Genomic DNA, 52,207 nt, shown 5'->3' with positions numbered 1-52,207 from the left:
CTATCAGGAGTGACAGGAGATTGCAGTGGACATCCCATATACTCACCGGCAGTAAAATACTGCAATAAGAGATTAATATGCTTGCTAACTCATACTCGGCATTTATCAAGGCGCGGGCTTCAGTTCATAGGCAACTGCGACTGCTATGGAAGCCACTCTGCTGTTGTGAATACAAGACCTAAATGTTGAGAGAAAGACAAACTACAACAAGTCCGAAATTTATTGCTGTACATCAGCAGCACAAATGGACCTCACAACTGAGAAATTCCTTCCCTCGGGCTTCTTACAATCTATCAATGTCGAAAACCCGTGATTGGCAGCAACTAACCAGGACTTCTTGTTCTGCCGAAGGGTCACCGGCCTGAAACGTTGACTCTGTTTCTCTCTCCACAGATGCTGCCTGACCTGCTGAGTGTTTCCAGCATTTTATGTTTTTATTAAAGATTGCAGCATCCGCAGTATTTTGCTTTTGTATTCATGTCAGTAACGTGATAGTTTGACGTATTCCGCTTCCTGTATCGATTCATTTATCAACTTGCACCTTATTATTCCCCATGTTATTTCAAAGTGCAAAGTGAAAATCTTCCTGAATATCCCCCGATCTGACACTTCCTCTCTTCCATCGCTGCCTCAGGTTTTCTCCGTGTTTGACTCATCAGGTACCGTTGCTATTTAAGTGTTATAAGTCAGCCGTGGCTCAGCGGGTAGCACTCTCGCCACTGAGACAGAAGGCTGTGGGTCAAAGCCCACTCAGTGAAACTTGAGCACAAAATCCAGGGTCACACTCCAGTGCAGTACTGAGGGAGCGCCGCACTGTCGGAGGGGCAGTACTGAGGGAGCGCTGCACTGTCGGAGGGGCAGTACTGAGGGAGCGCTGCACTGTCGTAGGGGCAGTACTGAGGGAGCGCCGCATTGTCGGAGGGGCAGTACTGAGGGAGCACTGCACTGTCGGAGGGGCAGTACTGAGGGAGCGCTGCACTGTCGTAGGGGCAGTACTGAGGGAGCGCCGCACTGTCGGAGGGGCAGTACTGAGGGAGCGCCGCACTGTTGGAGGGGCAGAACTGAGGGAGCACTGCGCTGTTGGCGGGGCAGTACTGAGGGAGCGCTGCACTGTCGGATGGTGGCCTCTTTCGGATAAGATGTTAAACCGAGGCCCCGTCTGCTTTCTCAGGTGGATGTAGAAGATTCCACTGACACTATTCGAAGAAGAGCAGGGGAGTTCTCCCCGGTGTCCTGGCCGATATTTATCCCTCAACCAACATCACTAAAATAAGATTATCTGGTCATTATCACATCGCTGCTTGTGGGATTTTGCTGTGCGCAAATTATCTGCCACATTTCCTACATTACAACAGTAACTACACCTCAAAACTTCGATTGGCTGTAAAGCACTTTGGGACAACGTCCTGTGGTTGTGAAAGGCGCTATAGAAATGCAAGTCTCTTTGCTTTTTACCTATCTGAGGGCTGGAAGAGCTTTCTATCAGCTTCACTCCAGTATTCGGGTTATACTCGGTTCTGTGGGACCAGATCTGCTGGAAATATGCAGTTCTCTGCCTCTCCAAGCATCAGGGGGAGAGAGACAACAGCAGGAATTGGCAACCTATATGACTGCTTAATGTCAACTAAAAAATCCTAACCAGGTCAAGTGTGGTCTGGAGCTGGTGATCTACTGGAACAGACCTGCGCCTGTTATCACGTTACTGAGGGATATGTGCACCCTGGTAGGTGACAGACAGGTGGACCTCAGGGGAAGGTCTTTGATAGGATATCGCACATGTACATATTGGATGTGTTCTCCAAATTGGGGCTCGGAAGAGAATCCACAATTTGATCAAATTGCTCCACTCCTGGGGATCGGGTTTGGAGGGGCTGGGGTGTACACCAGGAACTGGGAGGTCAAATCAACATTGTAAAGAAACAGCTGTCTATGCGGGTGCAGCACATTCTCTGGAAAAGCCTGATGGTCAGTTGTGGTGTGTTCTTGGTGCCTGTGTACGTGGCACAGGTCAGTGGGACACCTTTCCCACTTTTATCTCCCAGTAAGCTTCCAGTCAGAGTTTGGGATGAAGGAGGTTGTAGGGCAGGAGGAGGTTACAGGGAAGGAGGAGGTTACAGATAGGGTAGGCTGCGACCGTGGAGTGATTTAAATAAGGGGATGAGAATTTTAAATTTAAGGCTTTTGTAGATTATGAGCCAACATAGATCAGTGAGGTCAGAGAGGTGCGTGAGTGGAACTTTCTACAGGATAGGATATGGGTAAAGAAAGAGATAGAACGTGCCTTTGTATGGAGAATAGCAGAGGATTGGATAAACTGAAGTTTATGGAGGATGAGAGGCTGGCCTGGAGAGCATTGGAATAGTCAAATCTGGAATTGGTCTCGGCATGGCTGAGGTAGAGGCAGCGGCAATGTTACAGAAGTGGAAGTAGGAGGTCGTTGTGATGGTGAGGATGTGGGAACTGAATTCGGGGATTAACTGGACGTTAAGGTTGCAAATAGTCTGGTTCAGTTTGAGAAGTGGCCGGAAAGGGGTTTCAGATAATTAAGGAACTTGTACGAATATTGAACTTGTAGAAAATCATAGAATGATTAGGCAGAGTCAACATGGTTTTATGAAAGGGAAATCGTGTTTATCAAATTTATTAGAGTATTTTGAGGATGTAATTAGCAGGGTAGCTAAAGGGGAATAGGCAAGGCCCAGCGTGCTGGACACGGGTACGGTAGCGCAGTGGTTATGATACTGGACTTGTAGTCCAGAGACCGAGATCTCATGATCTGGCAGATGGGAGTTCAAATCACCACCACAGGCAGCTGGGGAATTTAAATTCAGTTAATTAAATAAATCTGGAATTAAAAACTAGTGTCAGTAATGGTGTATTATTTTAAACAGAATTAGGACACAAGTTCAAACTATTAAACGGTAATTTTAGGACTGATATCGAGACATTCTCCTTGACACATACAGTGATCAGCACTTGGAATGGACTCTGAACAGAGTGATGGAGGTGATATTACTGGATTCATTTAAGAGACGTGAGTTCAAATCCCACCACGGCAGCTGGGGAATTTTAATTCAGTTAATTAAATAAATCTGGAATAAAAAGCTAGTGTCAGTAATGGTGACCATGTAACTACTAGAATGTCGTAAAAACCCATCTGGTTCACTAATGTCCTTTAGGGAAGGAAATCTGTCGTCCTTACCCGGTCTGGCCTATATGTGAGTCCAGACCCACAGCAACGTGGTTGACTCTTAACTGCCCTCTGTGGTTCAAGGCGGCTCACCACCACCTTCTCAAGGGCAATTAGGGATGGGCAATAAATACCAACCTTGCCAGCAACGCCCACATCCCAGGAACGAAGAAAAACCCAACCAACCTTAAAAAAGTGACATGAGGAAATACTTTTTTACATAATGAGTGATTAGGCTTTGGAATGCACTGCCTGATAGGGCGGTGGATACAGATTCAATTGCAGCCTTCAAAAAGGAATTGGATAAATACTTGAAGGAGAAAAAATTGCAGGGATATGGGGAAAGAGCGGGGGGAGTGGGACTGACTGCATTGCTCTTTGAAAGAGCCGGCATAGACTCGATGGGCCGAATGGCCTCCTTCTGTGCTGCACTATTCTATGATTCTATGATTCTGGTTGGTGATGAGGGAATGAAGTTCGTGGTCAGGGCCGAAGATGTCAGATTCAATCTTCCCAAGTTCATCTGGAGGAAGTTAAAGCACCCCCGTCAGATAGAAAAATACTACAGATGCTGGGAATCCGAAATTACAACAGAAAATGCTGGAAAAACTCAGCAGGCCAGGCAACATCCGTGGAGAGAGAAATAGAGTCAACGTTTCAGATCGAAACCCTTCGTCAGGACTGAAAAAACACAGGAAATGAAACAGATTAAAAGGCCAGTTTGGGGGCCGGGAAATGGTGATGAGAGAACAAAAGAGAAGTGAAGAGACATTAAGAGGTGTTCAAAACCAGACGAGATGGTGATAGGACTGGTGGAGAGTGGCTGTGAAACTGAGTCTGATCAAACATGAGAAGGGAAACTGAAAGCAATGAAGATGAACAAGGTTGAAGAGCCAAACGGAGATCCCGTCGAAGAGAAGAGCAGAACTTCTTCAAGGTAGGCATTCCTAGAGGGGGTGTGGCAGTGAGCCTTTTAATCTGTTTCATTTCCTGCTTTTTTCTCAGTCCTGACAAAGGGTTTCGACCTGAAACGTTGACTCTGTTTCTCTCTCCACGGATGTTGCCTGGCCTGCTGAGTTTTTCCAGCATTTTCTGTTGTTATCCGCGTAAGATGTTGCTCTGCTCCTCCGGCTCTATAATTCTTCATTTGCAGTTTCCAAAGCTGATTTTAAATCTTTTTCCCTCTTTATCTAACCCGCTGAACCCATCCGTGCGGTGGAGGGCGAGTTGCTGTTTAAATCTCTCAGAGCGGGGCTTCCACCCACTGAGTGAATCAATGAGCAGGACAGTCGCTGGAGACAGGCTGCTAATATATGCAAATCACCTGCCTGCTGGGTAATGGCAGAATGACAGCAACTATATTTCTTTCTCACACAATTATAATTATATTTAGAAAGGGTGATTTGTATATTGTATATATAGTGGATTCCGCACTGACCGCTGTGAATGGGCGCGAAGCGGGTGGGAGCTCAGCCTCTGTTAAAGGGGGTGTGCTGAGTGTGGAGAGCGGTGTGGCGGCCAATGTTAGGTAAGACTATACTTTTAGGGATCATTTCTATAGTTTTTAACTTGAGAAATGTGTTCTGAAGTGTCTGGTCTCACTAACCACGAGGAGGAGTTAAAGCGTTTCCTCCTGAGCGTGAAGCGGGCTGCGAGTGTTGCTTTGTGCAAGAGCTTGTGGCCATTGATGACCGTTCCCTTCTTTCTGTGTGAGAGTTGTGGAAGGAGGAAACGCATTCTGAGTGGTTAGTTTTTTTCATACTGAAAAATAAGATCAAGATTTCTTTTGTGAAAACCAACTCTTGGTTTGCTGTGGCTGTAATTCGAGCTCTATTCCAACAGAGGGCCCTCGTGTAAAGACAGTGTCCGGCTGCATCAAGCTGTGCAAAGGCCTCGGTTCGCAAACACCGGATCTTTAAAACCTAAAAATAAGACAATTTTTTCTTATTGTCTTACTTTCGTTTTTGATTTTTGCCCACCTGACATTGTCATCTGCCGACCTGAAACGTTAACTCTGATTCTCTCTCCACAGATGCTGCCTGACCTTCTCAGTCTTTCCAGCATTTTCAGTATTTATTGCATAAGATTCCTGTTCTAAAAAGGGTACGCTAAGCTGGACGCACTGCACCTATTTGCCTCAATTTTAAATACTGCTACCTTAGCATCTTCAGTGTAGGCATCGGTCTTATGGGTTTGTCATATTCTGCCTATCAGGAGTGACAGGAGATTGCAGTGGACATCCCATATACTCACCGGCAGTAAAATACTGCAATAAGAGATTAATATGCTTGCTAACTCATACTCGGCATTTATCAAGGCGCGGGCTTCAGTTCATAGGCAACTGCGACTGCTATGGAAGCCACTCTGCTGTTGTGAATACAAGACCTAAATGTTGAGAGAAAGACAAACTACAACAAGTCCGAAATTTATTGCTGTACATCAGCAGCACAAATGGACCTCACAACTGAGAAATTCCTTCCCTCGGGCTTCTTACAATCTATCAATGTCGAAAACCCGTGATTGGCAGCAACTAACCAGGACTTCTTGTTCTGCCGAAGGGTCACCGGCCTGAAACGTTAACTCTGTTTCTCTCTCCACAGATGCTGCCTGACCTGCTGAGTGTTTCCAGCATTTTATGTTTTTATTAAAGATTGCAGCATCCGCAGTATTTTGCTTTTGTATTCATGTCAGTAACGTGATAGTTTGACGTATTCCGCTTCCTGTATCGATTCATTTATCAACTTGCACCTTATTATTCCCCATGTTATTTCAAAGTGCAAAGTGAAAATCTTCCTGAATATCCCCCGATCTGACACTTCCTCTCTTCCATCGCTGCCTCAGGTTTTCTCCGTGTTTGACTCATCAGGTACCGTTGCTATTTAAGTGTTATAAGTCAGCCGTGGCTCAGCGGGTAGCACTCTCGCCACTGAGACAGAAGGCTGTGGGTCAAAGCCCACTCAGTGAAACTTGAGCACAAAATCCAGGGTCACACTCCAGTGCAGTACTGAGGGAGCGCCGCACTGTCGGAGGGGCAGTACTGAGGGAGCGCCGCACTTTCGCAAGGGCAGTACTGAGGGAGCGCCGCACTGTCGGAGGGGCAGTACTGAGGGAGCACTGCACTGTCGGAGGGGCAGTACTGAGGGAGCGCTGCACTGTCGTAGGGGCAGTACTGAGGGAGCGCCGCACTGTCGGAGGGGCAGTACTGAGGGAGCGCCGCACTGTTGGAGGGGCAGAACTGAGGGAGCACTGTGCTGTTGGCGGGGCAGTACTGAGGGAGCGCTGCACTGTCGGATGGTGGCCTCTTTCGGATAAGATGTTAAACCGAGGCCCCGTCTGCTTTCTCAGGTGGATGTAGAAGATTCCACTGACACTATTCGAAGAAGAGCAGGGGAGTTCTCCCCGGTGTCCTGGCCGATATTTATCCCTCAACCAACATCACTAAAATAAGATTATCTGGTCATTATCACATCGCTGCTTGTGGGATTTTGCTGTGCGCAAATTATCTGCCACATTTCCTACATTACAACAGTAACTACACCTCAAAACTTCGATTGGCTGTAAAGCACTTTGGGACAACGTCCTGTGGTTGTGAAAGGCGCTATAGAAATGCAAGTCTCTTTGCTTTTTACCTATCTGAGGGCTGGAAGAGCTTTCTATCAGCTTCACTCCAGTATTCGGGTTATACTCGGTTCTGTGGGACCAGATCTGCTGGAAATATGCAGTTCTCTGCCTCTCCAAGCATCAGGGGGAGAGAGACAACAGCAGGAATTGGCAACCTATATGACTGCTTAATGTCAACTAAAAAATCCTAACCAGGTCAAGTGTGGTCTGGAGCTGGTGATCTACTGGAACAGACCTGCGCCTGTTATCACGTTACTGAGGGATATGTGCACCCTGGTAGGTGACAGACAGGTGGACCTCAGGGGAAGGTCTTTGATAGGATATCGCACATGTACATATTGGATGTGTTCTCCAAATTGGGGCTCGGAAGAGAATCCACAATTTGATCAAATTGCTCCACTCCTGGGGATCGGGTTTGGAGGGGCTTGGGTGTACACCAGGAACTGGGAGGTCAAATCAACATTGTAAAGAAACAGCTGTCTATGCGGGTGCAGCACATTCTCTGGAAAAGCCTGATGGTCAGTTGTGGTGTGTTCTTGGTGCCTGTGTACGTGGCACAGGTCAGTGGGACACCTTTCCCACTTTTATCTCCCAGTAAGCTTCCAGTCAGAGTTTGGGATGAAGGAGGTTGTAGGGCAGGAGGAGGTTACAGGGAAGGAGGAGGTTACAGATAGGGTAGGCTGCGACCGTGGAGTGATTTAAATAAGGGGATGAGAATTTTAAATTTAAGGCTTTTGTAGATTATGAGCCAACATAGATCAGTGAGGTCAGAGAGGTGCGTGAGTGGAACTTTCTACAGGATAGGATATGGGTAAAGAAAGAGATAGAACGTGCCTTTGTATGGAGAATAGCAGAGGATTGGATAAACTGAAGTTTATGGAGGATGAGAGGCTGGCCTGGAGAGCATTGGAATAGTCAAATCTGGAATTGGTCTCGGCATGGCTGAGGTAGAGGCAGGGGCAATGTTACAGAAGTGGAAGTAGGAGGTCGTTGTGATGGTGAGGATGTGGGAACTGAATTCGGGGATTAACTGGACGTTAAGGTTGCAAATAGTCTGGTTCAGTTTGAGAAGTGGCCGGAAAGGGGTTTCAGATAATTAAGGAACTTGTACGAATATTGAACTTGTAGAAAATCATAGAATGATTAGGCAGAGTCAACATGGTTTTATGAAAGGGAAATCGTGTTTATCAAATTTATTAGAGTATTTTGAGGATGTAATTAGCAGGGTAGCTAAAGGGGAATAGGCAAGGCCCAGCGTGCTGGACACGGGTACGGTAGCGCAGTGGTTATGATACTGGACTTGTAGTCCAGAGACCGGGATCTCATGATCTGGCAGATGGGAGTTCAAATCACCACCACAGGCAGCTGGGGAATTTAAATTCAGTTAATTAAATAAATCTGGAATTAAAAACTAGTGTCAGTAATGGTGTATTATTTTAAACAGAATTAGGACACAAGTTCAAACTATTAAACGGTAATTTTAGGACTGATATCGAGACATTCTCCTTGACACATACAGTGATCAGCACTTGGAATGGACTCTGAACAGAGTGATGGAGGTGATATTACTGGATTCATTTAAGAGACGTGAGTTCAAATCCCACCACGGCAGCTGGGGAATTTTAATTCAGTTAATTAAATAAATCTGGAATAAAAAGCTAGTGTCAGTAATGGTGACCATGTAACTACTAGAATGTCGTAAAAACCCATCTGGTTCACTAATGTCCTTTAGGGAAGGAAATCTGTCGTCCTTACCCGGTCTGGCCTATATGTGACTCCAGACCCACAGCAACGTGGTTGACTCTTAACTGCCCTCTGTGGTTCAAGGCGGCTCACCACCACCTTCTCAAGGGCAATTAGGGATGGGCAATAAATACCAACCTTGCCAGCAACGCCCACATCCCAGGAACGAAGAAAAACCCAACCAACCTTAAAAAAGTGACATGAGGAAATACTTTTTTACATAATGAGTGATTAGGCTTTGGAATGCACTGCCTGATAGGGCGGTGGATACAGATTCAATTGCAGCCTTCAAAAAGGAATTGGATAAATACTTGAAGGAGAAAAAATTGCAGGGATATGGGGAAAGAGCGGGGGGAGTGGGACTGACTGCATTGCTCTTTGAAAGAGCCGGCATAGACTCGATGGGCCGAATGGCCTCCTTCTGTGCTGCACTATTCTATGATTCTATGATTCTGGTTGGTGATGAGGGAATGAAGTTCGTGGTCAGGGCCGAAGATGTCAGATTCAATCTTCCCAAGTTCATCTGGAGGAAGTTAAAGCACCCCCGTCAGATAGAAAAATACTACAGATGCTGGGAATCCGAAATTACAACAGAAAATGCTGGAAAAACTCAGCAGGCCAGGCAACATCCGTGGAGAGAGAAATAGAGTCAACGTTTCAGATCGAAACCCTTCGTCAGGACTGAAAAAACACAGGAAATGAAACAGATTAAAAGGCCAGTTTGGGGGCCGGGAAATGGTGATGAGAGAACAAAAGAGAAGTGAAGAGACATTAAGAGGTGTTCAAAACCAGACGAGATGGTGATAGGACTGGTGGAGAGTGGCTGTGAAACTGAGTCTGATCAAACATGAGAAGGGAAACTGAAAGCAATGAAGATGAACAAGGTTGAAGAGCCAAACGGAGATCCCGTCGAAGAGAAGAGCAGAACTTCTTCAAGGTAGGCATTCCTAGAGGGGGTGTGGCAGTGAGCCTTTTAATCTGTTTCATTTCCTGCTTTTTTCTCAGTCCTGACAAAGGGTTTCGACCTGAAACGTTGACTCTGTTTCTCTCTCCACGGATGTTGCCTGGCCTGCTGAGTTTTTCCAGCATTTTCTGTTGTTATCCGCGTAAGATGTTGCTCTGCTCCTCCGGCTCTATAATTCTTCATTTGCAGTTTCCAAAGCTGATTTTAAATCTTTTTCCCTCTTTATCTAACCCGCTGAACCCATCCGTGCGGTGGAGGGCGAGTTGCTGTTTAAATCTCTCAGAGCGGGGCTTCCACCCACTGAGTGAATCAATGAGCAGGACAGTCGCTGGAGACAGGCTGCTAATATATGCAAATCACCTGCCTGCTGGGTAATGGCAGAATGACAGCAACTATATTTCTTTCTCACACAATTATAATTATATTTAGAAAGGGTGATTTGTATATTGTATATATAGTGGATTCCGCACTGACCGCTGTGAATGGGCGCGAAGCGGGTGGGAGCTCAGCCTCTGTTAAAGGGGGTGTGCTGAGTGTGGAGAGCGGTGTGGCGGCCAATGTTAGGTAAGACTATACTTTTAGGGATCATTTCTATAGTTTTTAACTTGAGAAATGTGTTCTGAAGTGTCTGGTCTCACTAACCACGAGGAGGAGTTAAAGCGTTTCCTCCTGAGCGTGAAGCGGGCTGCGAGTGTTGCTTTGTGCAAGAGCTTGTGGCCATTGATGACCGTTCCCTTCTTTCTGTGTGAGAGTTGTGGAAGGAGGAAACGCATTCTGAGTGGTTAGTTTTTTTCATACTGAAAAATAAGATCAAGATTTCTTTTGTGAAAACCAACTCTTGGTTTGCTGTGGCTGTAATTCGAGCTCTATTCCAACAGAGGGCCCTCGTGTAAAGACAGTGTCCGGCTGCATCAAGCTGTGCAAAGGCCTCGGTTCGCAAACACCGGATCTTTAAAACCTAAAAATAAGACAATTTTTTCTTATTGTCTTACTTTCGTTTTTGATTTTTGCCCACCTGACATTGTCATCTGCCGACCTGAAACGTTAACTCTGATTCTCTCTCCACAGATGCTGCCTGACCTTCTCAGTCTTTCCAGCATTTTCAGTATTTATTGCATAAGATTCCTGTTCTAAAAAGGGTACGCTAAGCTGGACGCACTGCACCTATTTGCCTCAATTTTAAATACTGCTACCTTAGCATCTTCAGTGTAGGCATCGGTCTTATGGGTTTGTCATATTCTGCCTATCAGGAGTGACAGGAGATTGCAGTGGACATCCCATATACTCACCGGCAGTAAAATACTGCAATAAGAGATTAATGTGCTTGCTAACTCATACTCGGCATTTATCAAGGCGCTGGCTTCAGTTCATAGGCAACTGCGACTGCTATGGAAGCCACTCTGCTGTTGTGAATACAAGACCTAAATGTTGAGAGAAAGACAAACTACAACAAGTCCGAAATTTATTGCTGTACATCAGCAGCACAAATGGACCTCACAACTGAGAAATTCCTTCCCTCGGGCTTCTTACAATCTATCAATGTCGAAAACCCGTGATTGGCAGCAACTAACCAGGACTTCTTGTTCTGCCGAAGGGTCACCGGCCTGAAACGTTAACTCTGTTTCTCTCTCCACAGATGCTGCCTGACCTGCTGAGTGTTTCCAGCATTTTATGTTTTTATTAAAGATTGCAGCATCCGCAGTATTTTGCTTTTGTATTCATGTCAGTAACGTGATAGTTTGACGTATTCCGCTTCCTGTATCGATTCATTTATCAACTTGCACCTTATTATTCCCCATGTTATTTCAAAGTGCAAAGTGAAAATCTTCCTGAATATCCCCCGATCTGACACTTCCTCTCTTCCATCGCTGCCTCAGGTTTTCTCCGTGTTTGACTCATCAGGTACCGTTGCTATTTAAGTGTTATAAGTCAGCCGTGGCTCAGCGGGTAGCACTCTCGCCACTGAGACAGAAGGCTGTGGGTCAAAGCCCACTCAGTGAAACTTGAGCACAAAATCCAGGGTCACACTCCAGTGCAGTACTGAGGGAGCGCCGCACTGTCGGAGGGGCAGTACTGAGGGAGCGCCGCACTTTCGCAAGGGCAGTACTGAGGGAGCGCCGCACTGTCGGAGGGGCAGTACTGAGGGAGCACTGCACTGTCGGAGGGGCAGTACTGAGGGAGCGCTGCACTGTCGTAGGGGCAGTACTGAGGGAGCGCCGCACTGTCGGAGGGGCAGTACTGAGGGAGCGCCGCACTGTTGGAGGGGCAGAACTGAGGGAGCACTGCGCTGTTGGCGGGGCAGTACTGAGGGAGCGCTGCACTGTCGGATGGTGGCCTCTTTCGGATAAGATGTTAAACCGAGGCCCCGTCTGCTTTCTCAGGTGGATGTAGAAGATTCCACTGACACTATTCGAAGAAGAGCAGGGGAGTTCTCCCCGGTGTCCTGGCCGATATTTTTCCCTCAACCAACATCACTAAAATAAGATTATCTGGTCATTATCACATCGCTGCTTGTGGGATTTTGCTGTGCGCAAATTATCTGCCACATTTCCTACATTACAACAGTAACTACACCTCAAAACTTCGATTGGTTGTAAAGCACTTTGGGACAATGTCCTGTGGTTGTGAAAGGCGCTATAGAAATGCAAGTCTCTTTGCTTTTTACCTATCTGAGGGCTGGAAGAGCTTTCTATCAGCTTCACTCCAGTATTCGGGTTATACTCGGTTCTGTGGGACCAGATCTGCTGGAAATATGCAGTTCTCTGCCTCTCCAAGCATCAGGGGGAGAGAGACAACAGCAGGAATTGGCAACCTATATGACTGCTTAATGTCAACTAAAAAATCCTAACCAGGTCAAGTGTGGTCTGGAGCTGGTGATCTACTGGAACAGACCTGCGCCTGTTATCATGTTACTGAGGGATATGTGCACCCTGGTAGGTGACAGACAGGTGGACCTCAGGGGAAGGTCTTTGATAGGATATCGCACATGTACATATTGGATGTGTTCTCCAAATTGGGGCTCGGAAGAGAATCCACAATTTGATCAAATTGCTCCACTCCTGGGGATCGGGTTTGGAGGGGCTGGGGTGTACACCAGGAACTGGGAGGTCAAATCAACATTGTAAAGAAACAGCTGTCTATGCGGGTGCAGCACATTCTCTGGAAAAGCCTGATGGTCAGTTGTGGTGTGTTCTTGGTGCCTGTGTACGTGGCACAGGTCAGTGGGACACCTTTCCCACTTTTATCTCCCAGTAAGCTTCCAGTCAGAGTTTGGGATGAAGGAGGTTGTAGGGCAGGAGGAGGTTACAGGGAAGGAGGAGGTTACAGATAGGGTAGGCTGCGACCGTGGAGTGATTTAAATAAGGGGATGAGAATTTTAAATTTAAGGCTTTTGTAGATTATGAGCCAACATAGATCAGTGAGGTCAGAGAGGTGCGTGAGTGGAACTTTTTACAGGATAGGGTATGAGTAAAGAAAGAGATAGAACGTGCCTTTGTATGGAGAATAGCAGAGGATTGGATTAACTGAAGTTTATGGAGGATGGGAGGCTGGCCTGGAGAGCATTGGAATAGTCAAATCTGGAATTGGTCTCGGCATGGCTGAGGTAGAGGCAGGGGCAATGTTACAGAAGTGGAAGTAGGAGGTCGTTGTGATGGTGAGGATGTGGGAACTGAATTCGGGGATTAACTGGACGTTAAGGTTGCAAATAGTCTGGTTCAGTTTGAGAAGTGGCCGGAAAGGGGTTTCAGATAATTAAGGAACTTGTACGAATATTGAACTTGTAGAAAATCATAGAATGATTAGACAGAGTCAACATGGTTTTATGAAAGGGAAATCGTGTTTATCAAATTTATTAGAGTATTTTGAGGATGTAATTAGCAGGGTAGCTAAAGGGGAATAGGCAAGGCCCAGCGTGCTGGACACGGGTATGGTAGCGCAGTGGTTATGATACTGGACTTGTATTCCAGAGACCGGGATCTCATGATCTGGCAGATGGGAGTTCAAATCACCACCACAGGCAGCTGGGGAATTTAAATTCAGTTAATTAAATAAATCTGGAATTAAAAACTAGTGTCAGTAATGGTGTATTATTTTAAACTGAATTAGGACACAAGTTCAAACTATTAAACGGTAATTTTAGGACTGATATCGAGACATTCTCCTTGACACATACAGTGATCAGCACTTGGAATGGACTCTGAACAGAGTGATGGAGGTGATATTACTGGATTCATTTAAGAGACGTGAGTTCAAATCCCACCACGGCAGCTGGGGAATTTTAATTCAGTTAATTAAATAAATCTGGAATAAAAAGCTAGTGTCAGTAATGGTGACCATGTAACTACTGGAATGTCGTAAAAACCCATCTGGTTCACTAATGTCCTTTAGGGAAGGAAATCTGTCGTCCTTACCCGGTCTGGCCTATATGTGACTCCAGACCCACAGCAACGTGGTTGACTCTTAACTGCCCTCTGTGGTTCAAGGCGGCTCACCACCACCTTCTCAAGGGCAATTAGGGATGGGCAATAAATACCAACCTTGCCAGCAACGCCCACATCCCAGGAACGAAGAAAAACCCAACCAACCTTAAAAAAGTGACATGAGGAAATACTTTTTTACATAATGAGTGATTAGGCTTTGGAATGCACTGCCTGATAGGGCGGTGGATACAGATTCAATTGCAGCCTTCAAAAAGGAATTGGATAAATACTTGAAGGAGAAAAAATTGCAGGGATATGGGGAAAGAGCGGGGGGAGTGGGACTGACTGCATTGCTCTTTGAAAGAGCCGGCATAGACTCGATGGGCCGAATGGCCTCCTTCTGTGCTGCACTATTCTATGATTCTATGATTCTGGTTGGTGATGAGGGAATGAAGTTCGTGGTCAGGGCCGAAGATGTCAGATTCAATCTTCCCAAGTTCATCTGGAGGAAGTTAAAGCACCCCCGTCAGATAGAAAAATACTACAGATGCTGGGAATCCGAAATTACAACAGAAAATGCTGGAAAAACTCAGCAGGCCAGGCAACATCCGTGGAGAGAGAAATAGAGTCAACGTTTCAGATCGAAACCCTTCGTCAGGACTGAAAAAACACAGGAAATGAAACAGATTAAAAGGCCAGTTTGGGGGCCGGGAAATGGTGATGAGAGAACAAAAGAGAAGTGAAGAGACATTAAGAGGTGTTCAAAACCAGACGAGATGGTGATAGGACTGGTGGAGAGTGGCTGTGAAACTGAGTCTGATCAAACATGAGAAGGGAAACTGAAAGCAATGAAGATGAACAAGGTTGAAGAGCCAAACGGAGATCCCGTCGAAGAGAAGAGCAGAACTTCTTCAAGGTAGGCATTCCTAGAGGGGGTGTGGCAGTGAGCCTTTTAATCTGTTTCATTTCCTGCTTTTTTCTCAGTCCTGACAAAGGGTTTCGACCTGAAACGTTGACTCTGTTTCTCTCTCCACGGATGTTGCCTGGCCTGCTGAGTTTTTCCAGCATTTTCTGTTGTTATCCGCGTAAGATGTTGCTCTGCTCCTCCGGCTCTATAATTCTTCATTTGCAGTTTCCAAAGCTGATTTTAAATCTTTTTCCCTCTTTATCTAACCCGCTGAACCCATCCGTGCGGTGGAGGGCGAGTTGCTGTTTAAATCTCTCAGAGCGGGGCTTCCACCCACTGAGTGAATCAATGAGCAGGACAGTCGCTGGAGACAGGCTGCTAATATATGCAAATCACCTGCCTGCTGGGTAATGGCAGAATGACAGCAACTATATTTCTTTCTCACACAATTATAATTATATTTACAAAGGGTGATTTGTATATTGTATATATAGTGGATTCCGCACTGACCGCTGTGAATGGGCGCGAAGCGGGTGGGAGCTCAGCCTCTGTTAAAGGGGGTGTGCTGAGTGTGGAGAGCGGTGTGGCGGCCAATGTTAGGTAAGACTATACTTTTAGGGATCATTTCTATAGTTTTTAACTTGAGAAATGTGTTCTGAAGTGTCTGGTCTCACTAACCACGAGGAGGAGTTAAAGCGTTTCCTCCTGAGCGTGAAGCGGGCTGCGAGTGTTGCTTTGTGCAAGAGCTTGTGGCCATTGATGACCGTTCCCTTCTTTCTGTGTGAGAGTTGTGGAAGGAGGAAACGCATTCTGAGTGGTTAGTTTTTTTCATACTGAAAAATAAGATCAAGATTTCTTTTGTGAAAACCAACTCTTGGTTTGCTGTGGCTGTAATTCGAGCTCTATTCCAACAGAGGGCCCTCGTGTAAAGACAGTGTCCGGCTGCATCAAGCTGTGCAAAGGCCTCGGTTCGCAAACACCGGATCTTTAAAACCTAAAAATAAGACAATTTTTTCTTATTGTCTTACTTTCGTTTTTGATTTTTGCCCACCTGACATTGTCATCTGCCGACCTGAAACGTTAACTCTGATTCTCTCTCCACAGATGCTGCCTGACCTTCTCAGTCTTTCCAGCATTTTCAGTATTTATTGCATAAGATTCCTGTTCTAAAAAGGGTACGCTAAGCTGGACGCACTGCACCTATTTGCCTCAATTTTAAATACTGCTACCTTAGCATCTTCAGTGTAGGCATCGGTCTTATGGGTTTGTCATATTCTGCCTATCAGGAGTGACAGGAGATTGCAGTGGACATCCCATATACTCACCGGCAGTAAAATACTGCAATAAGAGATTAATGTGCTTGCTAACTCATACTCGGCATTTATCAAGGCGCGGGCTTCAGTTCATAGGCAACTGCGACTGCTATGGAAGCCACTCTGCTGTTGTGAATACAAGACCTAAATGTTGAGAGAAAGACAAACTACAACAAGTCCGAAATTTATTGCTGTACATCAGCAGCACAAATGGACCTCACAACTGAGAAATTCCTTCCCTCGGGCTTCTTACAATCTATCAATGTCGAAAACCCGTGATTGGCAGCAACTAACCAGGACTTCTTGTTCTGCCGAAGGGTCACCGGCCTGAAACGTTAACTCTGTTTCTCTCTCCACAGATGCTGCCTGACCTGCTGAGTGTTTCCAGCATTTTATGTTTTTATTAAAGATTGCAGCATCCGCAGTATTTTGCTTTTGTATTCATGTCAGTAACGTGATAGTTTGACGTATTCCGCTTCCTGTATCGATTCATTTATCAACTTGCACCTTATTATTCCCCATGTTATTTCAAAGTGCAAAGTGAAAATCTTCCTGAATATCCCCCGATCTGACACTTCCTCTCTTCCATCGCTGCCTCAGGTTTTCTCCGTGTTTGACTCATCAGGTACCGTTGCTATTTAAGTGTTATAAGTCAGCCGTGGCTCAGCGGGTAGCACTCTCGCCACTGAGACAGAAGGCTGTGGGTCAAAGCCCACTCAGTGAAACTTGAGCACAAAATCCAGGGTCACACTCCAGTGCAGTACTGAGGGAGCGCCGCACTGTCGGAGGGGCAGTACTGAGGGAGCGCCGCACTTTCGCAAGGGCAGTACTGAGGGAGCGCCGCACTGTCGGAGGGGCAGTACTGAGGGAGCACTGCACTGTCGGAGGGGCAGTACTGAGGGAGCGCTGCACTGTCGTAGGGGCAGTACTGAGGGAGCGCCGCACTGTCGGAGGGGCAGTACTGAGGGAGCGCCGCACTGTTGGAGGGGCAGAACTGAGGGAGCACTGCGCTGTTGGCGGGGCAGTACTGAGGGAGCGCTGCACTGTCGGATGGTGGCCTCTTTCGGATAAGATGTTAAACCGAGGCCCCGTCTGCTTTCTCAGGTGGATGTAGAAGATTCCACTGACACTATTCGAAGAAGAGCAGGGGAGTTCTCCCCGGTGTCCTGGCCGATATTTTTCCCTCAACCAACATCACTAAAATAAGATTATCTGGTCATTATCACATCGCTGCTTGTGGGATTTTGCTGTGCGCAAATTATCTGCCACATTTCCTACATTACAACAGTAACTACACCTCAAAACTTCGATTGGTTGTAAAGCACTTTGGGACAATGTCCTGTGGTTGTGAAAGGCGCTATAGAAATGCAAGTCTCTTTGCTTTTTACCTATCTGAGGGCTGGAAGAGCTTTCTATCAGCTTCACTCCAGTATTCGGGTTATACTCGGTTCTGTGGGACCAGATCTGCTGGAAATATGCAGTTCTCTGCCTCTCCAAGCATCAGGGGGAGAGAGACAACAGCAGGAATTGGCAACCTATATGACTGCTTAATGTCAACTAAAAAATCCTAACCAGGTCAAGTGTGGTCTGGAGCTGGTGATCTACTGGAACAGACCTGCGCCTGTTATCACGTTACTGAGGGATATGTGCACCCTGGTAGGTGACAGACAGGTGGACCTCAGGGGAAGGTCTTTGATAGGATATCGCACATGTACATATTGGATGTGTTCTCCAAATTGGGGCTCGGAAGAGAATCCACAATTTGATCAAATTGCTCCACTCCTGGGGATCGGGTTTGGAGGGGCTGGGGTGTACACCAGGAACTGGGAGGTCAAATCAACATTGTAAAGAAACAGCTGTCTATGCGGGTGCAGCACATTCTCTGGAAAAGCCTGATGGTCAGTTGTGGTGTGTTCTTGGTGCCTGTGTACGTGGCACAGGTCAGTGGGACACCTTTCCCACTTTTATCTCCCAGTAAGCTTCCAGTCAGAGTTTGGGATGAAGGAGGTTGTAGGGCAGGAGGAGGTTACAGGGAAGGAGGAGGTTACAGATAGGGTAGGCTGCGACCGTGGAGTGATTTAAATAAGGGGATGAGAATTTTAAATTTAAGGCTTTTGTAGATTATGAGCCAACATAGATCAGTGAGGTCAGAGAGGTGCGTGAGTGGAACTTTTTACAGGATAGGGTATGAGTAAAGAAAGAGATAGAACGTGCCTTTGTATGGAGAATAGCAGAGGATTGGATTAACTGAAGTTTATGGAGGATGGGAGGCTGGCCTGGAGAGCATTGGAATAGTCAAATCTGGAATTGGTCTCGGCATGGCTGAGGTAGAGGCAGGGGCAATGTTACAGAAGTGGAAGTAGGAGGTCGTTGTGATGGTGAGGATGTGGGAACTGAATTCGGGGATTAACTGGACGTTAAGGTTGCAAATAGTCTGGTTCAGTTTGAGAAGTGGCCGGAAAGGGGTTTCAGATAATTAAGGAACTTGTACGAATATTGAACTTGTAGAAAATCATAGAATGATTAGGCAGAGTCAACATGGTTTTATGAAAGGGAAATCGTGTTTATCAAATTTATTAGAGTATTTTGAGGATGTAATTAGCAGGGTAGCTAAAGGGGAATAGGCAAGGCCCAGCGTGCTGGACACGGGTACGGTAGCGCAGTGGTTATGATACTGGACTTGTATTCCAGAGACCGGGATCTCATGATCTGGCAGATGGGAGTTCAAATCACCACCACAGGCAGCTGGGGAATTTAAATTCAGTTAATTAAATAAATCTGGAATTAAAAACTAGTGTCAGTAATGGTGTATTATTTTAAACTGAATTAGGACACAAGTTCAAACTATTAAACGGTAATTTTAGGACTGATATCGAGACATTCTCCTTGACACATACAGTGATCAGCACTTGGAATGGACTCTGAACAGAGTGATGGAGGTGATATTACTGGATTCATTTAAGAGACGTGAGTTCAAATCCCACCACGGCAGCTGGGGAATTTTAATTCAGTTAATTAAATAAATCTGGAATAAAAAGCTAGTGTCAGTAATGGTGACCATGTAACTACTGGAATGTCGTAAAAACCCATCTGGTTCACTAATGTCCTTTAGGGAAGGAAATCTGTCGTCCTTACCCGGTCTGGCCTATATGTGACTCCAGACCCACAGCAACGTGGTTGACTCTTAACTGCCCTCTGTGGTTCAAGGCGGCTCACCACCACCTTCTCAAGGGCAATTAGGGATGGGCAATAAATACCAACCTTGCCAGCAACGCCCACATCCCAGGAACGAAGAAAAACCCAACCAACCTTAAAAAAGTGACATGAGGAAATACTTTTTTACATAATGAGTGATTAGGCTTTGGAATGCACTGCCTGATAGGGCGGTGGATACAGATTCAATTGCAGCCTTCAAAAAGGAATTGGATAAATACTTGAAGGAGAAAAAATTGCAGGGATATGGGGAAAGAGCGGGGGGAGTGGGACTGACTGGATTGCTCTTTGAAAGAGCCGGCATAGACTCGATGGGCCGAATGGCCTCCTTCTGTGCTGCACTATTCTATGATTCTATGATTCTGGTTGGTGATGAGGGAATGAAGTTCGTGGTCAGGGCCGAAGATGTCAGATTCAATCTTCCCAAGTTCATCTGGAGGAAGTTAAAGCACCCCCGTCAGATAGAAAAATACTACAGATGCTGGGAATCCGAAATTACAACAGAAAATGCTGGAAAAACTCAGCAGGCCAGGCAACATCCGTGGAGAGAGAAATAGAGTCAACGTTTCAGATCGAAACCCTTCGTCAGGACTGAAAAAACACAGGAAATGAAACAGATTAAAAGGCCAGTTTGGGGGCCGGGAAATGGTGATGAGAGAACAAAAGAGAAGTGAAGAGACATTAAGAGGTGTTCAAAACCAGACGAGATGGTGATAGGACTGGTGGAGAGTGGCTGTGAAACTGAGTCTGATCAAACATGAGAAGGGAAACTGAAAGCAATGAAGATGAACAAGGTTGAAGAGCCAAACGGAGATCCCGTCGAAGAGAAGAGCAGAACTTCTTCAAGGTAGGCATTCCTAGAGGGGGTGTGGCAGTGAGCCTTTTAATCTGTTTCATTTCCTGCTTTTTTCTCAGTCCTGACAAAGGGTTTCGACCTGAAACGTTGACTCTGTTTCTCTCTCCACGGATGTTGCCTGGCCTGCTGAGTTTTTCCAGCATTTTCTGTTGTTATCCGCGTAAGATGTTGCTCTGCTCCTCCGGCTCTATAATTCTTCATTTGCAGTTTCCAAAGCTGATTTTAAATCTTTTTCCCTCTTTATCTAACCCGCTGAACCCATCCGTGCGGTGGAGGGCGAGTTGCTGTTTAAATCTCTCAGAGCGGGGCTTCCACCCACTGAGTGAATCAATGAGCAGGACAGTCGCTGGAGACAGGCTGCTAATATATGCAAATCACCTGCCTGCTGGGTAATGGCAGAATGACAGCAACTATATTTCTTTCTCACACAATTATAATTATATTTACAAAGGGTGATTTGTATATTGTATATATAGTGGATTCCGCACTGACCGCTGTGAATGGGCGCGAAGCGGGTGGGAGCTCAGCCTCTGTTAAAGGGGGTGTGCTGAGTGTGGAGAGCGGTGTGGCGGCCAATGTTAGGTAAGACTATACTTTTGGGGATCATTTCTATAGTTTTTAACTTGAGAAATGTGTTCTGAAGTGTCTGGTCTCACTAACCACGAGGAGGAGTTAAAGCGTTTCCTCCTGAGCGTGAAGCGGGCTGCGAGTGTTGCTTTGTGCAAGAGCTTGTGGCCATTGATGACCGTTCCCTTCTTTCTGTGTGAGAGTTGTGGAAGGAGGAAACGCATTCTGAGTGGTTAGTTTTTTTCATACTGAAAAATAAGATCAAGATTTCTTTTGTGAAAACCAACTCTTGGTTTGCTGTGGCTGTAATTCGAGCTCTATTCCAACAGAGGGCCCTCGTGTAAAGACAGTGTCCGGCTGCATCAAGCTGTGCAAAGGCCTCGGTTCGCAAACACCGGATCTTTAAAACCTAAAAATAAGACAATTTTTTCTTATTGTCTTACTTTCGTTTTTGATTTTTGCCCACCTGACATTGTCATCTGCCGACCTGAAACGTTAACTCTGATTCTCTCTCCACAGATGCTGCCTGACCTTCTCAGTCTTTCCAGCATTTTCAGTATTTATTGCATAAGATTCCTGTTCTAAAAAGGGTACGCTAAGCTGGACGCACTGCACCTATTTGCCTCAATTTTAAATACTGCTATCTTAGCATCTTCAGTGTAGGCATCGGTCTTATGGGTTTGTCATATTCTGCCTATCAGGAGTGACAGGAGATTGCAGTGGACATCCCATATACTCACCGGCAGTAAAATACTGCAATAAGAGATTAATATGCTTGCTAACTCATACTCGGCATTTATCAAGGCGCGGGCTTCAGTTCATAGGCAACTGCGACTGCTATGGAAGCCACTCTGCTGTTGTGAATACAAGACCTAAATGTTGAGAGAAAGACAAACTACAACAAGTCCGAAATTTATTGCTGTACATCAGCAGCACAAATGGACCTCACAACTGAGAAATTCCTTCCCTCGGGCTTCTTACAATCAATCAATGTCGAAAACCCGTGATTGGCAGCAACTAACCAGGACTTCTTGTTCTGCCGAAGGGTCACCGGCCTGAAACGTTAACTCTGTTTCTCTCTCCACAGATGCTGCCTGACCTGCTGAGTGTTTCCAGCATTTTATGTTTTTATTAAAGATTGCAGCATCCGCAGTATTTTGCTTTTGTATTCATGTCAGTAACGTGATAGTTTGACGTATTCCGCTTCCTGTATCGATTCATTTATCAACTTGCACCTTATTATTCCCCATGTTATTTCAAAGTGCAAAGTGAAAATCTTCCTGAATATCCCCCGATCTGACACTTCCTCTCTTCCATCGCTGCCTCAGGTTTTCTCCGTGTTTGACTCATCAGGTACCGTTGCTATTTAAGTGTTATAAGTCAGCCGTGGCTCAGCGGGTAGCACTCTCGCCACTGAGACAGAAGGCTGTGGGTCAAAGCCCACTCAGTGAAACTTGAGCACAAAATCCAGGGTCACACTCCAGTGCAGTACTGAGGGAGCGCCGCACTGTCGGAGGGGCAGTACTGAGGGAGCGCCGCACTTTCGCAAGGGCAGTACTGAGGGAGCGCCGCACTGTCGGAGGGGCAGTACTGAGGGAGCACTGCACTGTCGGAGGGGCAGTACTGAGGGAGCGCTGCACTGTCGTAGGGGCAGTACTGAGGGAGCGCCGCACTGTCGGAGGGGCAGTACTGAGGGAGCGCCGCACTGTTGGAGGGGCAGAACTGAGGGAGCACTGCGCTGTTGGCGGGGCAGTACTGAGGGAGCGCTGCACTGTCGGATGGTGGCCTCTTTCGGATAAGATGTTAAACCGAGGCCCCGTCTGCTTTCTCAGGTGGATGTAGAAGATTCCACTGACACTATTCGAAGAAGAGCAGGGGAGTTCTCCCCGGTGTCCTGGCCGATATTTTTCCCTCAACCAACATCACTAAAATAAGATTATCTGGTCATTATCACATCGCTGCTTGTGGGATTTTGCTGTGCGCAAATTATCTGCCACATTTCCTACATTACAACAGTAACTACACCTCAAAACTTCGATTGGTTGTAAAGCACTTTGGGACAATGTCCTGTGGTTGTGAAAGGCGCTATAGAAATGCAAGTCTCTTTGCTTTTTACCTATCTGAGGGCTGGAAGAGCTTTCTATCAGCTTCACTCCAGTATTCGGGTTATACTCGGTTCTGTGGGACCAGATCTGCTGGAAATATGCAGTTCTCTGCCTCTCCAAGCATCAGGGGGAGAGAGACAACAGCAGGAATTGGCAACCTATATGACTGCTTAATGTCAACTAAAAAATCCTAACCAGGTCAAGTGTGGTCTGGAGCTGGTGATCTACTGGAACAGACCTGCGCCTGTTATCACGTTACTGAGGGATATGTGCACCCTGGTAGGTGACAGACAGGTGGACCTCAGGGGAAGGTCTTTGATAGGATATCGCACATGTACATATTGGATGTGTTCTCCAAATTGGGGCTCGGAAGAGAATCCACAATTTGATCAAATTGCTCCACTCCTGGGGATCGGGTTTGGAGGGGCTGGGGTGTACACCAGGAACTGGGAGGTCAAATCAACATTGTAAAGAAACAGCTGTCTATGCGGGTGCAGCACATTCTCTGGAAAAGCCTGATGGTCAGTTGTGGTGTGTTCTTGGTGCCTGTGTACGTGGCACAGGTCAGTGGGACACCTTTCCCACTTTTATCTCCCAGTAAGCTTCCAGTCAGAGTTTGGGATGAAGGAGGTTGTAGGGCAGGAGGAGGTTACAGGGAAGGAGGAGGTTACAGATAGGGTAGGCTGCGACCGTGGAGTGATTTAAATAAGGGGATGAGAATTTTAAATTTAAGGCTTTTGTAGATTATGAGCCAACATAGATCAGTGAGGTCAGAGAGGTGCGTGAGTGGAACTTTTTGCAGGATAGGGTATGAGTAAAGAAAGAGATAGAACGTGCCTTTGTATGGAGAATAGCAGAGGATTGGATTAACTGAAGTTTATGGAGGATGGGAGGCTGGCCTGGAGAGCATTGGAATAGTCAAATCTGGAATTGGTCTCGGCATGGCTGAGGTAGAGGCAGGGGCAATGTTACAGAAGTGGAAGTAGGAGGTCGTTGTGATGGTGAGGATGTGGGAACTGAATTCGGGGATTAACTGGACGTTAAGGTTGCAAATAGTCTGGTTCAGTTTGAGAAGTGGCCGGAAAGGGGTTTCAGATAATTAAGGAACTTGTACGAATATTGAACTTGTAGAAAATCATAGAATGATTAGGCAGAGTCAACATGGTTTTATGAAAGGGAAATCGTGTTTATCAAATTTATTAGAGTATTTTGAGGATGTAATTAGCAGGGTAGCTAAAGGGGAATAGGCAAGGCCCAGCGTGCTGGACACGGGTACGGTAGCGCAGTGGTTATGATACTGGACTTGTATTCCAGAGACCGGGATCTCATGATCTGGCAGATGGGAGTTCAAATCACCACCACAGGCAGCTGGGGAATTTAAATTCAGTTAATTAAATAAATCTGGAATTAAAAACTAGTGTCAGTAATGGTGTATTATTTTAAACTGAATTAGGACACAAGTTCAAACTATTAAACGGTAATTTTAGGACTGATATCGAGACATTCTCCTTGACACATACAGTGATCAGCACTTGGAATGGACTCTGAACAGAGTGATGGAGGTGATATTACTGGATTCATTTAAGAGACGTGAGTTCAAATCCCACCACGGCAGCTGGGGAATTTTAATTCAGTTAATTAAATAAATCTGGAATAAAAAGCTAGTGTCAGTAATGGTGACCATGTAACTACTGGAATGTCGTAAAAACCCATCTGGTTCACTAATGTCCTTTAGGGAAGGAAATCTGTCGTCCTTACCCGGTCTGGCCTATATGTGACTCCAGACCCACAGCAACGTGGTTGACTCTTAACTGCCCTCTGTGGTTCAAGGCGGCTCACCACCACCTTCTCAAGGGCAATTAGGGATGGGCAATAAATACCAACCTTGCCAGCAACGCCCACATCCCAGGAACGAAGAAAAACCCAACCAACCTTAAAAAAGTGACATGAGGAAATACTTTTTTACATAATGAGTGATTAGGCTTTGGAATGCACTGCCTGATAGGGCGGTGGATACAGATTCAATTGCAGCCTTCAAAAAGGAATTGGATAAATACTTGAAGGAGAAAAAATTGCAGGGATATGGGGAAAGAGCGGGGGGAGTGGGACTGACTGGATTGCTCTTTGAAAGAGCCGGCATAGACTCGATGGGCCGAATGGCCTCCTTCTGTGCTGCACTATTCTATGATTCTATGATTCTGGTTGGTGATGAGGGAATGGAGTTCGTGGTCAGGGCCGAAGATGTCAGATTCAATCTTCCCAAGTTCATCTGGAGGAAGTTAAAGCATCCCCGTCAGATAGAAAAATACTACAGGTGCTGGGAATCCGAAATTACAACAGAAAATGCTGGAAAAACTCAGCAGGCCAGGCAACATCCGTGGAGAGAGAAATAGAGTCAACGTTTCAGATCGAAACCCTTCGTCAGGACTGAAAAAACACAGGAAATGAAACAGATTAAAAGGCCAGTTTGGGGGCCGGGAAATGGTGATGAGAGAACAAAAGAGAAGTGAAGAGACATTAAGAGGTATTCAAAACCAGACGAGATGGGATAGGACTGGTGGAGAGTGGCTGTGAAACTGAGTCTGATCAAACATGAGAAGGGAAACTGAAAGCAATGAAGATGAACAAGGTTGAAGAGCCAAACGGAGATCCCGTCGAAGAGAAGAGCAGAACTTCTTCAAGGTAGGCATTCCTAGAGGGGGTGTGGCAGTGAGCCTTTTAATCTGTTTCATTTCCTGCTTTTTTCTCAGTCCTGACAAAGGGTTTCGACCTGAAACGTTGACTCTGTTTCTCTCTCCACGGATGTTGCCTGGCCTGCTGAGTTTTTCCAGCATTTTCTGTTGTTATCCGCGTAAGATGTTGCTCTGCTCCTCCGGCTCTATAATTCTTCATTTGCAGTTTCCAAAGCTGATTTTAAATCTTTTTCCCTCTTTATCTAACCCGCTGAACCCATCCGTGCGGTGGAGGGCGAGTTGCTGTTTAAATCTCTCAGAGCGGGGCTTCCACCCACTGAGTGAATCAATGAGCAGGACAGTCGCTGGAGACAGGCTGCTAATATATGCAAATCACCTGCCTGCTGGGTAATGGCAGAATGACAGCAACTATATTTCTTTCTCACACAATTATAATTATATTTACAAAGGGTGATTTGTATATTGTATATATAGTGGATTGCGCACTGACCGCTGTGAATGGGCGCGAAGCGGGTGGGAGCTCAGCCTCTGTTAAAGGGGGTGTGCTGAGTGTGGAGAGCGGTGTGGCGATCAATGTTAGGTAAGACTATACTTTTATGGATTATTTCTATAGTTTTTAACTTGAGAAATGTGTTCTGAAGTGTCTGGTCTCACTAACCACGAGGAGGAGTTAAAGCGTTTCCTCCTGAGCGTGAAGCGGGCTGCGAGTGTTGCTTTGTGCAAGAGCTTGTGGCCATTGATGACCGTTCCCTTCTTTCTGTGTGAGAGTTGTGGAAGGAGGAAACGCATTCTGAGTGGTTAGTTTTTTTCATACTGAAAAATAAGATCAAGATTTCTTTTGTGAAAACCAACTCTTGGTTTGCTGTGGCTGTAATTCGAGCTCTATTCCAACAGAGGGCCCTCGTGTAAAGACAGTGTCCGGCTGCATCAAGCTGTGCAAAGGCCTCGGTTCGCAAACACCGGATCTTTAAAACCTAAAAATAAGACAATTTTTTCTTATTGTCTTACTTTCGTTTTTGATTTTTGCCCACCTGACATTGTCATCTGCCGACCTGAAACGTTAACTCTGATTCTCTCTCCACAGATGCTGCCTGACCTTCTCAGTCTTTCCAGCATTTTCAGTATTTATTGCATAAGATTCCTGTTCTAAAAAGGGTACGCTAAGCTGGACGCACTGCACCTATTTGCCTCAATTTTAAATACTGCTATCTTAGCATCTTCAGTGTAGGCATCGGTCTTATGGGTTTGTCATATTCTGCCTATCAGGAGTGACAGGAGATTGCAGTGGACATCCCATATACTCACCGGCAGTAAAATACTGCAATAAGAGATTAATATGCTTGCTAACTCATACTCGGCATTTATCAAGGCGCGGGCTTCAGTTCATAGGCAACTGCGACTGCTATGGAAGCCACTCTGCTGTTGTGAATACAAGACCTAAATGTTGAGAGAAAGACAAACTACAACAAGTCCGAAATTTATTGCTGTACATCAGCAGCACAAATGGACCTCACAACTGAGAAATTCCTTCCCTCGGGCTTCTTACAATCTATCAATGTCGAAAACCCGTGATTGGCAGCAACTAACCAGGACTTCTTGTTCTGCCGAAGGGTCACCGGCCTGAAACGTTAACTCTGTTTCTCTCTCCACAGATGCTGCCTGACCTGCTGAGTGTTTCCAGCATTTTATGTTTTTATTAAAGATTGCAGCATCCGCAGTATTTTGCTTTTGTATTCATGTCAGTAACGTGATAGTTTGACGTATTCCGCTTCCTGTATCGATTCATTTATCAACTTGCACCTTATTATTCCCCATGTTATTTCAAAGTGCAAAGTGAAAATCTTCCTGAATATCCCCCGATCTGACACTTCCTCTCTTCCATCGCTGCCTCAGGTTTTCTCCGTGTTTGACTCATCAGGTACCGTTGCTATTTAAGTGTTATAAGTCAGCCGTGGCTCAGCGGGTAGCACTCTCGCCACTGAGACAGAAGGCTGTGGGTCAAAGCCCACTCAGTGAAACTTGAGCACAAAATCCAGGGTCACACTCCAGTGCAGTACTGAGGGAGCGCCGCACTGTCGGAGGGGCAGTACTGAGGGAGCGCCGCACTTTCGCAAGGGCAGTACTGAGGGAGCGCCGCACTGTCGGAGGGGCAGTACTGAGGGAGCACTGCACTGTCGGAGGGGCAGTACTGAGGGAGCGCTGCACTGTCGTAGGGGCAGTACTGAGGGAGCGCTGCACTGTCGTAGGGGCAGTACTGAGGGAGCGCCGCACTGTCGGAGGGGCAGTACTGAGGGAGCGCCGCACTGTTGGAGGGGCAGAACTGAGGGAGCACTGCGCTGTTGGCGGGGCAGTACTGAGGGAGCGCTGCACTGTCGGATGGTGGCCTCTTTCGGATAAGATGTTAAACCGAGGCCCCGTCTGCTTTCTCAGGTGGATGTAGAAGATTCCACTGACACTATTCGAAGAAGAGCAGGGGAGTTCTCCCCGGTGTCCTGGCCGATATTTATCCCTCAACCAACATCACTAAAATAAGATTATCTGGTCATTATCACATCGCTGCTTGTGGGATTTTGCTGTGCGCAAATTATCTGCCACATTTCCTACATTACAACAGTAACTACACCTCAAAACTTCGATTGGCTGTAAAGCACTTTGGGACAACGTCCTGTGGTTGTGAAAGGCGCTATAGAAATGCAAGTCTCTTTGCTTTTTACCTATCTGAGGGCTGGAAGAGCTTTCTATCAGCTTCACTCCAGTATTCGGGTTATACTCGGTTCTGTGGGACCAGATCTGCTGGAAATATGCAGTTCTCTGCCTCTCCAAGCATCAGGGGGAGAGAGACAACAGCAGGAATTGGCAACCTATATGACTGCTTAATGTCAACTAAAAAATCCTAACCAGGTCAAGTGTGGTCTGGAGCTGGTGATCTACTGGAACAGACCTGCGCCTGTTATCACGTTACTGAGGGATATGTGCACCCTGGTAGGTGACAGACAGGTGGACCTCAGGGGAAGGTCTTTGATAGGATATCGCACATGTACATATTGGATGTGTTCTCCAAATTGGGGCTCGGAAGAGAATCCACAATTTGATCAAATTGCTCCACTCCTGGGGATCGGGTTTGGAGGGGCTGGGGTGTACACCAGGAACTGGGAGGTCAAATCAACATTGTAAAGAAACAGCTGTCTATGCGGGTGCAGCACATTCTCTGGAAAAGCCTGATGGTCAGTTGTGGTGTGTTCTTGGTGCCTGTGTACGTGGCACAGGTCAGTGGGACACCTTTCCCACTTTTATCTCCCAGTAAGCTTCCAGTCAGAGTTTGGGATGAAGGAGGTTGTAGGGCAGGAGGAGGTTACAGGGAAGGAGGAGGTTACAGATAGGGTAGGCTGCGACCGTGGAGTGATTTAAATAAGGGGATGAGAATTTTAAATTTAAGGCTTTTGTAGATTATGAGCCAACATAGATCAGTGAGGTCAGAGAGGTGCGTGAGTGGAACATTCTACAGGATAGGATATGGGTAAAGAAAGAGATAGAACGTGCCTTTGTATGGAGAATAGCAGAGGATTGGATAAACTGAAGTTTATGGAGGATGAGAGGCTGGCCTGGAGAGCATTGGAATAGTCAAATCTGGAATTGGTCTCGGCATGGCTGAGGTAGAGGCAGGGGCAATGTTACAGAAGTGGAAGTAGGAGGTCGTTGTGATGGTGAGGATGTGGGAACTGAATTCGGGGATTAACTGGACGTTAAGGTTGCAAATAGTCTGGTTCAGTTTGAGAAGTGGCCGGAAAGGGGTTTCAGATAATTAAGGAACTTGTACGAATATTGAACTTGTAGAAAATCATAGAATGATTAGGCAGAGTCAACATGGTTTTATGAAAGGGAAATCGTGTTTATCAAATTTATTAGAGTATTTTGAGGATGTAATTAGCAGGGTAGCTAAAGGGGAATAGGCAAGGCCCAGCGTGCTGGACACGGGTACGGTAGCGCAGTGGTTATGATACTGGACTTGTATTCCAGAGACCGGGATCTCATGATCTGGCAGATGGGAGTTCAAATCACCACTACAGGCAGCTGGGGAATTTAAATTCAGTTAATTAAATAAATCTGGAATTAAAAACTAGTGTCAGTAATGGTGTATTATTTTAAACTGAATTAGGACACAAGTTCAAACTATTAAACGGTAATTTTAGGACTGATATCGAGACATTCTCCTTGACACATACAGTGATCAGCACTTGGAATGGACTCTGAACAGAGTGATGGAGGTGATATTACTGGATTCATTTAAGAGACGTGAGTTCAAATCCCACCACGGCAGCTGGGGAATTTTAATTCAGTTAATTAAATAAATCTGGAATAAAAAGCTAGTGTCAGTAATGGTGACCATGTAACTACTGGAATGTCGTAAAAACCCATCTGGTTCACTAATGTCCTTTAGGGAAGGAAATCTGTCGTCCTTACCCGGTCTGGCCTATATGTGACTCCAGACCCACAGCAACGTGGTTGACTCTTAACTGCCCTCTGTGGTTCAAGGCGGCTCACCACCACCTTCTCAAGGGCAATTAGGGATGGGCAATAAATACCAACCTTGCCAGCAACGCCCACATCCCAGGAACGAAGAAAAACCCAACCAACCTTAAAAAAGTGACCTGAGGAAATACTTTTTTACATAATGAGTGATTAGGCTTTGGAATGCACTGCCTGATAGGGCGGTGGATACAGATTCAATTGCAGCCTTCAAAAAGGAATTGGATAAATACTTGAAGGAGAAAAAATTGCAGGGATATGGGGAAAGAGCGGGGGGAGTGGGACTGACTGGATTGCTCTTTGAAAGAGCCGGCATAGACTCGATGGGCCGAATGGCCTCCTTCTGTGCTGCACTATTCTATGATTCTGGTTGGTGATGAGGGAATGGAGTTCGTGGTCAGGGCCGAAGATGTCAGATTCAATCTTCCCAAGTTCATCTGGAGGAAGTTAAAGCATCCCCGTCAGATAGAAAAATACTACAGGTGCTGGGAATCCGAAATTACAACAGAAAATGCTGGAAAAACTCAGCAGGCCAGGCAACATCCGTGGAGAGAGAAATAGAGTCAACGTTTCAGATCGAAACCCTTCGTCAGGACTGAAAAAACACAGGAAATGAAACAGATTAAAAGGCCAGTTTGGGGGCCGGGAAATGGTGATGAGAGAACAAAAGAGAAGTGAAGAGACATTAAGAGGTATTCAAAACCAGACGAGATGGTGATAGGACTGGTGGAGAGTGGCTGTGAAACTGAGTCTGATCAAACATGAGAAGGGAAACTGAAAGCAATGAAGATGAACAAGGTTGAAGAGCCAAACGGAGATCCCGTCGAAGAGAAGAGCAGAACTTCTTCAAGGTAGGCATTCCTAGAGGGGGTGTGGCAGTGAGCCTTTTAATCTGTTTCATTTCCTGCTTTTTTCTCAGTCCTGACAAAGGGTTTCGACCTGAAACGTTGACTCTGTTTCTCTCTCCACGGATGTTGCCTGGCCTGCTGAGTTTTTCCAGCATTTTCTGTTGTTATCCGCGTAAGATGTTGCTCTGCTCCTCCGGCTCTATAATTCTTCATTTGCAGTTTCCAAAGCTGATTTTAAATCTTTTTCCCTCTTTATCTAACCCGCTGAACCCATCCGTGTGGTGGAGGGCGAGTTGCTGTTTACATCTCTCAGAGCGGGGCTTCCACCCACTGAGTGAATCAATGAGCAGGACAGTCGCTCCTCTTTTGTTTAAACCAATAAAACAAAAACATTAAACAAATACACCCAGTCCAATAAACCCCGAAACAAAACTTAACCGCTTAAATTAAAGTTTGGTTGTTTAAACTAACTACGCACTCCAGTCCCCGCGGCGCCCACCGGTCTCGAAAGAGCTCGAGCTCGCCGGCGGACACCGCGTGCTCCATCTCCAGGGCCACCCGGCCGCGAACATGGCCGCGGAAGAGAGGGAGGCAATCCGGCCGGACGACCCCGCAGGACAGTCGCTGGAGACAGGCTGCTAATATATGCAAATCACCTGCCTGCTGGGTAATGGCAGAATGACAGCAACTATATTTCTTTCTCACACAATTATAATTATATTTACAAAGGGTGATTTGTATATTGTATATATAGTGGATTCCGCACTGACCGCTGTGAATGGGCGCGAAGCGGGTGGGAGCTCAGCCTCTGTTAAAGGGGGTGTGCTGAGTGTGGAGAGCGGTGTGGCGGCCAATGTTAGGTAAGACTATACTTTTAGGGATCATTTCTATAGTTTTTAACTTGAGAAATGTGTTCTGAAGTGTCTGGTCTCACTAACCACGAGGAGAAGTTAAAGCGTTTCCTCCTGAGCGTGGAGCGGGCTGCGAGTGTTGCTTTGTGCAAGAGCTTGTGGCCATTGATGACCGTTCCCTTCTTTCTGTGTGAGAGTTGTGGAAGGAGGAAACGCATTCTGAGTGGTTAGTTTTTTTCATACTGAAAAATAAGATCAAGATTTCTTTTGTGAAAACCAACTCTTGGTTTGCTGTGGCTGTAATTCGAGCTCTATTCCAACAGAGGGCCCTCGTGTAAAGACAGTGTCCGGCTGCATCAAGCTGTGCAGAGGCCTCGGTTCGCAAACACCGGATCTTTAAAACCTAAAAATAAGACAATTTTTTATTATTGTCTTACTTTCGTTTTTGATTTTTGCCCACCTGACATTGTCATCTGCCGACCTGAAACGTTAACTCTGATTCTCTCTCCACAGATGCTGCCTGACCTTCTCAGTCTTTCCAGCATTTTCAGTATTTATTGCATAAGATTCCTGTTCTAAAAAGGGTACGCTAAGCTGGACGCACTGCACCTATTTGCCTCAATTTTAAATACTGCTACCTTAGCATCTTCAGTGTAGGCATCGGTCTTATGGGTTTGTCATATTCTGCCTATCAGGAGTGACAGGAGATTGCAGTGGACATCCCATATACTCACCGGCAGTAAAATACTGCAATAAGAGATTAATATGCTTGCTAACTCATACTCGGCATTTATCAAGGCGCGGGCTTCAGTTCATAGGCAACTGCGACTGCTATGGAAGCCACTCTGCTGTTGTGAATACAAGACCTAAATGTTGAGAGAAAGACAAACAACAACAAGTCCGAAATTTATTGCTGTACATCAGCAGCACAAATGGACCTCACAACTGAGAAATTCCTTCCCTCAGGCTTCTTACAATCTATCAATGTCGAAAACCCGTGATTGGCAGCAACTAACCAGGACTTCTTGTTCTGCCGAAGGGTCACCGGCCTGAAACGTTAACTCTGTTTCTCTCTCCACAGATGCTGCCTGACCTGCTGAGTGTTTCCAGCATTTTATGTTTTTATTAAAGATTGCAGCATCCGCAGTATTTTGCTTTTGTATTCATGTCAGTAACGTGATAGTTTGACGTATTCCGCTTCCGGTATCGATTCATTTATCAACTTGCACCTTATTATTCCCCATGTTATTTCAAAGTGCAAAGTGAAAATCTTCCTGAATATCCCCCGATCTGACACTTCCTCTCTTCCATCGCTGCCTCAGGTTTTCTCCGTGTTTGACTCATCAGGTACCGTTGCTATTTAAGTGTTATAAGTCAGCCGTGGCTCAGCGGGTAGCACTCTCGCCACTGAGACAGAAGGCTGTGGGTCAAAGCCCACTCAGTGAAACTTGAGCACAAAATCCAGGGTCACACTCCAGTGCAGTACTGAGGGAGCGCCGCACTGTCGGAGGGGCAGTACTGAGGGAGCGCCGCACTTTCGCAAGGGCAGTACTGAGGGAGCGCCGCACTGTCGGAGGGGCAGTACTGAGGGAGCACTGCACTGTCGGAGGGGCAGTACTGAGGGAGCGCTGCACTGTCGTAGGGCAGTACTGAGGGAGCGCCGCACTGTCGGAGGGGCAGTACTGAGGGAGCGCCGCACTGTTGGAGGGGCAGAACTGAGGGAGCACTGCGCTGTTGGCGGGGCAGTACTGAGGGAGCGCTGCACTGTCGGATGGTGGCCTCTTTCGGATAAGATGTTAAACCGAGGCCCCGTCTGCTTTCTCAGGTGGATGTAGAAGATTCCACTGACACTATTCGAAGAAGAGCAGGGGAGTTCTCCCCGGTGTCCTGGCCGATATTTTTCCCTCAACCAACATCACTAAAATAAGATTATCTGGTCATTATCACATCGCTGCTTGTGGGATTTTGCTGTGCGCAAATTATCTGCCACATTTCCTACATTACAACAGTAACTACACCTCAAAACTTCGATTGGTTGTAAAGCACTTTGGGACAACGTCCTGTGGTTGTGAAAGGCGCTATAGAAATGCAAGTCTCTTTGCTTTTTACCTATCTGAGGGCTGGAAGAGCTTTCTATCAGCTTCACTCCAGTATTCGGGTTATACTCGGTTCTGTGGGACCAGATCTGCTGGAAATATGCAGTTCTCTGCCTCTCCAAGCATCAGGGGGAGAGAGACAACAGCAGGAATTGGCAACCTATATGACTGCTTAATGTCAACTAAAAAATCCTAACCAGGTCAAGTGTGGTCTGGAGCTGGTGATCTACTGGAACAGACCTGCGCCTGTTATCACGTTACTGAGGGATATGTGCACCCTGGTAGGTGACAGACAGGTGGACCTCAGGGGAAGGTCTTTGATAGGATATCGCACATGTACATATTGGATGTGTTCTCCAAATTGGGGCTCGGAAGAGAATCCACAATTTGATCAAATTGCTCCACTCCTGGGGATCGGGTTTGGAGGGGCTGGGGTGTACACCAGGAACTGGGAGGTCAAATCAACATTGTAAAGAAACAGCTGTCTATGCGGGTGCAGCACATTCTCTGGAAAAGCCTGATGGTCAGTTGTGGTGTGTTCTTGGTGCCTGTGTACGTGGCACAGGTCAGTGGGACACCTTTCCCACTTTTATCTCCCAGTAAGCTTCCAGTCAGAGTTTGGGATGAAGGAGGTTGTAGGGCAGGAGGAGGTTACAGGGAAGGAGGAGGTTACAGATAGGGTAGGCTGCGACCGTGGAGTGATTTAAATAAGGGGATGAGAATTTTAAATTTAAGGCTTTTGTAGATTATGAGCCAACATAGATCAGTGAGGTCAGAGAGGTGCGTGAGTGGAACTTTTTACAGGATAGGATATGGGTAAAGAAAGAGATAGAACGTGCCTTTGTATGGAGAATAGCAGAGGATTGGATTAACTGAAGTTTATGGAGGATGGGAGGCTGGCCTGGAGAGCATTGGAATAGTCAAATCTGGAATTGGTCTCGGCATGGCTGAGGTAGAGGCAGGGGCAATGTTACAGAAGTGGAAGTAGGAGGTCGTTGTGATGGTGAGGATGTGGGAACTGAATTCGGGGATTAACTGGACGTTAAGGTTGCAAATAGTCTGGTTCAGTTTGAGAAGTGGCCGGAAAGGGGTTTCAGATAATTAAGGAACTTGTACGAATATTGAACTTGTAGAAAATCATAGAATGATTAGGCAGAGTCAACATGGTTTTATGAAAGGGAAATCGTGTTTATCAAATTTATTAGAGTATTTTGAGGATGTAATTAGCAGGGTAGCTAAAGGGGAATAGGCAAGGCCCAGCGTGCTGGACACGGGTACGGTAGCGCAGTGGTTATGATACTGGACTTGTATTCCAGAGACCGGGATCTCATGATCTGGCAGATGGGAGTTCAAATCACCACCACAGGCAGCTGGGGAATTTAAATTCAATTAATTAAATAAATCTGGAATTAAAAACTAGTGTCAGTAATGGTGTATTATTTTAAACTGAATTAGGACAAGAGTTCAAACTATTAAACGGTAATTTTAGGACTGATATCGAGACATTCTCCTTGACACATACAGTGATCAGCACTTGGAATGGACTCTGAACAGAGTGATGGAGGTGATATTACTGGATTCATTTAAGAGACGTGAGTTCAAATCCCACCACGGCAGCTGGGGAATTTTAATTCAGTTAATTAAATAAATCTGGAATAAAAAGCTAGTGTCAGTAATGGTGACCATGTAACTACTGGAATGTCGTAAAAACCCATCTGGTTCACTAATGTCCTTTAGGGAAGGAAATCTGTCGTCCTTACCCGGTCTGGCCTATATGTGACTCCAGACCCACCGCAACGTGGTTGACTCTTAACTGCCCTCTGTGGTTCAAGGCGGCTCACCACCACCTTCTCAAGGGCAATTAGGGATGGGCAATAAATACCAACCTTGCCAGCAACGCCCACATCCCAGGAACGAAGAAAAACCCAACCAACCTTAAAAAAGTGACATGAGGAAATACTTTTTTACATAATGAGTGATTAGGCTTTGGAATGCACTGCCTGATAGGGCGGTGGATACAGATTCAATTGCAGCCTTCAAAAAGGAATTGGATAAATACTTGAAGGAGAAAAAATTGCAGGGATATGGGGAAAGAGCGGGGGGAGTGGGACTGACTGGATTGCTCTTTGAAAGAGCCGGCATAGACTCGATGGGCCGAATGGCCTCCTTCTGTGCTGCACTATTCTATGATTCTATGATTCTGGTTGGTGATGAGGGAATGGAGTTCGTGGTCAGGGCCGAAGATGTCAGATTCAATCTTCCCAAGTTCATCTGGAGGAAGTTAAAGCATCCCCGTCAGATAGAAAAATACTACAGGTGCTGGGAATCCGAAATTACAACAGAAAATGCTGGAAAAACTCAGCAGGCCAGGCAACATCCGTGGAGAGAGAAATAGAGTCAACGTTTCAGATCGAAACCCTTCGTCAGGACTGAAAAAACACAGGAAATGAAACAGATTAAAAGGCCAGTTTGGGGGCCGGGAAATGGTGATGAGAGAACAAAAGAGAAGTGAAGAGACATTAAGAGGTATTCAAAACCAGACGAGATGGTGATAGGACTGGTGGAGAGTGGCTGTGAAACTGAGTCTGATCAAACATGAGAAGGGAAACTGAAAGCAATGAAGATGAACAAGGTTGAAGAGCCAAACGGAGATCCCGTCGAAGAGAAGAGCAGAACTTCTTCAAGGTAGGCATTCCTAGAGGGGGTGTGGCAGTGAGCCTTTTAATCTGTTTCATTTCCTGCTTTTTTCTCAGTCCTGACAAAGGGTTTCGACCTGAAACGTTGACTCTGTTTCTCTCTCCACGGATGTTGCCTGGCCTGCTGAGTTTTTCCAGCATTTTCTGTTGTTATCCGCGTAAGATGTTGCTCTGCTCCTCCGGCTCTATAATTCTTCATTTGCAGTTTCCAAAGCTGATTTTAAATCTTTTTCCCTCTTTATCTAACCCGCTGAACCCATCCGTGCGGTGGAGGGCGAGTTGCTGTTTAAATCTCTCAGAGCGGGGCTTCCACCCACTGAGTGAATCAATGAGCAGGACAGTCGCTGGAGACAGGCTGCTAATATATGCAAATCACCTGCCTGCTGGGTAATGGCAGAATGACAGCAACTATATTTCTTTCTCACACAATTATAATTATATTTACAAAGGGTGATTTGTATATTGTATATATAGTGGATTCCGCACTGACCGCTGTGAATGGGCGCGAAGCGGGTGGGAGCTCAGCCTCTGTTAAAGGGGGTGTGCTGAGTGTGGAGAGCGGTGTGGCGGCCAATGTTAGGTAAGACTATACTTTTAGGGATCATTTCTATAGTTTTTAACTTGAGAAATGTGTTCTGAAGTGTCTGGTCTCACTAACCACGAGGAGGAGTTAAAGCGTTTCCTCCTGAGCGTGAAGCGGGCTGCGAGTGTTGCTTTGTGCAAGAGCTTGTGGCCATTGATGACCGTTCCCTTCTTTCTGTGTGAGAGTTGTGGAAGGAGGAAACGCATTCTGAGTGGTTAGTTTTTTTCATACTGAAAAATAAGATCAAGATTTCTTTTGTGAAAACCAACTCTTGGTTTGCTGTGGCTGTAATTCGAGCTCTATTCCAACAGAGGGCCCTCGTGTAAAGACAGTGTCCGGCTGCATCAAGCTGTGCAGAGGCCTCGGTTCGCAAACACCGGATCTTTAAAACCTAAAAATAAGACAATTTTTTCTTATTGTCTTACTTTCGTTTTTGATTTTTGCCCACCTGACATTGTCATCTGCCGACCTGAAACGTTAACTCTGATTCTCTCTCCACAGATGCTGCCTGACCTTCTCAGTCTTTCCAGCATTTTCAGTATTTATTGCATAAGATTCCTGTTCTAAAAACGGTACGCTAAGCTGGACGCACTGCACCTATTTGCCTCAATTTTAAATACTGCTACCTTAGCATCTTCAGTGTAGGCATCGGTCTTATGGGTTTGTCATATTCTGCCTATCAGGAGTGACAGGAGATTGCAGTGGACATCCCATATACTCACCGGCAGTAAAATACTGCAATAAGAGATTAATATGCTTGCTAACTCATACTCGGCATTTATCAAGGCGCGGGCTTCAGTTCATAGGCAGCTGCGACTGCTATGGAAGCCACTCTGCTGTTGTGAATACAAGACCTAAATGTTGAGAGAAAGACAAACTACAACAAGTCCGAAATTTATTGCTGTACATCAGCAGCACAAATGGACCTCACAACTGAGAAATTCCTTCCCTCAGGCTTCTTACAATCTATCAATGTCGAAAACCCGTGATTGGCAGCAACTAACCAGGACTTCTTGTTCTGCCGAAGGGTCACCGGCCTGAAACGTTAACTCTGTTTCTCTCTCCACAGATGCTGCCTGACCTGCTGAGTGTTTCCAGCATTTTATGTTTTTATTAAAGATTGCAGCATCCGCAGTATTTTGCTTTTGTATTCATGTCAGTAACGTGATAGTTTGACGTATTCCGCTTCCTGTATCGATTCATTTATCAACTTGCACCTTATTATTCCCCATGTTATTTCAAAGTGCAAAGTGGAAATCTTCCTGAATATCCCCCGATCTGACACTTCCTCTCTTCCATCGCTGCCTCAGGTTTTCTCCGTGTTTGACTCATCAGGTACCGTTGCTATTTAAGTGTTATAAGTCAGCCGTGGCTCAGCGGGTAGCACTCTCGCCACTGAGACAGAAGGCTGTGGGTCAAAGCCCACTCAGTGAAACTTGAGCACAAAATCCAGGGTCACACTCCAGTGCAGTACTGAGGGAGCGCCGCACTGTCGGAGGGGCAGTACTGAGGGAGCGCCGCACTTTCGCAAGGGCAGTACTGAGGGAGCGCCGCACTGTCGGAGGGGCAGTACTGAGGGAGCACTGCACTGTCGGAGGGGCAGTACTGAGGGAGCGCTGCACTGTCGTAGGGCAGTACTGAGGGAGCGCCGCACTGTCGGAGGGGCAGTACTGAGGGAGCGCCGCACTGTTGGAGGGGCAGAACTGAGGGAGCACTGCGCTGTTGGCGGGGCAGTACTGAGGGAGCGCTGCACTGTCGGATGGTGGCCTCTTTCGGATAAGATGTTAAACCGAGGCCCCGTCTGCTTTCTCAGGTGGATGTAGAAGATTCCACTGACACTATTCGAAGAAGAGCAGGGGAGTTCTCCCCGGTGTCCTGGCCGATATTTATCCCTCAACCAACATCACTAAAATAAGATTATCTGGTCATTATCACATCGCTGCTTGTGGGATTTTGCTGTGCGCAAATTATCTGCCACATTTCCTACATTACAACAGTAACTACACCTCAAAACTTCGATTGGTTGTAAAGCACTTTGGGACAACGTCCTGTGGTTGTGAAAGGCGCTATAGAAATGCAAGTCTCTTTGCTTTTTACCTATCTGAGGGCTGGAAGAGCTTTCTATCAGCTTCACTCCAGTATTCGGGTTATACTCGGTTCTGTGGGACCAGATCTGCTGGAAATATGCAGTTCTCTGCCTCTCCAAGCATCAGGGGGAGAGAGACAACAGCAGGAATTGGCAACCTATATGACTGCTTAATGTCAACTAAAAAATCCTAACCAGGTCAAGTGTGGTCTGGAGCTGGTGATCTACTGGAACAGACCTGCGCCTGTTATCACGTTACTGAGGGATATGTGCACCCTGGTAGGTGACAGACAGGTGGACCTCAGGGGAAGGTCTTTGATAGGATATCGCACATGTACATATTGGATGTGTTCTCCAAATTGGGGCTCGGAAGAGAATCCACAATTTGATCAAATTGCTCCACTCCTGGGGATCGGGTTTGGAGGGGCTGGGGTGTACACCAGGAACTGGGAGGTCAAATCAACATTGTAAAGAAACAGCTGTCTATGCGGGTGCAGCACATTCTCTGGAAAAGCCTGATGGTCAGTTGTGGTGTGTTCTTGGTGCCTGTGTACGTGGCACAGGTCAGTGGGACACCTTTCCCACTTTTATCTCCCAGTAAGCTTCCAGTCAGAGTTTGGGATGAAGGAGGTTGTAGGGCAGGAGGAGGTTACAGGGAAGGAGGAGGTTACAGATAGGGTAGGCTGCGACCGTGGAGTGATTTAAATAAGGGGATGAGAATTTTAAATTTAAGGCTTTTGTAGATTATGAGCCAACATAGATCAGTGAGGTCAGAGAGGTGCGTGAGTGGAACTTTTTACAGGATAGGATATGGGTAAAGAAAGAGATAGAACGTGCCTTTGTATGGAGAATAGCAGAGGATTGGATTAACTGAAGTTTATGGAGGATGGGAGGCTGGCCTGGAGAGCATTGGAATAGTCAAATCTGGAATTGGTCTCGGCATGGCTGAGGTAGAGGCAGGGGTAATGTTACAGAAGTGGAAGTAGGAGGTCGTTGTGATGGTGAGGATGTGGGAACTGAATTCGGGGATTAACTGGACGTTAAGGTTGCAAATAGTCTGGTTCAGTTTGAGAAGTGGCCGGAAAGGGGTTTCAGATAATTAAGGAACTTGTACGAATATTGAACTTGTAGAAAATCATAGAATGATTAGGCAGAGTCAACATGGTTTTATGAAAGGGAAATCGTGTTTATCAAATTTATTAGAGTATTTTGAGGATGTAATTAGCAGGGTAGCTAAAGGGGAATAGGCAAGGCCCAGCGTGCTGGACACGGGTACGGTAGCGCAGTGGTTATGATACTGGACTTGTATTCCAGAGACCGGGATCTCATGATCTGGCAGATGGGAGTTCAAATCACCACCACAGGCAGCTGGGGAATTTAAATTCAATTAATTAAATAAATCTGGAATTAAAAACTAGTGTCAGTAATGGTGTATTATTTTAAACTGAATTAGGACAAGAGTTCAAACTATTAAACGGTAATTTTAGGACTGATATCGAGACATTCTCCTTGACACATACAGTGATCAGCACTTGGAATGGACTCTGAACAGAGTGATGGAGGTGATATTACTGGATTCATTTAAGAGACGTGAGTTCAAATCCCACCACGGCAGCTGGGGAATTTTAATTCAGTTAATTAAATAAATCTGGAATAAAAAGCTAGTGTCAGTAATGGTGACCATGTAACTACTGGAATGTCGTAAAAACCCATCTGGTTCACTAATGTCCTTTAGGGAAGGAAATCTGTCGTCCTTACCCGGTCTGGCCTATATGTGACTCCAGACCCACCGCAACGTGGTTGACTCTTAACTGCCCTCTGTGGTTCAAGGCGGCTCACCACCACCTTCTCAAGGGCAATTAGGGATGGGCAATAAATACCAACCTTGCCAGCAACGCCCACATCCCAGGAACGAAGAAAAACCCAACCAACCTTAAAAAAGTGACATGAGGAAATACTTTTTTACATAATGAGTGATTAGGCTTTGGAATGCACTGCCTGATAGGGCGGTGGATACAGATTCAATTGCAGCCTTCAAAAAGGAATTGGATAAATACTTGAAGGAGAAAAAATTGCAGGGATATGGGGAAAGAGCGGGGGGAGTGGGACTGACTGGATTGCTCTTTGAAAGAGCCGGCATAGACTCGATGGGCCGAATGGCCTCCTTCTGTGCTGCACTATTCTATGATTCTATGATTCTGGTTGGTGATGAGGGAATGGAGTTCGTGGTCAGGGCCGAAGATGTCAGATTCAATCTTCCCAAGTTCATCTGGAGGAAGTTAAAGCATCCCCGTCAGATAGAAAAATACTACAGGTGCTGGGAATCCGAAATTACAACAGAAAATGCTGGAAAAACTCAGCAGGCCAGGCAACATCCGTGGAGAGAGAAATAGAGTCAACGTTTCAGATCGAAACCCTTCGTCAGGACTGAAAAAACACAGGAAATGAAACAGATTAAAAGGCCAGTTTGGGGGCCGGGAAATGGTGATGAGAGAACAAAAGAGAAGTGAAGAGACATTAAGAGGTATTCAAAACCAGACGAGATGGTGATAGGACTGGTGGAGAGTGGCTGTGAAACTGAGTCTGATCAAACATGAGAAGGGAAACTGAAAGCAATGAAGATGAACAAGGTTGAAGAGCCAAACGGAGATCCCGTCGAAGAGAAGAGCAGAACTTCTTCAAGGTAGGCATTCCTAGAGGGGGTGTGGCAGTGAGCCTTTTAATCTGTTTCATTTCCTGCTTTTTTCTCAGTCCTGACAAAGGGTTTCGACCTGAAACGTTGACTCTGTTTCTCTCTCCACGGATGTTGCCTGGCCTGCTGAGTTTTTCCAGCATTTTCTGTTGTTATCCGCGTAAGATGTTGCTCTGCTCCTCCGGCTCTATAATTCTTCATTTGCAGTTTCCAAAGCTGATTTTAAATCTTTTTCCCTCTTTATCTAACCCGCTGAACCCATCCGTGCGGTGGAGGGCGAGTTGCTGTTTAAATCTCTCAGAGCGGGGCTTCCACCCACTGAGTGAATCAATGAGCAGGACAGTCGCTGGAGACAGGCTGCTAATATATGCAAATCACCTGCCTGCTGGGTAATGGCAGAATGACAGCAACTATATTTCTTTCTCACACAATTATAATTATATTTACAAAGGGTGATTTGTATATTGTATATATAGTGGATTCCGCACTGACCGCTGTGAATGGGCGCGAAGCGGGTGGGAGCTCAGCCTCTGTTAAAGGGGGTGTGCTGAGTGTGGAGAGCGGTGTGGCGGCCAATGTTAGGTAAGACTATACTTTTAGGGATCATTTCTATAGTTTTTAACTTGAGAAATGTGTTCTGAAGTGTCTGGTCTCACTAACCACGAGGAGGAGTTAAAGCGTTTCCTCCTGAGCGTGAAGCGGGCTGCGAGTGTTGCTTTGTGCAAGAGCTTGTGGCCATTGATGACCGTTCCCTTCTTTCTGTGTGAGAGTTGTGGAAGGAGGAAACGCATTCTGAGTGGTTAGTTTTTTTCATACTGAAAAATAAGATCAAGATTTCTTTTGTGAAAACCAACTCTTGGTTTGCTGTGGCTGTAATTCGAGCTCTATTCCAACAGAGGGCCCTCGTGTAAAGACAGTGTCCGGCTGCATCAAGCTGTGCAGAGGCCTCGGTTCGCAAACACCGGATCTTTAAAACCTAAAAATAAGACAATTTTTTCTTATTGTCTTACTTTCGTTTTTGATTTTTGCCCACCTGACATTGTCATCTGCCGACCTGAAACGTTAACTCTGATTCTCTCTCCACAGATGCTGCCTGACCTTCTCAGTCTTTCCAGCATTTTCAGTATTTATTGCATAAGATTCCTGTTCTAAAAACGGTACGCTAAGCTGGACGCACTGCACCTATTTGCCTCAATTTTAAATACTGCTACCTTAGCATCTTCAGTGTAGGCATCGGTCTTATGGGTTTGTCATATTCTGCCTATCAGGAGTGACAGGAGATTGCAGTGGACATCCCATATACTCACCGGCAGTAAAATACTGCAATAAGAGATTAATATGCTTGCTAACTCATACTCGGCATTTATCAAGGCGCGGGCTTCAGTTCATAGGCAGCTGCGACTGCTATGGAAGCCACTCTGCTGTTGTGAATACAAGACCTAAATGTTGAGAGAAAGACAAACTACAACAAGTCCGAAATTTATTGCTGTACATCAGCAGCACAAATGGACCTCACAACTGAGAAATTCCTTCCCTCAGGCTTCTTACAATCTATCAATGTCGAAAACCCGTGATTGGCAGCAACTAACCAGGACTTCTTGTTCTGCCGAAGGGTCACCGGCCTGAAACGTTAACTCTGTTTCTCTCTCCACAGATGCTGCCTGACCTGCTGAGTGTTTCCAGCATTTTATGTTTTTATTAAAGATTGCAGCATCCGCAGTATTTTGCTTTTGTATTCATGTCAGTAACGTGATAGTTTGACGTATTCCGCTTCCTGTATCGATTCATTTATCAACTTGCACCTTATTATTCCCCATGTTATTTCAAAGTGCAAAGTGGAAATCTTCCTGAATATCCCCCGATCTGACACTTCCTCTCTTCCATCGCTGCCTCAGGTTTTCTCCGTGTTTGACTCATCAGGTACCGTTGCTATTTAAGTGTTATAAGTCAGCCGTGGCTCAGCGGGTAGCACTCTCGCCACTGAGACAGAAGGCTGTGGGTCAAAGCCCACTCAGTGAAACTTGAGCACAAAATCCAGGGTCACACTCCAGTGCAGTACTGAGGGAGCGCCGCACTGTCGGAGGGGCAGTACTGAGGGAGCGCCGCACTTTCGCAAGGGCAGTACTGAGGGAGCGCCGCACTGTCGGAGGGGCAGTACTGAGGGAGCACTGCACTGTCGGAGGGGCAGTACTGAGGGAGCGCTGCACTGTCGTAGGGCAGTACTGAGGGAGCGCCGCACTGTCGGAGGGGCAGTACTGAGGGAGCGCCGCACTGTTGGAGGGGCAGAACTGAGGGAGCACTGCGCTGTTGGCGGGGCAGTACTGAGGGAGCGCTGCACTGTCGGATGGTGGCCTCTTTCGGATAAGATGTTAAACCGAGGCCCCGTCTGCTTTCTCAGGTGGATGTAGAAGATTCCACTGACACTATTCGAAGAAGAGCAGGGGAGTTCTCCCCGGTGTCCTGGCCGATATTTATCCCTCAACCAACATCACTAAAATAAGATTATCTGGTCATTATCACATCGCTGCTTGTGGGATTTTGCTGTGCGCAAATTATCTGCCACATTTCCTACATTACAACAGTAACTACACCTCAAAACTTCGATTGGTTGTAAAGCACTTTGGGACAACGTCCTGTGGTTGTGAAAGGCGCTATAGAAATGCAAGTCTCTTTGCTTTTTACCTATCTGAGGGCTGGAAGAGCTTTCTATCAGCTTCACTCCAGTATTCGGGTTATACTCGGTTCTGTGGGACCAGATCTGCTGGAAATATGCAGTTCTCTGCCTCTCCAAGCATCAGGGGGAGAGAGACAACAGCAGGAATTGGCAACCTATATGACTGCTTAATGTCAACTAAAAAATCCTAACCAGGTCAAGTGTGGTCTGGAGCTGGTGATCTACTGGAACAGACCTGCGCCTGTTATCACGTTACTGAGGGATATGTGCACCCTGGTAGGTGACAGACAGGTGGACCTCAGGGGAAGGTCTTTGATAGGATATCGCACATGTACATATTGGATGTGTTCTCCAAATTGGGGCTCGGAAGAGAATCCACAATTTGATCAAATTGCTCCACTCCTGGGGATCGGGTTTGGAGGGGCTGGGGTGTACACCAGGAACTGGGAGGTCAAATCAACATTGTAAAGAAACAGCTGTCTATGCGGGTGCAGCACATTCTCTGGAAAAGCCTGATGGTCAGTTGTGGTGTGTTCTTGGTGCCTGTGTACGTGGCACAGGTCAGTGGGACACCTTTCCCACTTTTATCTCCCAGTAAGCTTCCAGTCAGAGTTTGGGATGAAGGAGGTTGTAGGGCAGGAGGAGGTTACAGGGAAGGAGGAGGTTACAGATAGGGTAGGCTGCGACCGTGGAGTGATTTAAATAAGGGGATGAGAATTTTAAATTTAAGGCTTTTGTAGATTATGAGCCAACATAGATCAGTGAGGTCAGAGAGGTGCGTGAGTGGAACTTTTTACAGGATAGGATATGGGTAAAGAAAGAGATAGAACGTGCCTTTGTATGGAGAATAGCAGAGGATTGGATTAACTGAAGTTTATGGAGGATGGGAGGCTGGCCTGGAGAGCATTGGAATAGTCAAATCTGGAATTGGTCTCGGCATGGCTGAGGTAGAGGCAGGGGCAATGTTACAGAAGTGGAAGTAGGAGGTCGTTGTGATGGTGAGGATGTGGGAACTGAATTCGGGGATTAACTGGACGTTAAGGTTGCAAATAGTCTGGTTCAGTTTGAGAAGTGGCCGGAAAGGGGTTTCAGATAATTAAGGAACTTGTACGAATATTGAACTTGTAGAAAATCATAGAATGATTAGGCAGAGTCAACATGGTTTTATGAAAGGGAAATCGTGTTTATCAAATTTATTAGAGTATTTTGAGGATGTAATTAGCAGGGTAGCTAAAGGGGAATAGGCAAGGCCCAGCGTGCTGGACACGGGTACGGTAGCGCAGTGGTTATGATACTGGACTTGTATTCCAGAGACCGGGATCTCATGATCTGGCAGATGGGAGTTCAAATCACCACCACAGGCAGCTGGGGAATTTAAATTCAATTAATTAAATAAATCTGGAATTAAAAACTAGTGTCAGTAATGGTGTATTATTTTAAACTGAATTAGGACAAGAGTTCAAACTATTAAACGGTAATTTTAGGACTGATATCGAGACATTCTCCTTGACACATACAGTGATCAGCACTTGGAATGGACTCTGAACAGAGTGATGGAGGTGATATTACTGGATTCATTTAAGAGACGTGAGTTCAAATCCCACCACGGCAGCTGGGGAATTTTAATTCAGTTAATTAAATAAATCTGGAATAAAAAGCTAGTGTCAGTAATGGTGACCATGTAACTACTGGAATGTCGTAAAAACCCATCTGGTTCACTAATGTCCTTTAGGGAAGGAAATCTGTCGTCCTTACCCGGTCTGGCCTATATGTGACTCCAGACCCACCGCAACGTGGTTGACTCTTAACTGCCCTCTGTGGTTCAAGGCGGCTCACCACCACCTTCTCAAGGGCAATTAGGGATGGGCAATAAATACCAACCTTGCCAGCAACGCCCACATCCCAGGAACGAAGAAAAACCCAACCAACCTTAAAAAAGTGACATGAGGAAATACTTTTTTACATAATGAGTGATTAGGCTTTGGAATGCACTGCCTGATAGGGCGGTGGATACAGATTCAATTGCAGCCTTCAAAAAGGAATTGGATAAATACTTGAAGGAGAAAAAATTGCAGGGATATGGGGAAAGAGCGGGGGGAGTGGGACTGACTGGATTGCTCTTTGAAAGAGCCGGCATAGACTCGATGGGCCGAATGGCCTCCTTCTGTGCTGCACTATTCTATGATTCTATGATTCTGGTTGGTGATGAGGGAATGGAGTTCGTGGTCAGGGCCGAAGATGTCAGATTCAATCTTCCCAAGTTCATCTGGAGGAAGTTAAAGCATCCCCGTCAGATAGAAAAATACTACAGGTGCTGGGAATCCGAAATTACAACAGAAAATGCTGGAAAAACTCAGCAGGCCAGGCAACATCCGTGGAGAGAGAAATAGAGTCAACGTTTCAGATCGAAACCCTTCGTCAGGACTGAAAAAACACAGGAAATGAAACAGATTAAAAGGCCAGTTTGGGGGCCGGGAAATGGTGATGAGAGAACAAAAGAGAAGTGAAGAGACATTAAGAGGTATTCAAAACCAGACGAGATGGTGATAGGACTGGTGGAGAGTGGCTGTGAAACTGAGTCTGATCAAACATGAGAAGGGAAACTGAAAGCAATGAAGATGAACAAGGTTGAAGAGCCAAACGGAGATCCCGTCGAAGAGAAGAGCAGAACTTCTTCAAGGTAGGCATTCCTAGAGGGGGTGTGGCAGTGAGCCTTTTAATCTGTTTCATTTCCTGCTTTTTTCTCAGTCCTGACAAAGGGTTTCGACCTGAAACGTTGACTCTGTTTCTCTCTCCACGGATGTTGCCTGGCCTGCTGAGTTTTTCCAGCATTTTCTGTTGTTATCCGCGTAAGATGTTGCTCTGCTCCTCCGGCTCTATAATTCTTCATTTGCAGTTTCCAAAGCTGATTTTAAATCTTTTTCCCTCTTTATCTAACCCGCTGAACCCATCCGTGCGGTGGAGGGCGAGTTGCTGTTTAAATCTCTCAGAGCGGGGCTTCCACCCACTGAGTGAATCAATGAGCAGGACAGTCGCTGGAGACAGGCTGCTAATATATGCAAATCACCTGCCTGCTGGGTAATGGCAGAATGACAGCAACTATATTTCTTTCTCACACAATTATAATTATATTTACAAAGGGTGATTTGTATATTGTATATATAGTGGATTCCGCACTGACCGCTGTGAATGGGCGCGAAGCGGGTGGGAGCTCAGCCTCTGTTAAAGGGGGTGTGCTGAGTGTGGAGAGCGGTGTGGCGGCCAATGTTAGGTAAGACTATACTTTTAGGGATCATTTCTATAGTTTTTAACTTGAGAAATGTGTTCTGAAGTGTCTGGTCTCACTAACCACGAGGAGGAGTTAAAGCGTTTCCTCCTGAGCGTGAAGCGGGCTGCGAGTGTTGCTTTGTGCAAGAGCTTGTGGCCATTGATGACCGTTCCCTTCTTTCTGTGTGAGAGTTGTGGAAGGAGGAAACGCATTCTGAGTGGTTAGTTTTTTTCATACTGAAAAATAAGATCAAGATTTCTTTTGTGAAAACCAACTCTTGGTTTGCTGTGGCTGTAATTCGAGCTCTATTCCAACAGAGGGCCCTCGTGTAAAGACAGTGTCCGGCTGCATCAAGCTGTGCAGAGGCCTCGGTTCGCAAACACCGGATCTTTAAAACCTAAAAATAAGACAATTTTTTCTTATTGTCTTACTTTCGTTTTTGATTTTTGCCCACCTGACATTGTCATCTGCCGACCTGAAACGTTAACTCTGATTCTCTCTCCACAGATGCTGCCTGACCTTCTCAGTCTTTCCAGCATTTTCAGTATTTATTGCATAAGATTCCTGTTCTAAAAACGGTACGCTAAGCTGGACGCACTGCACCTATTTGCCTCAATTTTAAATACTGCTACCTTAGCATCTTCAGTGTAGGCATCGGTCTTATGGGTTTGTCATATTCTGCCTATCAGGAGTGACAGGAGATTGCAGTGGACATCCCATATACTCACCGGCAGTAAAATACTGCAATAAGAGATTAATATGCTTGCTAACTCATACTCGGCATTTATCAAGGCGCGGGCTTCAGTTCATAGGCAGCTGCGACTGCTATGGAAGCCACTCTGCTGTTGTGAATACAAGACCTAAATGTTGAGAGAAAGACAAACTACAACAAGTCCGAAATTTATTGCTGTACATCAGCAGCACAAATGGACCTCACAACTGAGAAATTCCTTCCCTCAGGCTTCTTACAATCTATCAATGTCGAAAACCCGTGATTGGCAGCAACTAACCAGGACTTCTTGTTCTGCCGAAGGGTCACCGGCCTGAAACGTTAACTCTGTTTCTCTCTCCACAGATGCTGCCTGACCTGCTGAGTGTTTCCAGCATTTTATGTTTTTATTAAAGATTGCAGCATCCGCAGTATTTTGCTTTTGTATTCATGTCAGTAACGTGATAGTTTGACGTATTCCGCTTCCTGTATCGATTCATTTATCAACTTGCACCTTATTATTCCCCATGTTATTTCAAAGTGCAAAGTGGAAATCTTCCTGAATATCCCCCGATCTGACACTTCCTCTCTTCCATCGCTGCCTCAGGTTTTCTCCGTGTTTGACTCATCAGGTACCGTTGCTATTTAAGTGTTATAAGTCAGCCGTGGCTCAGCGGGTAGCACTCTCGCCACTGAGACAGAAGGCTGTGGGTCAAAGCCCACTCAGTGAAACTTGAGCACAAAATCCAGGGTCACACTCCAGTGCAGTACTGAGGGAGCGCCGCACTGTCGGAGGGGCAGTACTGAGGGAGCGCCGCACTTTCGCAAGGGCAGTACTGAGGGAGCGCCGCACTGTCGGAGGGGCAGTACTGAGGGAGCACTGCACTGTCGGAGGGGCAGTACTGAGGGAGCGCTGCACTGTCGTAGGGCAGTACTGAGGGAGCGCCGCACTGTCGGAGGGGCAGTACTGAGGGAGCGCCGCACTGTTGGAGGGGCAGAACTGAGGGAGCACTGCGCTGTTGGCGGGGCAGTACTGAGGGAGCGCTGCACTGTCGGATGGTGGCCTCTTTCGGATAAGATGTTAAACCGAGGCCCCGTCTGCTTTCTCAGGTGGATGTAGAAGATTCCACTGACACTATTCGAAGAAGAGCAGGGGAGTTCTCCCCGGTGTCCTGGCCGATATTTATCCCTCAACCAACATCACTAAAATAAGATTATCTGGTCATTATCACATCGCTGCTTGTGGGATTTTGCTGTGCGCAAATTATCTGCCACATTTCCTACATTACAACAGTAACTACACCTCAAAACTTCGATTGGTTGTAAAGCACTTTGGGACAACGTCCTGTGGTTGTGAAAGGCGCTATAGAAATGCAAGTCTCTTTGCTTTTTACCTATCTGAGGGCTGGAAGAGCTTTCTATCAGCTTCACTCCAGTATTCGGGTTATACTCGGTTCTGTGGGACCAGATCTGCTGGAAATATGCAGTTCTCTGCCTCTCCAAGCATCAGGGGGAGAGAGACAACAGCAGGAATTGGCAACCTATATGACTGCTTAATGTCAACTAAAAAATCCTAACCAGGTCAAGTGTGGTCTGGAGCTGGTGATCTACTGGAACAGACCTGCGCCTGTTATCACGTTACTGAGGGATATGTGCACCCTGGTAGGTGACAGACAGGTGGACCTCAGGGGAAGGTCTTTGATAGGATATCGCACATGTACATATTGGATGTGTTCTCCAAATTGGGGCTCGGAAGAGAATCCACAATTTGATCAAATTGCTCCACTCCTGGGGATCGGGTTTGGAGGGGCTGGGGTGTACACCAGGAACTGGGAGGTCAAATCAACATTGTAAAGAAACAGCTGTCTATGCGGGTGCAGCACATTCTCTGGAAAAGCCTGATGGTCAGTTGTGGTGTGTTCTTGGTGCCTGTGTACGTGGCACAGGTCAGTGGGACACCTTTCCCACTTTTATCTCCCAGTAAGCTTCCAGTCAGAGTTTGGGATGAAGGAGGTTGTAGGGCAGGAGGAGGTTACAGGGAAGGAGGAGGTTACAGATAGGGTAGGCTGCGACCGTGGAGTGATTTAAATAAGGGGATGAGAATTTTAAATTTAAGGCTTTTGTAGATTATGAGCCAACATAGATCAGTGAGGTCAGAGAGGTGCGTGAGTGGAACTTTTTACAGGATAGGATATGGGTAAAGAAAGAGATAGAATGTGCCTTTGTATGGAGAATAGCAGAGGATTGGATTAACTGAAGTTTATGGAGGATGGGAGGCTGGCCTGGAGAGCATTGGAATAGTCAAATCTGGAATTGGTCTCGGCATGGCTGAGGTAGAGGCAGGGGCAATGTTACAGAAGTGGAAGTAGGAGGTCGTTGTGATGGTGAGGATGTGGGAACTGAATTCGGGGATTAACTGGACGTTAAGGTTGCAAATAGTCTGGTTCAGTTTGAGAAGTGGCCGGAAAGGGGTTTCAGATAATTAAGGAACTTGTACGAATATTGAACTTGTAGAAAATCATAGAATGATTAGGCAGAGTCAACATGGTTTTATGAAAGGGAAATCGTGTTTATCAAATTTATTAGAGTATTTTGAGGATGTAATTAGCAGGGTAGCTAAAGGGGAATAGACAAGGCCCAGCGTGCTGGACACGGGTACGGTAGCGCAGTGGTTATGATACTGGACTTGTATTCCAGAGACCGGGATCTCATGATCTGGCAGATGGGAGTTCAAATCACCACCACAGGCAGCTGGGGAATTTAAATTCAATTAATTAAATAAATCTGGAATTAAAAACTAGTGTCAGTAATGGTGTATTATTTTAAACTGAATTAGGACAAGAGTTCAAACTATTAAACGGTAATTTTAGGACTGATATCGAGACATTCTCCTTGACACATACAGTGATCAGCACTTGGAATGGACTCTGAACAGAGTGATGGAGGTGATATTACTGGATTCATTTAAGAGACGTGAGTTCAAATCCCACCACGGCAGCTGGGGAATTTTAATTCAGTTAATTAAATAAATCTGGAATAAAAAGCTAGTGTCAGTAATGGTGACCATGTAACTACTGGAATGTCGTAAAAACCCATCTGGTTCACTAATGTCCTTTAGGGAAGGAAATCTGTCGTCCTTACCCGGTCTGGCCTATATGTGACTCCAGACCCACCGCAACGTGGTTGACTCTTAACTGCCCTCTGTGGTTCAAGGCGGCTCACCACCACCTTCTCAAGGGCAATTAGGGATGGGCAATAAATACCAACCTTGCCAGCAACGCCCACATCCCAGGAACGAAGAAAAACCCAACCAACCTTAAAAAAGTGACATGAGGAAATACTTTTTTACATAATGAGTGATTAGGCTTTGGAATGCACTGCCTGATAGGGCGGTGGATACAGATTCAATTGCAGCCTTCAAAAAGGAATTGGATAAATACTTGAAGGAGAAAAAATTGCAGGGATATGGGGAAAGAGCGGGGGGAGTGGGACTGACTGGATTGCTCTTTGAAAGAGCCGGCATAGACTCGATGGGCCGAATGGCCTCCTTCTGTGCTGCACTATTCTATGATTCTATGATTCTG

At 46.1% G+C, this 52,207-nt stretch overlaps 9 non-coding genes across 9 annotated transcripts; all 9 read left to right on the top strand.

Moving 5' to 3' along the window:
* Nucleotides 1-4,720: 4,720 nt before the first annotated feature.
* On the top strand, nucleotides 4,721-4,937 carry LOC147097501 (small nucleolar RNA U3). The gene has a single exon (XR_015074409.1). It is a non-coding gene; the product is annotated as a small nucleolar RNA U3 (small nucleolar RNA).
* Nucleotides 4,938-10,084: 5,147 nt separating this feature from the next.
* LOC147097500 (small nucleolar RNA U3) lies at nucleotides 10,085-10,301 on the top strand. Its single transcript, XR_015074408.1, has one exon. It is a non-coding gene; the product is annotated as a small nucleolar RNA U3 (small nucleolar RNA).
* A 5,147-nt stretch (nucleotides 10,302-15,448) lies between these two features.
* LOC147097499 (small nucleolar RNA U3) lies at nucleotides 15,449-15,665 on the top strand. Its single transcript, XR_015074407.1, has one exon. It is a non-coding gene; the product is annotated as a small nucleolar RNA U3 (small nucleolar RNA).
* Nucleotides 15,666-20,812: 5,147 nt separating this feature from the next.
* LOC147097498 (small nucleolar RNA U3) lies at nucleotides 20,813-21,029 on the top strand. The gene has a single exon (XR_015074421.1). It is a non-coding gene; the product is annotated as a small nucleolar RNA U3 (small nucleolar RNA).
* A 5,146-nt stretch (nucleotides 21,030-26,175) lies between these two features.
* Nucleotides 26,176-26,392, top strand: LOC147097497 (small nucleolar RNA U3). Its single transcript, XR_015074435.1, has one exon. It is a non-coding gene; the product is annotated as a small nucleolar RNA U3 (small nucleolar RNA).
* A 5,438-nt stretch (nucleotides 26,393-31,830) lies between these two features.
* On the top strand, nucleotides 31,831-32,047 carry LOC147097496 (small nucleolar RNA U3). Its single transcript, XR_015074425.1, has one exon. It is a non-coding gene; the product is annotated as a small nucleolar RNA U3 (small nucleolar RNA).
* Nucleotides 32,048-37,193: 5,146 nt separating this feature from the next.
* LOC147097495 (small nucleolar RNA U3) lies at nucleotides 37,194-37,410 on the top strand. Its single transcript, XR_015074406.1, has one exon. It is a non-coding gene; the product is annotated as a small nucleolar RNA U3 (small nucleolar RNA).
* Nucleotides 37,411-42,556: 5,146 nt separating this feature from the next.
* On the top strand, nucleotides 42,557-42,773 carry LOC147097494 (small nucleolar RNA U3). Its single transcript, XR_015074405.1, has one exon. It is a non-coding gene; the product is annotated as a small nucleolar RNA U3 (small nucleolar RNA).
* Nucleotides 42,774-47,919: 5,146 nt separating this feature from the next.
* On the top strand, nucleotides 47,920-48,136 carry LOC147097493 (small nucleolar RNA U3). Its single transcript, XR_015074404.1, has one exon. It is a non-coding gene; the product is annotated as a small nucleolar RNA U3 (small nucleolar RNA).
* Nucleotides 48,137-52,207: the final 4,071 nt, after the last annotated feature.

This window comes from Somniosus microcephalus, chromosome 32 (assembly GCF_052327205.1).
Source record: "Somniosus microcephalus isolate GS21.2 chromosome 32, FLI_Smic_1.0, whole genome shotgun sequence".
Lineage (NCBI taxonomy): Eukaryota > Metazoa > Chordata > Chondrichthyes > Squaliformes > Somniosidae > Somniosus > Somniosus microcephalus.
This window is presented reverse-complemented; position numbering and strand designations above follow the sequence as displayed.